Source organism: Azolla caroliniana, unplaced genomic scaffold (genome assembly GCF_043228905.1).
Source record: "Azolla caroliniana isolate FFs.n. ecotype wild unplaced genomic scaffold, voAzoCaro1.0.p SCAF_9, whole genome shotgun sequence".
Lineage (NCBI taxonomy): Eukaryota > Viridiplantae > Streptophyta > Polypodiopsida > Salviniales > Salviniaceae > Azolla > Azolla caroliniana.
Window position 1 is genome coordinate 1069422 of NW_028230444.1, and position 72089 is coordinate 1141510.

The 72089-nt window shown below is 38.5% G+C and overlaps 5 protein-coding genes across 7 annotated transcripts in view; 1 reads left to right on the top strand and 4 right to left on the bottom strand.

Moving 5' to 3' along the window:
• Nucleotides 1-5766: 5766 nt before the first annotated feature.
• LOC147859737 (uncharacterized) lies at nt 5767-8280 on the bottom strand. 2 transcript variants are annotated; one of them, XM_087324865.1, is made up of 2 exons: nt 7220-8275; nt 5767-7099 (listed from the first exon to the last, which is right to left on the bottom strand). In XM_087324865.1, exons 1-2 carry the CDS (start codon nt 8258-8260, stop codon nt 6068-6070), a joined length of 2073 nt encoding a protein of 690 aa, XP_087180991.1. In that variant the 5' UTR covers nt 8261-8275; the 3' UTR covers nt 5767-6067. The 2 variants fall into 2 exon arrangements, with proteins under 2 accessions (XP_087180991.1, XP_087180990.1); XM_087324864.1 differs by having other exon boundaries at nt 5767-8280.
• A 4975-nt stretch (nt 8281-13255) lies between these two features.
• LOC147859738 (uncharacterized) lies at nt 13256-15920 on the bottom strand. The gene is made up of 4 exons (XM_087325178.1): nt 15250-15920; nt 14501-15159; nt 14198-14365; nt 13256-13779 (listed from the first exon to the last, which is right to left on the bottom strand). Exons 1-4 carry the CDS (start codon nt 15892-15894, stop codon nt 13641-13643), a joined length of 1611 nt encoding a protein of 536 aa, XP_087181304.1. The 5' UTR covers nt 15895-15920; the 3' UTR covers nt 13256-13640.
• A 7045-nt stretch (nt 15921-22965) lies between these two features.
• On the bottom strand, nt 22966-27134 carry LOC147859739 (putative WRKY transcription factor 26). Of its 2 annotated transcripts, none has more exons than XM_087324663.1 (6): nt 27003-27134; nt 25252-25766; nt 24961-25137; nt 24212-24870; nt 23910-24077; nt 22966-23489 (listed from the first exon to the last, which is right to left on the bottom strand). In XM_087324663.1, exons 2-6 carry the CDS (start codon nt 25735-25737, stop codon nt 23351-23353), a joined length of 1629 nt encoding a protein of 542 aa, XP_087180789.1. In that variant the 5' UTR covers nt 25738-25766; nt 27003-27134; the 3' UTR covers nt 22966-23350. The 2 variants fall into 2 exon arrangements, with proteins under 2 accessions (XP_087180789.1, XP_087180790.1); XM_087324664.1 differs by having other exon boundaries at nt 25252-25797; nt 27003-27109.
• A 28464-nt stretch (nt 27135-55598) lies between these two features.
• Nucleotides 55599-58637, top strand: LOC147859740 (uncharacterized). Its single transcript, XM_087324876.1, has 2 exons — nt 55599-56157; nt 57180-58637. The coding sequence occupies exons 1-2, from the start codon at nt 55657-55659 to the stop codon at nt 58137-58139; spliced, it is 1461 nt and encodes a 486-aa protein (XP_087181002.1). The 5' UTR covers nt 55599-55656; the 3' UTR covers nt 58140-58637.
• A 12724-nt stretch (nt 58638-71361) lies between these two features.
• LOC147859741 (uncharacterized) overlaps nt 71362-72089 on the bottom strand; it is a 3409-nt gene continuing 2681 nt past the window's right edge. Inside the window, exons 2-3 of the mRNA XM_087324706.1 lie at nt 71870-72089; nt 71362-71766 (exon numbers count right to left, since the gene is read on the bottom strand). The exon at nt 71870-72089 is cut by the window's right edge and continues 1092 nt beyond it. Coding sequence (XP_087180832.1) covers nt 71564-71766; nt 71870-72089 — 423 coding nt within the window. The 3' untranslated portion in view covers nt 71362-71563. The remainder of the gene's footprint in view (nt 71767-71869) is intronic.

Below are 72089 nucleotides of genomic sequence, written 5' to 3' on the forward strand. Positions count from 1 at the left end.
TAAGGAGAAAAAACACGTTTTTTCTCCTCCCCCTTCCTTCTTTTATAGATGCTCTCATGCATGTGATGCATGTGAGGGTACAAGACATGCATAAATTGCATGTTTGCCATTTGGTGCTTATGTATTACATGTGGTGCATGATAACCATGTCACTCATTTTAGCTCTCATGTATGAGAATTTACATGTAAAAGTACAATGATAGAAATATAAATTCAACTAAATGGCATGGCTTAATGGTAAGCCAATTGACTCCTAACTAGCATGGCTTAATGGTAAGCCAATTGACTCCTAACTTGGAGGTGCAAGGTTCGAATCCTTACTTGCCCTCCTTGTATATGTATCTATATTTATATATTTATTTATCTAGTCGTTGGATGCCGTCGTCTCATTGGCGTCGGATACCGGTGCTGCCGTCGGTTGCCGTCGGATCACCGACGTCGGATACCAGTGCCGCCGGATCACCGACTCCATCGCTGGTCCGGTTTTGGTTGGCCAAAACCCTTTACGAGTAGCTAGCCCACCTCCACTCTTAGTTCAAGTTACCTTGAACTCTCTATGCTCCACACATAGACACAAATATAATATCTTTTGCTCTACCTTATATACGATGAGAGCCGTATTTATCGTGCCTATGTGGGATATCTCACAATTTTCTCTTTTCCTTTCACAAACTTTATACCCTCATATCTTGACATTTAGTTGTCCGTTGTCGAGGTATTCCTCGCGGATGCGTGGAATGAGGCGGAACCTCGGGGGTCCTGTACCAAAGAGCAAGAGAGGAAGGGGACGAAACCCTCTACGTGCGAGCGTAGATCCATAGGGACACGGCCCTTCGACGCAAAGACGCAAGTGGGACAACGACACAGAAAGACACGAATGTATGTATGTATTAACAAAGACAAACAACAAGAACACGAAGACAACAAAACACGAAGACAACAAAACACGAAGTCGGTTACAACCGAACAGGCCGGCGAACAGATGCCGATACCTGCCCGTGAACGCACAGAGAGGAAGGAGTAGGTTGGAGGTGCTGCCGGAAGCACTCGGGCATTCCTCAGAGCAGCGCGAGCCTCCCGAAACCTGCACAGAAGGAAGCTATGGCGTTTGCAAACCAGAGAGAGAGAGAGAAGCCTTCGCCCACGAACCGACAACACTTCGTCCTCGACTCGCCGCGATCCCTTCCTCCTCCTCGTCTCCCTCCTTTTATAGGCAAGGAAGGAGCCGTTTCCCCTTTACTTCCCCACCTACCGAATCTGCCTACCTAGGATCTTCTATGGACAACATTCGAGATGAGCCGGTTCCTACGCTCCTGTGCACCGATTCCGCTTGTGGACGGTTTTCTTCACGACACCGTTTCTCGTGTAATAAAGTGCATTCGAAACCTCTATCATTTTGTACTTAGATATTAAATTTATTTAAATTGTTATCTTCACAATTATTGTATTATGTGATTCATACTCGATTTCGTACGTTTTATGGGATTTTCACACTATTGCCGAAAATCTTCACGACAACGTTACACAATTAGGAGAGCTGAGGTTCCCACGTTGTAAATTCATTGGCTTTTACAATTATATGTCAACTACATCTAATTTTACAATTTGTATACAAACCTTCTAATTGATTCTCGTATTGTATTTCAATAAACATCTCCAAAAGACAACATTCAAGTTACTTCATAGTTCCTTCCAATCTCTTAGAATATTCAACATTCTAAGAAAAATACTTGATCATTGATGCCTGTTATTCAACATTCCAAACAAAAAACCAAGATGTTACCATGTCCAAACTATATAATAATTTTAATGTGATACCAAAATATCTACAAATCACGTGACAATATCAAAACCGGATTGCGCTATTTTCGGTTTCTCATGCACCAATGAACCCAAACACACTTTCCCAACCCTTTTTAATTTTATATATTATTGACTAGAAATTAAGTTTTTCTAACTTTGTTTGCATATTTCTAGACCATTATGTGAGTTTATCAAGAATATGGTGACTCAAATATATAAACTAGATGGCACAACATACTTAAAGCCTTTGCATTGTAATAGCAAGCTTGTCCATTAGCGTCTTGAATGATGGGTTTGATGTCATGTTTACTATAAATTTCTTTACAATAAGAGTTTGTTTTTTACACACTCTAGTTGTTTACTCCATAAGTCTAAATTTGTAACATTGACAATGAAAACTAGTTTAACAACGTTAAAGTTCTCACTAGTCCATGATAATATGATATAATTGATAAAGAATGATATGATAGCATTGCCCTTTACATGAATGATGCATAATATAGAAAAGTGACATGTCCCCCAACCAACCTATCCTTATTGTTGTGGTTGAAGATTACTCTTTTATAGGGCGAAGACTCACTTGGATGATGCTCGACTCCCATAAAGTCAACTTCTTTCAAGTTCCATGAGTCCTTTGAGAGACACCACACCGGGATCGTGGGGAGAAAGTTGAGAGAAGAGGGATGCCTCTTACAAGAGTTTAGGAGAGACATCTTTTGTCACGACAAGAGAGAAATAAATCTTAAGACTATTAGCTTTTGTGTTCAAGTTCAAATGTGTTTTTCCCTTGGTAAAATTCTTTCCCACACAACCAACTCATCTCTTTCTTAAGAAGAACCCGAGGGTGCATGCCTTCTATGGTGGATGACATGTCCCGATCTTGATAGATGTAGACGTTTTGTAATTTTTAATGCTTTTGCCAAATATGATGTTGTCTTTTAACCTATTTCTATTGCACGGTTGTTTTACTTCAAATAATACCATCACTTTGTTTTAAACTACATATGTCAACTTGCATCAATCATTTTGTAAACATGCAATCAATCAACTCAATGGTACAATTCAAGATGGTTTACCAACAATAGATCTCATAGTATTCAAAACAATATTAGTGGCACAATTAGTTTTGCATATTTGGGCATTATTTCCATGTTGATTGACACCAATAGATTGTAACACTCGCAATGCATAATCATTATGATAAGTATTAACATACATGGAGTAGCAATCTTGTTAGGTTTGAAAAAATGTAGCTTTAAAATTACACATAGGAAATATTTTAACAAATTTGTATTCTTCTCAATTCATATAGAGCAAAAAACTTCGTCTACACAAATTTATCAAGCCTCTCAAATTTAACACAAACATATCCTAGGGTTATGTTTTTTTTCCCATAAAAAATATCCTCCATTGGTATTAAATTTAAAGTGGCTAGAGGCAATATACAAATAGTCCACTATTACAATGAATATTGTATAGCTGTGTCAAACAACTATAACCAATCTTTGTAGGTAAATATAAATAATCTTTCTAGTCAATCTTGTTCATGTTCAGCATATCCAAGAAAAATGTGTTCATCCTTCACCTCTTTCTAGGTCCTTCACTTGAGATCAAGCTTTGGTGAGGGCCACAAAAAGATGTATTGTACCATGTATTACTCAACATTCCTTTAGTTTTTGATGCAGTTTGATATCATCATATGGCATTCCACCTCTCACATAACCCATGCTAAGGGCATTGGATGATTGCTCATTTTGATTAGCCAGCTTCTCCAAAGTACATCAGGCCTCAGCCTTGCTTCCAAGGTTGACAAAAACAACTTACATCTCTCCAACACGGATATAAAATCAGCCAACTTTACATCTTAGGCTTATGTTAATTTAATCCTCTCTAATTAACTTATTAATCAATTGGCCAAAATTTCTCAAATTACATAATGGTTCGATTTGGGCTTGAACTGGTTTGGCATTGTCCAAGCCAAGCCGGTTAAGTTTAAATCGAGCCGAGCAAGTCTGGCAAGGCTCAAGCTGACCTAAATCGAGCCGAGCCAAACCGCCAAATAGCTTAATAACGGTTTAATGGCTCAGTTCAAGCTTCAACCAAATTGTTGCCAACTCCTATAGTTCGATGTATGTTTCATCCCCTGTAGTCAGTAAGTATTTTAGTGTGATATGTCAGAAACACATTAGGGAGGGTAAATTTAATTACATAAAGAACAATATGATGTGGTCCTACAAATAAATGCATTATGATCATAATGCCCCAAAAGAATATGACTTTATGGATTCCCATAACATAGAGGTATTTATGGTTTTTCTTAAAGTCAAATGGTATTTTGGGAATTATGACATAATTGTCAAGTGGCAATTTCCTAATGTCCTATAATTTAATGAGATGATCGAGGGTTTCAAGGCAAGTTAGAGATCTTTGTACATGCAACGTTCGAATATTATATAACTTCAATTGTCAAGTATCTCGAACACATGGTGTGACTATGAGAAATATTTATAAACAACACCAATTTTAGTCACTACATGCAAACAAATATTGACTATTAAAAGACCATTTTCCATAGCAATTGTGCCCCATTGCAATCACAATGAATACTAAAACACAATGTGAAAAGCATCGCCTTTACAGAGATGTTAAATTGGCCACACCCAAATGTATTTCACAAGTTATTGCTCGTAGTAAACCTTATGTATGCAAGTTTAAGTTTGGGTACGAGAGCAATAGCTCATATAATAATTTTTCTTATATAATTAGGTTGACATTAGTTTGCTACAAAAATATGCTTATACAAATCCCTTTACACAATCCAAGATTTGAAAACTATACTTTTGCCTTAAGGCAATGCTAAAAATGTTGAAACCCTAATGTTGTGGTCGTTGATATATCATATGATGTAAATTTTTAGATATGTGTGTGCTAGGATGGGATTGCCGAGGTTTTGAGATGGGAGAAGATAGAGAAGTAAAAAAGGATGGCCATAGATAGTAGATGGAAATTAAGTGATTAATTAGACAACCTGAAGTATATAATTATTCGAGGATGACGGAGATTAATTAGCAAAGATGCTAAATATAGAACTCTTGATTTAAAATGTAGAAAGATCGATTGCAAGAATACAGGTGGCTTAACACCTTGAGATGCTTTGTTTAACTTTTAACGTGGATAATTCTAAAATTCACATAGACATGGGCATGAATGCATGTATGAGATAGAGATATGGGGTTGAGTCCTCACAATCGATTAGGGTCACCACATTAAACAACTTTGAGATTCCTCATTATTAATGTCTTACCCATGCATGAAAATGGAAAAACTTCACTTCAAACATGATAGTCTTTCATCAAAGGATATAGGTCCCTCGAGAAGTGTTATGTTGACATCCTTTTGAAAGCATAAATCAACACTCCAAAAAAGCAAAGAGCCTTACTCCCTGTGACCATGTGAAAGCAAGTGCCTTACTCCCCTCCAACTCTAAATACAAGCTTCAACCAACTTCCAACACTAGTTTGGGCTTCTTCATAGTGTCTTACATATGCATGAAAATGGTGAACTTGTACTTAAATCATGATAGTCTCAATTGAAGGATACAAGACCGTCAAGTTTTGTTTTATTGGTGTCCTTTTGCAACCATAGATCAACACTCCAAAAAAGCAAGAGATTTACTCCCTTTGATCATGTGAAAAACACCTCACTCTCTCAAACTTTAAATCCATGGCTTTTCGCTACACATTTCTGCTTGATTTTTTGGGCATCAACAACAATGATTGCTTAAAAATAAGAGGATGATTTCGAAAAACTTGCCAAATGTTTGTGTTCAATGCTACCAGTCACTTATGCCATTGGCTATTGCCCATAACCTACTCTTTTGCTTCGTGTTCTAGCCTCTCTTGAAAGCCTAGCAAAAATTTATTTTAACCACTTGGAACATATTTTTCTCCATTGCAGTAGTGATTCTATCCAAAAATTCACACAAGTTTCCTTAATCACACCGAGTACAACATGAGAGAGAGGGGAGGGAGAGAGTTGATTAACACAATTGTGCATTGAGCTCAAGAATCTCTTTGAGTCACATAATTAGTTATTGCAATTCGGTTAAAAATACTGGCGGTTTATCAAACTTCAATCCGCGCGCAATGAGAAATATAAATATGAAGAAGACCTCAATCACAAAATGTGATGGACACAATTGATTGGCTTTCCCTTTTCTTGATAACACCTAGTACAATTTCTTCCATTGATGCACCAATTCTTATTAGCTATTCTTGTTTCCGATGCCACCATTTGCTGAAGAAACAATGTATGGCTTCTTGACAAATCGGAGCCTTGCGAAAAGGCATAGGGTTAGGAACACGAAACTATAAGCTGCATATGCTTTTGAGCTCGTATGTGGTGGCTTCGATGCAATAGCCGGATGGAACACGGTCACATAGTAATGAAGACCAACAGACATTGCAAGAGTCCATTGAACAATAGCAATGGACCTCACAGTCAATTGCCCCAATGCAAAAGAGTAGATCATATTCACCATTACAAAGGTAAGGTAGATCCCATACGCCAATGATTGAAGCAGCTGAAGGGAGATGTAGCTACTTGCCAATGTATTTTTATAGAAGAAATACATAGGCTCGATGCCGATGATGAAAGACGAGATCCACAAAGTTGCGAAATATGAAGCTAAGTATGCATTCGCAAAGAATAGGAGCTTCTCCAGGGAGACAAGTGCCTTTATATGCTCGAACAAGTAAACTACAACAATCAAGGGAAGAAGCAGAATGCCAAATGATATCGTCGTTGCGAGAAATGGAGCCATTTGCTTTCCTATGAGCGGGGAGAAGCTCTCGGTTATTTGTTGGTTCGCGATGTCGAAATACTCCTTGGATGTGCCAGTCCATTTCAGCACATCGGGACGGAGATGGTCGGCCACTCGTCCGGCCGTCTCGTGTAGTTTGTTCGGCAAGTCGGCTAGCTCTTGCATTATGTCATAGTCATCATTGGATGGGTCCCTTTGGTCTTGCATTGGATTATTATTGTCAGTTTGTTCAAACCCACCTCGGTTCATCTCTTCCAGCTGGGATTCGATTTCATTCGTCGCATTTTGGAACTCATCCACAGGTGCTTTTGTTTCTGATACCGATATCAGTTTTTCAGTCTCGGTGTCAGTTTCAGTCATCTCTGATATCACTAGTGGTTTTTCAGCTTCAGCTTCATCGGACTCTGGGGTCTCTTCCTTTGCTTCTAATATGACTACTGGTTTCTCATTTTCAGATTCATTGGACTCTGGCACCTCTTCTTCCTTCACTTCCTCTTGTGGTTTCTCAGTCTCGGATTCACTGGAATTCGGCACCTCTTCTTCCTTCACTTCCTCTTGTGGTTTCTCAGTCTCGGATTCACTGGAATTCGGCACCTCTTCTTCCTTCACTTCCTCTTGTGGTTTCTCAGTCTCGGATTCACTGGAATTCGGCACCTCTTCCTTTGCTTCCGATTCGGCTGGAGGTTTTCCGGTTCTGGATTCAGGAGCTGGAATCTCTTCCGATACCGCCTGATTCTTTTCGGTTTCCATTTCACTGAGCTCCATCTCATCCTTTCCTTCCAACACCTCTACTGGTTTTCCAGTGTTGCCAGTCTCCACCTCTTCTTCCCTGGCATCTAATACTGCTACTGGTTCTCTGGTTTCACTGCCCTCCACCTCGATGGTCACATCTGATACTAGTTGCGGTTTTTCGGCTTCGGATTCATCTTCCTTGAAATTTGACCCGGCATTTTCCTCTACTTTCTCCTTGTTCTCATCACTCGACACATTCTTTTCGTCGGTTCTTTGCTCCACATCGGGGGTCTCCTTGGAGCCACCATCGACTACCACAATGTGGTTATCTTCATTTTTCGGGCTCGAATCTTCTTCCTTAATCCATGCTTTTTCTTCGTGTTGCAAGCTCAAATCTTGAGTCCCTGGCTTGAATCCCTCTGCTTGCTTCTTGCCATCTCCTACATTTACATCAAGTGAGGTGGAATCCCCATTCTTATCATCAGTGCTTTCTTTTCTGAAATCTTTCGAATCAACCTCACGTTCATCCTCTACAGTTGGAATATCGTCTGTAAGAGCTTCCGTGTCAGGCTTGGAGCCAGTGGAGCTTTCTTGATTCTCTTCGCTTTCTTCAAGCCTTTTTCTAGCCGCAAGATTTCCCCCTTCCTCATCCTTTGGAGCAAAACCCTCATTCTCCGGAATGCTCTGTTTCTCCAGATCTCTCAGATGACCACCACCGACTTCTTCACCACTCTGATTCTTCCGTGCCTCTGCGCTGATGGCTATGATTTCAGCATAATTTCCTCTCTCACCCAGGAGCTTCCGATGATCAGAGGCATGGGTACTGACACAGTCACATTCCAGGGACAAGAACAGGGCTATGGCCAACAGGATGATGAGCCAGGAGGAGGGAGAAGAGCCCATTGATCAAAAGGAAGATTCAATGTGTGGATGGGAGGAGAAGAAGAGGAGAAAATCCAATTGTCTGTGTGAGTGAGAGAGAGTGGTGGAGATTTTACCTTTGGGAGTTTCTGAAACCTCTGCTGTGTTGGAGCTTTAATGGTTTCTTCTTCTCCAAAATATGTACATCTATCTATATGTATATGGTAAAATTTACATACACACACACACACACACTTTACAACTCAATATGTATAATGTATGTATATGAATAGAGAGAGAGAGAGAGAGACAGAGAGAGAGAGAGAGACAGAGAGAGGTATAAAGAGAGGATTCCAACACAAGATATGTGTGTGTCTTGTCTTTTTCTCTCCTCGAAAGAAAAGGGGGGAAGAAGTGGGGAGGAGGCGAGGTATCGATCGATCCATCGATTGCCCCCCAACCCAAACACACACAACATTGGTCGGCCGAACATGTGCTACTTTCACACCACCACCACCACCACGTCCTAAGAGACTAGGCCGTCCAAAATACGGCATGGCCCTTGCTTCCCCCTACATTATTGCCCCAGAAGACCAAATGTCTGCTCCGACATACATCGCTTATCGGTCGAAAACGGGCTACTTTCACACCACCGCATCCTTAAGAGACTACGCTGTCCGAAAACGGCTTGCCGGCTTCCCTGTTATTTGTCCTCGACCATGCCTGCTCCGACATGGACCGTTCTCGCATCACTCTTCCACACCCCTTGCTTAGGTCTGAGAACAGATGATTTCTGTATCGTCTTCCCAACCTACGCCCCCCCCCCCCCCCCCCCCCCCACTTGAAAACGGATGGCTCCCACATCGCCTGCCATTGTTGATCCAACAACATATCCCGAGTTTTTCTTCCAAACCATACTAGTGCACACCCTTCATTTGTACTATCTATGTTTATTATGTTCACATTGATGCTAGGTCGGCCCCAATGGCATATCTTCATCAGTTATAACCTTTTTTCACTTTGACAATGCTCACATGAACCACATTTCATCAAAAGGTAAAACAACAAAATACCCCAAAGTTTTCAAAAATCAAATGAGAGTATCGATTTGTAGCAGTATGTTGATTTTCTTATCACTATTGGGCCATCAACATATGTACATATACCCTTTTGTACGTAACGTTGCTTTCATATGCTACCAAGATCCATATAATCAAAGGGTAAAACATCAAAATACAATATAGGTTTCTAATGCATTTTGAAATACCCCTACCTAGCCTACAGTTTTTGTACTATACCATGGTACTCTAGTTTAAGTTAGGGGCATTTTGCATAATACATAATGTTGTTTTTCTGAATAACCATCTAATAACTTAATCACGTCCTAGTGACTTGATAATCTTGTCATTAAACTAATGTTTGATAATATTTTCATCATGTTAATTGTATATTTACTCTAATCACTTTACAAATTGTATCATCAAATGAGCATGAGTGCACAATAATAATTAACATGCTGTTTTTTATTGTTAGGGTGTTCCATGTGTGAATGGGGATAATAATGATGTGTTGCTAATTAAAGCAATTATTGAGTATTGAGGGCAATTGAGTCATTAATCAACTTGTGAATAATAAGGTATCTTCAAAGTGAAAATAGCTAAGGAGAATGTCTCAATGGAAATTACTAGCAAACAAGAGATGAACCGTTTCCCTTAGCAAAAGATGGTGGACCCAGACGAGATACAAGGCAAAGCTTGTTATCAACAAGGAAAATAAACGTGAGTTGCTAGACATGCCCATGTTAGAAATCATGCACTTGCAACAATATCGTGTGATTTTGGCCTTATTCAGTATTTTTATACCTTATATCTAGGTTAATGCAATAACTTAAAGCTCTTTCAAATTTATGACTACAAAATCCTCATTGGGAAATGATGTGAAAGCATAGACTAGCCATATCACACCACATCCAAGTAATGTGATAATTTTAACAACATTATTATGTTCGACAATGACCATAAGAAAATAAGAAATCAAACGTCATTGAGCATGAAATAGAAACCTAGGCTACGAATGTACCAATGTGAAGCTCAATTAACATAATAAATATGTTCAAACTTATTATAAACATTTGCATTATAATCTATAGTTGCAATTAACTGTACAATTAAAAACTAAGATTTTCGTAGATTTTAAAAAAGAATAGTTCTAGCAATTATTAACTTCATGATTTTCACATGATTCATGTTTGTCTTATTTTAGTTTATCAAAGGTAAGTTTCAAATTTCAATTGTTGTATGATGCACATGTTTACATACCTAATGATCTTAAGAAGCCTTGGAATGTAATGTAGCCATTCATTTTTGATATAGATAGATAGATTTTATTCTATCTTCTTCAAACGTAAAATATGACCTATGAGACCAAAAATATTACATTTCATATAATACATGTGAAAGTGAGTAGCAACTCTTGATGTCCAAGAACTTTGGCAGAAAGAGAGAGAGAGAGAGAGAGAGAGAGAGAGAGAGAGAGAGAGAGAGATTTTAAAGAATTGAAAGGTAGATTACTTGGTCAGATTTTGTTGTTGGGAAACCTCCAAGATGTCATCACTTGAAGAGTTCCAAATATGTGACTTGGTAAGGTCTCATATATTGCCTTTTGTGTTAGCATTTCCATCACATGGCTTCTAAATGTGTATAGGATTTCAATTGAGATCTCAATTCTCAACATCATTTGTCTTTCTGTTGTTTGTAGCCGTATTTTTTTCTTTTTGTACTCAATACCATATGGCTAGAAACATGATTTCTTGGCATAGGATGATTCTTTTTTATAATGACGTTGATGTTTTCAAGAGTCTCATTGGCATGTGGAGAATGCGTAGTGACACGTGGCTAACATACTCTTTTTAAGGTCATTGTTATACTCAATTAGGGAGCATATTTTTGTCCCTAAGAAGCAAAACATGGTCTGTCCTTCTTGGTATAATTGCCCAAGGTTGGTGCATGCAACAATTGAAGGTGGGAAGCACCACAAACAACTCAATCTTGGGGCCTTTAAGAATTTGAATATTATGAAATGATTCTTTCTCAAACAATAAGAAATGGGTTACCATTCGGGTTTGGTTTGGAGAAAATATCATAACTTCCATTTAGCCGAAGTGTTATCCACCCACAATGCTTTATTTGTAATTGCAAGATAATGAGTAGAAAGAGTGGTCGACCCACTTTGAATGCCATGCCAATGAGAATTTATGGTTGGGGAGTGTTGTCATTTCCTTGTAGTTTTCTCAACATTTAGCATTGATGTGTGTGCAAAAATTGTGGTTGAACACATGTTCACATTTCCTTGTAGGTTTTCCAACATGTGCGATAGAGAGAACATTAAAAGATGGATTGATATATTGCATTATATTATCATTCTTGGAGGTTCAATATGACTTATGGCAACAAATTCGAAGCATTCTCACATAGTATTTCTGGAGTTGAGTAGCGATCCTTGATATTCTAGAGTTTTACCGATGAACAATGTGATTGAGGGAGCACATATTGTGTGTCAAAGAAAACTATGTAGGGATTGAATTGGATTGGCAACACGTGGAAACTAAACTCAAAAGTGGTTGTAGATGGGGGGTTGTGTCAAAATATGAAACTTAGACTCACAAACTTATTCAAGGCAATATATGCATAGTTGACGAAAACTAAAATATGTGGGGATTGGATTGGATTGACATAATGTGGAAACCAAACTCAAATGTGATCAAAGGAGAAAGATTGTATGAAAGTGTAAAACGAGACTCACAAACTTGTTGAAGGCAAAATATGCGTAACTTACAAGTTTCCTTGCTTGTTCACGAATGCTTATCTCCCATCAAAGAGAATGTGAGCTATGCCATATTGAACGAATGGTGCAGAAAGCGATGGGCTCTAGCATGGTGTTACTATTTGGAGAAGAGAATGTTTTCATTGTTTGGTGTAGCATACATAATATAATCCGAGAAAGGTCAATCTCCACAACATGCCAATGTTGTGATACATTAGTGGTGCAAAGAAAGTTCATTAATCTATGAATGTATTGACACATGCATTCCTAATCTCTAGTTCTAGTCATCTACATAATCGTTTGTAAATTTAGCTTGTCGGGAACTAACATACCACTCTTACACTCCCATGATTACAATACAATTAACAAGGGGTTTTGTATTGTGGCGTTCTTTTATGAAGGAGAGAGACTTGTAGGGGGGGAGTTTGAAATATGAGAAAAATGATTGGAATGCGGTGTATTAATGTTGTCTCAAAATTTGACAACAGCATAGTTGCATGTCGCCTTTTACCTCATATGTAGAGAAAATGGCTAAAAATGGAGTTTACTTCATCTACAGAAAAAGATGTAGCCCAATCTCGTAGAGAGATACACACAAATATGTGTGTATAGTTCATGTTGATTATATTCGAGACCAAGCACTAGATAGTAAATGCATATCTCTCATTTACAACCGGTAGTAAATGTGTTTTCACGTCCTCTACTTTACACCACACATAGCATAGTAGTTCTTACAAATTACTATATGTTGATGTGTCAACGAGTTGTTTAACCTTCAAGACTCTATTTTCCTATCCCATATCAATGTCTCTTGATGAAATAATTGTACAATGTGATAAATGTAAAAGACAATAGATGACTCAAGGCACAATCTTTTATCGATGCGCTCCTTCTCATATAGTCTACAACCCCATGCCACATTTCAAGCGGTGAATTTCTCAAAAGGCTTCAAAAACAACAAATAAATTACCATGGTCTCATATAAGGTTCAGGTTTAATTTTAATGACTTATAAAATGACTTTGCTTCCATGCATGCCCTCTGTAAATTTCTCCAAGGCATGCTGGCCCCTTTTGTTGTGCATAATTGATGATGACGGTGTATGTAACATATTGTGGATGTATTTACTTATGTTGGTAGCAATTTTTCATTAGCAAGGAAAGGAAAAGTTAATGCAAGCAAAGGTTGGGCCTTTTCTTTGGGCAACACAAAAAAGTGATAAATAAAGCAAGACTTTGCCAACAATAATTTACATTCACTTTTTCTTGATTGCATTGATCTGAAAAGTACTATGATGTACCATTACTCTTGTGGTCCACTATGAAATTGCAGAATGAAGTGCTACCCATTTAGTTGTCTTGTCCCCTTAAAATGAATGAGTTATTGATAAGAGAGAAAATTGTTTAAGGACCTCAAATCTATTTGCTTCATGAGGTCTCATATATACATGTTTACAAAAGTTTTCCTAGAGATTCTACCATCCAAGGATATGTATTCGGATTCCTCTTGTTACCAAGAAACCAAAAACAAAGTTTAGCCTTGGGTAAGTGCAATAGAACAGGATTGCGATTTTAGTAGTTAATATTGGTATTACATTAATCTCAAGCACTGCCCCTTCTCAAAGGCACATTGTGATTATGCTTTCCTTCATAAGTTGTCCAAACTGTCCTTGGATCAGCAGAGGATCGCTCAACATGTTTCCTCATGCCACATCCTAGATTTGTACATCTGTAGTAGCTTCTGCAAGTCACAATATTTCAAAGGGTTAAAGAGTTCAATGATCATCTGAATCTTTCTCTCTCTCACACACACATATGCACACAATAGGGAAAATTTTCTTAAGTCGTGCACGAAATACATCACACACATTAATTATAAAAGCTATGACTTGAATGTGGAAACCATGTTGCAAATCAATCCACGCAAGCAATTCAATCTTTTAATTAAACTCTAGACTTGCATTCAACGCCCAAGGTTTAGTTCAGAGTTTTTTCAAAGCTTGCAGAAAGCTATCTATGGTAAGGAATTAATTATGCATATATGATTAGATACATCAAATATGCAGAATTGAAGATTTATAAATTTGAAATTTATATTTGTATATGGTTTCATTGCTAAAACAAAATCATACAAAAATTTGTCAAAAGAGAGTTCACACCTGGGAAAATTATGGCCTTTGACTACCTTCTGGCCATATTTGCGCCATCTATACCCATCATCGAGAATATCAACTTCGCTTATTGTTTGTACAACTATACGGGACTCCCGAACAGTTGTGATTGGTACTGGATATGAATGTGGCATTTCCCCACCGCTGTCCATTCTCCTGATACATTAAACAATATAGGTGAATACATACTTGTCAGGAAGCATACTGGAGGGTTCTAAAACACAAAGCAAAAGAAAGAAGTAAACAAAAAAAGATACAATTCAAGGAACCCAAATGAGATGGCAATAATACCTTCGGCGCTTCGAGTCTTGTTCTTCTTCACAATCACTTTTGGTTTCACCTTCTTCATCGCTAGGGGAACAGAACGATTGTTCAGGAGTTCCGGTCAATCCGGTATGAGAAATAACCACTGATGAAGAGGAGAAATCAGCTGAATTCTTATCTGAATCCACCTTTTCTTCATGTGCTTGCAATTGGATCCCTCTCTCTTGAATCATCATGTGGGCAGGATTTCGTGATGATCTCCGTGTTGTTTGTGGCTTTGGGTGGTTATGTTCCCCTTTGTATGTAATTTCAGTTATTTCTCCTTCATGAGAACATTCCACATGCTTCTTCACAAGACAATGAGGATGAGTACATTTATAATAGCTGCGACGACGCCCGGTACCTTTTAATTGCTTTTGCCCATACTTCTTCCAGTTATACCCATCTGAAGAGGGCCTTCCATTCATAGATAACCCATGATGAGCTAGAATCATTTCAGTTTCAGTGGACTTTTTATGAGGCTCAGATGTTTGTGCTCTCATATTATTTAATGTTTCATGGCACCCTTGAGTGTTCATGTATGGATCTGGCGAATCAGAATTCAACATTGACGTATCGTTAGTTGGTTGATCAGTGGGTTTATTTTCAAATTCGAAAGCCTCTTCGTTTGAAATTCCAAATGATCCCTACAGAAAAACATTCATTGCTTTGATACTAACCTTATTGATTATAATACCAAAAACTACTGATTCTAAATAAGATATAGCAAGACTCACCGTGCCATTTATGTGAGACAACCCAGTTCTTGTTACTACAGGGTGTGGCCAAAAGACAAAGTCATTGGCTTGTTGGGCACTGTTCTCATTTTCAGATTCATTGGATTCTGGCACCTCTTCTTCCTTCACTTCCTCTTGTGGTTTCTCAGTCTCGGATTCACTGGAATTCGGCACCTCTTCCTTTGCTTCCGATTCGGCTGGAGGTTTTCTGGTTCTGTATTCATCAGTGCTTTCTTTTCTGAAATCTTTCGAATCAACCTCACGTTCATCCTCTACAGTTGGAACATCGTCTGTAAGAGCTTCCGTGTCAGGCTTGGAGCCAGTGGAGCTTTCTTGATTCTCTTCGCTTTCTTCAAGCCTTTTTCTAGCCGCAAGATTTCCCCCTTCCTCATCCTTTGGAGCAAAATCCTCATTCTCCGGAATGCTCTGTTTCTTCAGATCTCTCAGAAGACCACCACCGACTTCTTCACCACTCTGATTCTTCCGTGCCTCTGCACTGATGGCTATGGTTTCAGTATAATTTCCTCTCTCACCCAGGAGCTTCGTATGATCAGAGGCATGGGTTATGACACAGTCACATTCTAGGGACAAGAACAGGGCTATGGCCAACAGGATGATGAGCCAGGAGGAGGGAGAAGAGCCCATTGATCAAAAGGAAGATTCAATGTGTGGATGGGAGGAAAGGAAGAGGAGAAAAGCCAATTGTCTGTGTGAGTGAGAGAGAGTGGTGGAGATTTTACCTTTGGGAGTTTCTGAAACCTCTGCTGTGTTGGAGCTTTAATGGTTTCTTCTTTTCCAAAATATGTACATCTATCTATATGTATATGGTTAACCTTTACACACACACACTTTATAACTCAATATGTATAATGTATGTATATGAATAGAGAGAGAGAGAGAGAGAGAGAACCGATTTCTATTCGGAGGTCAGTTAGTCAAGGATGCCCAGTGCTTTACTATTCACTATTGTGACACATCATCCTATTCTTGTTAAGTTACACGATATGGCTATGGAGGAAGAATTGCTCGGACTAAGGTTGCCATCAGGGAAGCCATGTATTGTTTAAGCTCTCGCAGATGACCATATTATGTTTTTGGCACCTAATCGGGAAAATATTAGTAAGACAAGAGATGTGTGGGAATTGTTTTCAAATGCTTCGGGGTTGAGAATTAATATACATAAATCTGTCCTCATTTCATGTACAGAACAAGATGTGTTAGGGTTGGGGTGGTCAGGAAAGATAGTACATGGTGGTATGATTTGTCGTCATCTTGGATATCCAATTGGGGTGGAAGTTTCTCATGTGAAACTTATTGAGTGGGTATCCAAAAGGTTGGAGGATAAGTTTATGTATTGGAGGTCTCAATTTTGGTCTTTTCATGTATGACTTAAGGTGGTCCAATCGATTATGGTCTCTATGGTATCTTATTATCTTTCTTTGCTCCCATGGTCAAAGAAAGCTCTTGAAATGTTGTCACGCTCGATGCGAATGTTATTATGGAAAAGAAAAGGGAAAAGTGCCTTGTCATGGTTGACATGGGATCATGTTTGTACTCTGAAGCGTCTTGGTGGGGCATCAATATTGAATCTATATGAGCATATGGTGGCTCGTCGATTTACTTTCATTTGATTCATGTTTGAAGGTGTACAACCTTGGACAGAAATGGTGGCATACTTTATAGAGAAGAATGGAATAAAGCTTGGAAACATGAAGGTTGAAGCGAATTGGTGGAATGTAATTAATTCTGATAGGGATGTCAAATGTACAGGGTCTATGATAGTTAATCATTTGTTGACATCTTGGCAAAGTATGTTGGATTTTGTGGAATGACATTCCCCACAAGAAAGGGGATGTGCCAATTCATTACAAATGGAGGTTTTGGCAACATCAAGGTTGTTGAGGTGGGAAGGTAAACAAATTCTTAACCTTTAATTTAATCGGATGGCTAGATTGGGTTTGGTAACAGTTAAGGATGCTATGTTGGTTTCACAAAGAAGATTAATGGCTTTTTGAACAATAAGATCAACATTTCGTATTCCAAAAGGTTATAACTTTATTTGGGATAAGTTGCAACAAATACTATCTTCGCATGAGCCAATTCCTGATTTAGATGGGCGATCTCAAGAGCTTGATTGGAGGTTTGTTGGAAATAAGAGATTGACTATGATCTCAACGAATGTTGCTTATCACAAGTTGATTGAAAAACATAAGTGGTTGGAAGAAAGGGTTATAAAGATATGGGGTTTTCATAAGCCCATTACTTGGTGGTTTCATGTGATCAAGGCAGGTTGGTGTTCTCGACTGATGCTACGAGCCAAGGTATTTATTTGAAGAGTTATGGTTGGAGCTTTACCATTAGGGGATGCATTAAAAAGAAGAAACATTACTAAAGGATTGCGTTTCTTTTGTTCGGTGGAATTGGAACATAGTAGGCATCGATTTATTTCATGCCCGATGGCAAGGATGGTTTGGAGGTGTATTAGTTTAGTGTGGATGTCTCTAACACGAGTAAGTCTATCTTCCTTCAGTTGGGTTTTTGCATATATGGAGAACAATGAACCGATGCCTCATTTTCAAATTATTTTTGAGTTCTTGAGGTATTGGGGGCTATGGTTCAATTGGAATATGCGGAATGCCTTCATTTTTTATTCGCAAGTTGGGGTGAGAAAATATGTTCTAAAGTTGAAAGGAATTCTTTTGTGGCAATTGACAGTGCTAGAGAAGTCACAAAATCTCAACCAGAAAGAGAGAGAACTCTACAAGGACACATATCATCATACTCGCCATTTGAATTGGTGTAGGGTAGCATTGAGTTTGGTGTCGTAGTATTCTTTAGATCCCTTGATAGAAGGGTTCTATACTTTGTAGTAAGTTACTCATGGTGGTATTTTTCCTTTCGTAATGAAAGCCATTATTTACGAAAAAAAGAGAGAGAGGTATAAAGAGAAGATTCCAACACAAGATATGTGTGTGTCTTGTCTTTTTCTCTCCTCAAAAGAAAAGGGGGGAAGAATTGGGGAGGAGGCGAGGAATCGATCGATTGATCCATTGCCCCCCAACCCAAACACACACAACATTGGTCGGCCGAACATGTGCTACTTTCACACCACCACCACCACCACGTCCTAAGAGACTAGGCCGTCCGAAATACGGCATGGCCGTTGCTTCCCCCTACGTTATTGCCCCAAAAGACCAAATGTCTACTCCGACATACATCGCTTGTCGGTCGAAAACGGGCTACTTTCACACCATCGCATCCTTAAGAGACTAGGTTGTCTGAAAACGGCTTGCCTGCTTCCCTATTATTTGTCCTCGACCATACATGCTCCGACATGGACCGTTCTCGCATCACTCTTCCACACCCTTGCTTAGGTCCGAGAACGGATGATTTCTGTATTGTCTTCCCAACCTACCCCCCCCGCTTGAAAATGGATGGCTCCCACATTGCCCGCCATTGTTGATCCCACAACATATCCCGAGTTTTTCTTCCAAACCATACTAGTGCACACCCTTCATTTGTATTATCTATGTTTATTATGTTCACATTGATGCTAGGTCGGCCCCAATGGCATATCTTCATCAGTTATAACCTTTTTTCACTTTGACAATGCTCACATGAACCACATTTCATCAAAAGGTAAAACAACAAAATACCCCAAAGTTTTCAAAAATCAAATGAGAGTATCAATTTGTAGCAGTATGTTGATTTTCTTATCACTATTGGGCCAAAAACATATGTACATATACCCTTTTGTACGTAACGTTGCTTTCATATGCTACCAAGATGCATATAATCAAAGGGGGAAACATCAAAATACAATATAGGTTTCTAATGCATTCTGAAATACCCCTACCTAATCTAGAGTTTTTGTACTATACCATGGTACTCTAGTTTAAGTTGGGGGCATTTTGCACAATACATAATGTTGTTTTTCCGAATTACCATTTAATAACTTAATCACGTCCTAGTGACTTGATAATCTTGTCATTAAGCTAATGTTTGATAATATTGCCATCATGTTAATTGTATATTTACTCTAATCACTTTACAAATTGTATAATCAAATGAGCATGAGTGCACAATAATAATTAACATGTTGTTTTTTTATTGTTAGGGTGTTCCATGTGTGACTAGGGATAATAATGATGTGTTTCTAATTAAAGCAATTATTAAGTATTGAAGGCAATTGAGTCATTAATCAACTTGTGAATAATAAGGTATCTTTAAAGTGAAAATAGCTAAGGAGAATGTCTCAATGGAAATTACCCACAAACAAGAGATGAGCCGTTTCCCTTGGCAAAAGATGGTGGACGCAGACGAGATACAAGGCAAAGCTCGTTATCAACAAGGAAAATAAACGTGAGTTGCTAGACATGCCCATGTTAGAAATCATGCACTTGCAACAATATCGTGTGATTTTGGCCTTATTCAGTATTTTTATACCTTATATCTAGGTTAATGCAATAACTTAAAGCTCTTTCAAATTTATGACTACAAAATCCTCATTGGGAAATGATGTGAAAGCATAGACTAGCCATATCACACCACATCCAAGTAATGTGATAATTTTAACAACATTATTATGTTCGACCATGACCATAAGAAAATAAGAAATCAAACATCATTGAGCATGAAATAGAAACCTAGGCTACGAACGTACCAATGTGAAGCTCAATTAACATAATAAATATGTTCAAACTTATTATAAACACTTGCATTATAATCTATAGTTGCAATTAACTGTACAATTAAAAACTAAGATTTTCGTAGATTTTAAAAAAGAATAGTTCTAGCAATTATTAACTTCATGATTTTCACATGATTGATGCTTGTCTCATTTTAGTTTATCGAAGGTAAGTTTCAAATTTCAATTGTTGTATGATGGAGATGTTTACATCCTAATAATCTTAAGAAGCCTTGGAATGTAATGTAGCCATTCATTTTTGATATAGATAGATAGATCTTATTTTATCTTCTTCAAAGTTAAAATATGACCTATGAGACCAAAAATATTACATTTCATGTAATACATGTGAAAGTGAGTAGCGACTCTTGATGTCCAAAAACCTTGGCACAGAGAGAGAGAGAGAGAGAGATTTTAAAGAATTGAAAGGTAGATTACTTGGTCAGATTTTGTTGTTGGGAAACCTCCAAGATGTTATCACTTGAAGAGTTCCAAATATGTGACTTGGTAAGGTCTCATATATTGCCTTTTGTGTTAGCATTTCCATCACATGGCTTCTCAATTTGTATAGGGTCTCAATTGAGATCTCAACATCATTTGTCTTTTTGTTGTTTGTAGCCGTATTTTTTTTCTTTTTGTACTCAATATCATATGGCTAGAAACATGATTTCTGGGCATAGGATGATTCTTCTTTATAATGACGTTAATGTTCTCAAGAGTCTCGTTGGCATGTGGAGAATGCATAGTGACATGTGGCTTACATACTCTTTTTAAGGTCACTGTTATACTGAATTAGGTAGCATACTTTTGTCCTTAAGAAGCAAAACTTGGTGTGTCCTTCTTGGTATAATTGCCCGAGGTTGGTGCATGCAACAATTGAAGGTGGGAAGCACCATAAACAACTCACTCTTGGGGCTTTTAACAATTTGAATATTATGAAATGATTCTTTCTCAAACAATAAGAAATGGGTTACCGTCGGGGTTTGGTTTGGAGAAAATATCATAACTTCCATTTAGCCGAAGGGTTATCCACCCACAATACTTTATTTGTAATTGCAAGATCATGAGTAGAAAGAGTGGTCGACCCACTTTGAATGCCATGCCAATGAGAATTTATGGTTGGGGAGTGTTGTCATTTCCTTGTAGTTTTCTCAACATTTAGCATTGATGTGTGTGCAAAAATTGTGGTTGAACACATGTTCACATTTCCGTGTAAGTTTTCCAACATGTGAGATAGAGAGAACATTAAAAAATAGATTGATATATTGCATTATATTATCATTCTTTGAGGTTCAATGTGACTTATGGCACCAAATTCGAAGCATTCTCACATAGTATTTTTGGAGTTGATTAGCAATCGTTAATATTCTAGAGCTTTACCGATGAAAAATGTGATTGAGGGAGCACATATTGTGTGTCAAGGAAAAATATGTAGGGATTGAATTGGATTGGTAACACGTGGAAACTAAACTCAAAAGTGGTTGTAGATGGGGGATTGTGTCAAAATATGAAACTTAGACTCACAGACTTGTTCAAGGCAAAATATGCATAGTTGACGAAAACTAAAATACGTGGGGATTTGATTGGATTGACATAATGTGGAAACCAAACTCAAATGTGATCAAAGGCGAAAGATTGTATGAAAGTGTAAAATGAGACTCACAAACTTGTTGAAGGCAAAATATGCGTAACTTACAAGTTTCCTTGCTTGTGCACAAATGCTTATCTCCCATCAAAGAGAATGTGAGCTACGCCATATTGAACCAATGGTGTAGAAAGCGATGGGCTCTAGCATGGTGTTACTATTTGGAGAAGAGAATGTTTTCATTGTTTGGTGTAGCATACATAATATAATCCGAGAAAGGTCAATCTTCACAACATGCCAATGTTGTGATACATTAGTGGTGCAAAGAAAGTTCATTAATCTATGTTTTCATTGTTTGGTGTAGCATACATAATATAATCCGAGAAAGGTCAATCTCCACAACATGCCAATGTTGTGATACATTAGTGGTGCAAAGAAAGTTCATTAATCTATGAATGTATTGACACATGCATTCCTAATCTCTAGTTCTAGTCATCTACATAATCGTTTGTACATTTAGCTTGTCGGGAACTAACATACCACTCTTACACTCCCATGATTACAATACAATTAACAAGGGGTTTTGTATTGTGGCGTTCTTTTATGAAGGAGAGAGACTTGGGGGAGGGGAGAGGTTGGAATATGAGAAAAATGATTGGAAATGCAGTTTATTAATGTGGTCTCAAAATTTGACAACAACATAGTTGCATGTCGCCTTTTACCTCATCTGGAGAAAAATGACTAGAAATGGAGTTTACTTGATCTACAGAAAAAGATGTAGCCCAATCTCGTAGAGAGATACACACAAATAGGTGTGTATAGTTCATGTTGACTATATTCAAGACCAAGCACTAGATAGTAAATGCATATCTCTCATTTACAACAGGTAGTAAATGTGTTTTCATGTCCTCTACTTTATACCACACATAGCATAGTAGTTCTTACAAATTACTATACGTTGAGTTGTCAACGAGTTGTCAACCTTGAAGACTCTATTTTCCTATCCCATATCAATTTCTCTTGATGAAATAATTGTACAACGTGATAAATGTAAAAGACAATAGATGACTCAAGGCACAATCTTTTATCAATGTGCTCCATCTCATCTAGTATACAACCCCATGCCACATTTCAAGGTAAAAAACAGTCATGGGTTGAATTTCTCAAAAGGCTTCAAAAACAACAAATAATTTACCAAGGTCTCATATAAGGTCCAGGTTTAATTTCAATGACTTATAAAATGGTTTTGCTTCCATGGATGCCCTCTGTAAATCTCTCCAAGGCATGCTACTGGCCCCTTTTGTTGTGCATAATTGATGACGTTGGTGTATGTAACATATTGTGGATGCATTTACTTATGTTGGTAGCAATTTTTCATTAGCAAGGAAAGGAAAAGTTAATGCAAGCAAAGGTCGGGTCTTTTCTTTGGGCAACACAAAAAAAGTGATAAATAAAGCAAGACTTTGCCAACAATAATTTACATTCACTTTTTCTTGATTGCATTGATCTGAAAAGTACTATGATGTACCATTACTCTTGTGGTCCACTATGAAATTGCAGAATGAAGTGCTACCCAATTAGTTGTCTTCCCCCCTTAAAATGAATGACTTATCGATAAGAGAGAAAATTGTTGAAGGACCTCAAATCTATTTGCTTCATGAGGTCTCATAAATACATGTTTACAAAAGTTTTCCTAGAGATTCTACCATCCAAGGATATGTATTCGGATTCCTCTTGTTACCAAGAAACCAAAAACAAAATTTAGCCTTGGGTAAGTGTAATAGAACAGGATTGCGATTTTAGTAGTTAATATTGGTATTACATTAATCTCAAGCACTACCCCTTGTCAAAGGCACATTGTGATTATGCTTTCCTTCATAAGTTGTCCGAACTGACCTTGGATCAGCAGAGGATCGCTCAACATGTTTCCTCACGCCACATCCTTGATTTGTACATTTGTAGTAGCTTCTGCAAGTCACAATATTTCAAAGGGTTAAAGAGTTTAATGATCATCTCAATCTTTCTCTCTCACACACACATATGCATACAATAGGGAAATTTTTCTTAAGTCGTGCACGAAATACATCACACGCATTAATTATAAAAGCTATGACTTGAATGTGGAAACCATGTTGCAAATCAATCCACGCAAGCACTTCAATCTTTTAATTAAACTCTAGACTTGCATTCAATGCCCAAGGTTTAGTTCAGAGTTTTTTCAAAGCTTGCAGAAAGCTATCTATGGTAAGGAATTAATTATGCATATATGATTAGATGCATCATATATGTTGAATTGAAGATCTATATTAAAATTTGAAATTTATATTTGTATATGGTTTCATTGCTAAAACAAAATCATACAAAAATTTGTCAAAAGAGAGTTCACACCTGGGAAAATTATGGCCTTTGACTACCTTCTGGCCATATTTGCGCCATCTATACCCATCATCGAGAATATCAACTTCGCTTATTGTTTGTACAACTACACGGGGCTCGCGAACAGTTGTGATTGGTACTGGATAGGAATGTGGCATTTCCCCACCGCTGTCCATTCTCCTGATACATTAAACAATATAGGTGATACATACTCTTCAGGAAGCATACTGGAGGGTTCTAAAACACAAAGCAAAAGAAAGAAGTAAACAAAAAAAGATACAATTCAAGGAACCCAAATGAGATGGCAATAATACCTTCGGCGCTTCGAGTCTTGTTCTTCTTCACATTCACTTTTGGTTTCACCTTCTTCATCGCTAGGGGAACAGAACGATTGTTCAGGAGTTCCGGTCAATCCGGTATGAGAAATAACCACTGATGAAGAGGAGAAATCAGCTGAATTCTTATCTGAATCCACCTTTTCTTCATGTGCTTGCAATTGGATCCCTCTCTCTTGAATCATCATGTGGGCAGGATTTCGTGATGATCTCCGTGTTGTTTGTGGCTTTGGGTGGTTATGTTCCCCTTTGTATGTAATTTCAGTTATTTCTCCTTCATGAGAACATTCCACATGCTTCTTCACAAGACAATGAGGATGAGTACATTTATAATAGCTGCGAGGACGCTCGGTACCTTTTAATTGCTTTTGCCCATACTTCTTCCAGTTATACCCATCTGAAGAGGGCCTTCCATTCATAGATAACCCATGATGAGCTAGAATCATTTCAGTTTCAGTGGACTTTTTATGAGGCTCAGATGTTTGTGCTCTCATATTATTTAATGTTTCATGGCACCCTTGAGTGTTCATGTATGGATCTGGCGAATCAGAATTCAACATTGACGCATCGCTAGTTGGTTGATCAGTGGGTTTATTTTCAAATTCGAAAGCCTCTTCGTTTGAAATTCCAAATGATCCCTACAGAAAAACATTCATTGCTTTGATACTAACCTTATTGATTATAATACCAAAAATTACTGATTCTAAATAAGATATAGCAAGACTCACTGTGCCATTTATGTGAGAAAACCCAGTTCTCGCTACTATAGGGTGTGGCCGAAAGACAAAGTCATTGGATTGTTGGGCACTGTTCTCATTAGTTTTATCACCATCATCAGTTTCTATTCTCTTTTCAAGAGTGTTCAAAGATGCCAAAAATGAGCCAGTGGTGGGAGAAGGATCAGCCTACATTTTAGAAATACATGTAAAGAATTTTATCAGAAGAATCTTCAATTGACACCAAATGTATAAATGAATTAAGATCAAGTATAGAAAAGAAGTAAACAAAATAAGACATACCAATCCTGCAGTAAAGAGAACAGGAGACTCTAATAGCATTGTTGGGCTGAGTCCGGGCGGGAGAGTAAAATACATAGAAGGAATTGGTAGCCTCGATGGCATCATTGACTTGTATCGTGCAGTGTTATTGCCAGACAGAGAAAGATTCCCTGCAGATTCATCTCTGTCATCCAATACATTTTTGTCGGATTTTTCATCAGGATTTATATCCGAGCTAGTTGTACCATCTTTATTATCATTCACATTATGATTGAATCCTTGTTCGCTGCCTAGCCAAGGAAAAGTAGGCGATTCCATGTTTGAAAAGGGTCTTACATCTGTATAATATGGCTCATGCTCAGAAAATATGCTAGAACTGTAGGTCATTGGGTTTGGTGTAGTGTCATCACATCCACCTCGAAGAAAAGCGTGATTTGTATTACTGTTGTGTGGTGAAACGACTAATGCTGGACACGAATTAGCTGTTGCAATGCCACCTTCTCCCATAATGTTTTGAGAGGAGGTTTTTTGTTGGGCTGCAGAATGTTTTGTATAAATTCACCATTACTAAACAAAAAATATTAATTTTTTAGGAGATCTTATAATTAAAACCAGAGCTTGGTCTAGTAAATTTTAATGATGAAATTGTTAGAATCATAGACCCAACATTACAAACTCTGAAGAGATCATATATGCATACATATATACATACATACATACTCACAGATATGCATCCTACATAAATATGTATGTACACAGATACATACACATTCACAGTTACATACCTATATACCTACACACAAATACATACGTAAATACATACATACAGCCAGCCAGCCATACAATCATACATACACATACCCATATATACACCTAAATGCTCATGAAAATATGTGCTCCAAGTATGACTTTCACATCATTTTCTAATTATATTCTACTCTTTTGGGGATAAGTCCCATTTTTATTCATTAAATTTGAAGTATTTTTGCACAAGATTACAAGAGAAATAGCACAACTTTTTGCATCATTCTATACTTAAATTCTACTTCTTTGCAGACAAATCTTAGATTTTATGGTTTTATAAGAGGAGATTTTCATAACTTTACACTAAAAGATAAGAATCTAAAATTAAAAACCTCAAACTTGATGCTTTTGAAAGACATGATTATGATAAATGTAACACACATGACATCATTGTATACTCAGAATCATCTTCTTCGTTAAAAACTTTAAATTTGTAATTTTGAGTACACAACTCGAGTGAACTAACATACTCACATAATGTTACACTGAAATTCTACTTCTTTGTTAAAAAACTTCAACTTTGTAATTTTGAGACACAATTACAAGTGAACTAACACACTCACATAAATTACCACTTAAATTCTACTTCATTGAGGCTAAGTTCCACTTCTTCATTACCAGAAACTTCCAATTTGTAGTTCTACATACAGGATTAACAAGAAAGCTAACGCACATTCATCATTCTATACTTAGACTGCAACAATTGGATGGGGGGGGGGAAGCTTCCGATTCCTTGTTTCAGAGAAAGGAAATCTTCAACACATTCAGGTCTAAAAGGCTAAAAATTACAAGAGGGAGATAACATTAGATCCAGAACACGTCTAAAAAACTTTTGTGACAGAATTACAAAAGAAGAAGAAGAGGGATTCTACACGATATAAGAATGCCAGAAAAAACATTGAAGCCAAAATTTGCCATGATTTGAATTAAAAAGGGGAGAAAGAAAGGAAAAGGAGGTAATGTGCTACCTGAGGAGAAGTAAACCGAGGGGAGAAGGACAGAGTTTCCTTTGATGATGATGCTTCTGCTTCGGCTTCTGCTTCTGATTCTGCTGTTGAAAGGGAAGAAAGACTGAGTCCACTACTCTGCGCAGAGAAAGGGAAGGCTTTTGGATTTGAAGGAGAAAGGAGGAGGAACAGGGGAGCCCATATTTATAATTTCTCCATATCACAATCATTTCTTTGCTTTTATTTTAATTACAAAATTGACTACTTTACTTATTATTATTTTTCTCTCCACCAATAAAAGTCCTTCTCTTTTATTTTATTTTTTTAAAAAAGACGACGAAGAAGAAGAGAACAAATATTTATTTAAATTATTATTTAAATCTATCTATTTTAATCTTAGTGCATTCAGTGTATGCTCCCTATTTGGTTTTTGAACATTCTCGGTCGATTCGCTCTATTCAAAATGATGGTCATCGGACACGAGAGATGAGAGTTTGGGAGAGTGGGAAGAGACTGACCATTCGGCCGGCACCAAGTCTTTGTGTGAATACTGCCCACTAGCCTCCTGATCTTTTGTGGTCTATAAATCCATCCAATGTTGTCTGTACCCCAGCATTATTTACCTACCCTCTCGAGATCGGGATGCTACAGATACCCACTAGGAAAAGGTGTATTGTATAACGGCTGTGCTAATGAACAGGTTTCTACTTTTCAAGTTCACCTTACATTCCACACGGTGCCCCTACTAGAAAGAAGCTTGCTCGAGGTTTCATATTTGGAATCATGATGAATAGAATTGTTGAAAAGATGCCATGGAGAATTAATTGAACTCAGTTGAAATGTTGTTTGCCCACCCCCGGAATTCAAATAGCAAGAAAAGTTTGGATTATTTATTTTCTACATTGAACATTTTGTTTCTTACCATATATATTGTGCATTACTTCGTCACATTATGTGGGCTACTTTCCCGAGGGCTACTTCCTTGTCATCAAATTTCTAGTGCCTTTACTATCTATCTCCTTTGAATTAGTCAACAAAACAGTTTCTAGAACTTTGGACTTTAGAATTACAATGTTTTCCACATTCCTAAAACCTCTCACATATGGTGGCAAAAAAGTTTTTAGATTCCTTATCCTTTTGACTTTCGATCATTTGAGGTTCTATCTAGCCTTTGAGTCACCCAACATGGTAAATCTTTATTGCTAGCTTGCTTGTTTTGAAAGGCATCTTCATCATTATTATGAGAAGAAGTCTTATTATTTATACATGCTTGTAAGCAAACTTACATTAAGGATAATTGCTTTGTATGGTGCAAGAAAAATTTAAAGGAAATGTTGTAGCTTCCAACTACTGGCCTATATATATCCATGCAACTCTTTGTCCTATTAACATCTTGCAATATTTTCAATAAGAGTGTGAACATGTGGATGATACACATGTATGTGCGTGTCCTTACATGTGTTTGTACACAAATCAATGTGTATACCATCACACATGGATGAATAAGTAAATATGCATGTATGTATGAGATTAGTGTTATAGATATTCATTCTATGGTTACATCTATAACCGACTTAATTATATTTCCTATCTGAGGAACTCACCATCATACATTGCTTAATGCGAGAAATCACAAAAATGAGAGCTTTGCAATCAAGAAATAGGAGTGTAACATTTGTTTCATGAGAGGAAAAGATTGAGTCATTGTGCTTGGTAGATATGGCAATTTGCAAACATCTAGATGAAGTTAATGAATCTTAAGAAACTAAACATATCAAATTCCAAAGTTTGCTTTTGGAAGATGCAAGGGGTATTAGAGGAAGACTATTATGGAATGCCATCACATGACCTCATACAATACCCTAAGACAACAATCATTGTTGCAACGAGAAAAGATGAGGAAGAAAGTTGATATGAACAAGTGCCAACAAAGCCTTTGACATTACTCAATGAAGACAATGGTTAGGAAAGGTATGCACTAGTTGTAGTCATATTAGCTTAACAACCTCTTGCATTAAAATAAGCCTTAGTAGACAACAACAATGTTGTTAGTCAACCACTAAAAGTCATCACATTGTATACGTATCGGCTCCCTTAAGAGCACATGAGCTTACCTCCCTATCATCTCATACTTCTATAATGCGCTCTAGTGGTATGACTAAAATACAACCTTGTGAATATTTCTATTTTTGGTTTGTTCATATAGATCCAATTCCGATAACATGTGACATGCAACAACAGAGTTTGGAGGAGGAGATTTAAGCAAAAATGTTGACAATTAAGAAAAGGATTGTGGGTGCTCGATCAAGAGGAACATATGGCATCAATAAGTGGAAGTGTAAGCACTGACTTGTGGAAGTCACAACTATTAATGTAAGCAAAAATATAGTGCAACAATGAATTACACTTATCAAAAGTCACTTCCATTTGGATCACTTTGAGGTTCTATATACTTTTCTTAAAATTGATGTGGAGCAAGTGTGAACTCTAGATCCAAAGAATATAATGGATGTGCAAGCATAGGTAAGATCTAATGCGAAAGCAATGTATGAAATAATCACGAGCATAATTGATTCAATGCTTTCGTTATTTAGTAGTGTTGAACACTTCAATTATTTCGTAAAGTCAAGATGAGATATTGGGTGAGATTAGGATCCAATACTTGAAAAATCTATATGCCCCCTAGGGGATGGTGGAAGATTAGAAGATGAAAATGTTTATAGTAAAGATAAAACATCATCCAACAGAGATATCTAAGGTTGGGTTGGTGAAGTTTGAAGAAAATCTACATGGAGGTGCCCACATGCTTCCTTTAGTTTGATTGCATTGTTAAAACTTGGCCATGAAAATGTGGAATCTCCTAGTTTCCTTCGAGGTGTTCTCTTTGTTACGTTAGGAGGAAGAGTTGTGAACAAGGATTTCTCTTTAGTAGGATCCAATTTCTTCATTGTCTACCATATGTGATCGAGAGAATGGTAGAAAAGGGAACTAATCTTTTACCAAAAAATTTTAATTGGTTCTTAGGGGTTGACCAACCTTGGAACTCTTTCTTGGGTGTACACAGGTTATTTCCTAGGGAAACTACTTACTAGGAATTTGAAAGAGCTTGTAATTTGAAGGATACTATTCTTGAAGTTGGACCATCAAATCTAGTTCAAGTTTGTATGGATAATGCTGCAAATTGTGTGGTTGCGAGACATATTATAGAAAAGGAGTGGCCATCTATAATTTACACTAGATGCACTTGCCATTGTGTTGATTTGTTGTTGGAGGATATTGCCAAATGTGGTTGGATTGATGCCATTTTGCGGTCAACTATGAAGATTAGTGGTTTCATAACTAGAAAACAATATGCTTTGGCCATGTTTCGCAAGTTTAGTGGGAAAGACTTGCTTAAACCTTCTACGACTAGGTTTTCTTACAGTTTTATTGTGTTATCGAATTTGTTGGATGATAAAGTATATGGTGGTTTGAGAAGAATGGTGGTTAGCGAACAATGGTGTTATTGGAATGGTGCTAAAACACAGAAAGCAAAGGAGATTATGTCAATTGTATTGGATGTTAACTTTTGGGTAGATGTAAAGATGATTGTCAAGGTATGCAAACCAATTTTAAAGCTTCTTCATTTGACTGATAGGGAAGGTGCTACAATGGGATTGATTTATCAATTTAAACAACAAATGTTGATGGATATAAACAATATGGCAGAAATTGATCCTATCAAGCTTGATGAGATAAAAGGGTGTTGCATACATAGACTAACAATGTTGGAATCTCCATTGCAGGCAACGGGATATGTCTTGCATCCTTTATGGACAACAAATGGTCAAGAAATAGATCATCATCTACAAATGGGTTGGATGAAAACAATCATGCTTTATGCTAGTGGTAATATAGTTTTACAAAATGCTTTGTTAGATGAGTTTTATGCATATAGAAAACAAGCATAAGATTTGTTTCAAGTTCCATTAACAAATGATGCTAATAGATTAAGCACACCAATCAAATGGTGGGAAACTTTTGCAATTAGAGTGTTATCTCAAGGTACAAGTGCATCGTCGTGTGAAAGGAATTGGAGTACATTTTCATTAATGCATACTAAAAGGAGAAATAGATTGAGTCCAAATCATGTGAGAAATTGGTTTTCTTGCACACAAACCTTTGTATTCTTGAGAACATTAAAGAAAGAGGTTTCAATCCTATTGAGGTTACTATTGACATGATTGAGAAAGAAAATAATGACGAACGGTTATTGGTGTTGCAAAGTGAACAAGAAACACAAGAAGTTGATGAAAATGAGAGTTTCACCAATGTGATGGCTTATCTTGAGGATAATGCACAAGATGAGGATGATGATTTTGAAGATGATGATATCAACTTGAATGAAGATTAGGAATGTTCGTTTTACTGTAACAACTCATTCAAATTTATTTTTGAAGACTAGGCATTTTGGATATTTGTTACTAGAATTTACGAAAAAAAGCATATTGTTATTAAGATAATAAGAAGGTAATGTGGTTTTTCCAATTTTCTTAACATTTTTACCTTGAAAAAATATTTACCTTATAGTAAATAATCAATCCAAAAGTATGGTATTTACCATTCTTCGAGGATGTTTACCATACTCGAATGATTGAAACATTCTCGAATGTGAATGCACGTATGGTACATATAGTTCATACTATGATTTGGAAAGTCGGAGATCTTGGTGGTCGGACACCTATGTGGGTCATACGGTAGGAAACCATCTTTAGCAAAGGTCGAAGCTATTTCGGCGATGAAGGAAGGATGCAAGTCGACCACAGAGGTTCGACGATTTTTGGGGGCCCATGCCTTCTACCACATTTGGATCCCGCACTACGTGCATATTGCCAAGCCACTCTTAGACAACTTACTGAAAAAAAGTTGGAAGTTCAAATGGGGCGAAGAGTACACGGAGGTTGTGAGGAGACTAAAGGGCATGCTGATGGCAGCACCAACTCTCCGGAAGCGGTCTATGGGAAAGAATCCCCAATTTATGTGACGGTCGACACCAGTCTGACTGAAATTGGATGGGTAAGAAATTAGGAGTAGGAAGGCGGTACATTGTTCGTCATCCAATTCAAAGCTAAAATTTTGATTGAGTGACAACGAGGATATGCCTAGGTCAAGGGGGAGCTATGAGGGGGAGCTATGGGGTATCATTTTAGTGGTAAAGGCCGACAAGGACTATCTAATCGGGACGGAGGTGATTATCGAGATGGACTGTCTCCTGATCCTCGGGATGATATCTGGATGCGCGACTCTAGATTTGGCTATGCTCAAATGGATCGCGTACATTAAGTCCCCGAATCTGGAAATTCGACATATTTCCGGAAAGGACAATACTATGGCCGATATTCTATTGAGAACATAGTTAGAAGGAGAGGACGGCATGGTATCAGAGGATGAGGAATGAACAGAGCACTTTGACCCTGCACGCGTTCAACAAAGACGACTACGAAGCGGAGTGGTTGTTGGTCGGGAAGTTCTTGAGCAGAATGGTACCAGATGCGTCGTGGATGAAGGAAGAGGTGGACCATATTTGGAAGAAGGATTATAGGTACTTTTGGCGACACCCGAAGAAAGGGACCAGAACACTACTTCGAGTTGTGACACGTAAAGAGGACTAGTCAGTGCTGCTGACGAAATTTCATGAGAGTCCTTGGTCTGGACATCGTGGGACTTGGGCATGTACAACGATGTGCATCACGTCGTGACGACGTGTGAAAGCTGCCAAGTACATTCCGGAATCCGTCACTGTGACGAGTTGCGTCCAACCTACCCACCAACCATTCACTTCAATTGGATGGTCGACTTAGTGATGATGCTGATGCGGGTAGGCCAAATGAGGTACCTAATACTAGTGAGGGAGGATCTGAGGAACTAGGTGGAAGGACGAGCCTTGAAGAACAAGACGACCACAACCGTATGCCAGTTCCTGATCAAAGATGTGACCTGATGATACAAATGCGTGGGAATAATTGTGGCCGACCAAGGAGAGTTAGACGCGCACGAAGCTACAAAACTGTCTGAACGGCTAGGGGTCAAGCTCTCCCTCACAACGACATATAATCTGGAGGCCAATGGTAAGGGCGAACGGGGGCACAGGCTGATTGTGAAGGCCATCGTACATGCATGTGATGGTCGTGTCGGGAATTGGCCATGATTCCTGCCATAAACATTGTGGGCCGATCGAACTATGCATAGTTTAGTAACATGGTACATGCCGGCCGAGCTCATGTTCGGACAAAAGCCGATCATGCCAGTAGAGAGGACGATCATTTAATGGATGGTGATCGACTGGTCGGACGAAATGAGTCGGGAAGAGTTGTTGGCCACGCGAACTCGACAACTCGAGAGGCATCCAGAAGACGTGGAGCGAGCACGGGAGAGGGTGAAGGAGGCGTGAATGAAGAACAAGGAACAGTTCGACGAGATCCACCGAATGCAACCAAGGAAGATCGAAGAAGTTGACTGAGTGTTGGTCTACGACTGTAGCCTCGACAACTAGCACCGGTAACGACGCGAAAATTCGCAAGGTGATTCAGGCCATACGTGGTGACGAGCACCATTGACAATGCCATGTACCACCTCTCGGAGCTCGACGAGTCGAGGATGATCGTGGTGGTTGCGGGAAAGAAGGTCAAGCTCTTCAAGAAGCGGTAGGAGGCAAAACTGGATATGGAGATAGAGGACGAAGATGTTGATGAGGACGAGGAGCTAGATAAGGATTGGATAAGCGATGGTTCGAAGGAGGACGATTAAAAGGGTTGTAAATAATTAGGTAATTAACAAAAGGTTAATTAATAGGGAAAAGTACTAGGATACCCCTGGAAGTTCTTCTATTTTACCTTAATGCCCCTGGAAGTTCCAAATTTACCAAACTACCCCTATGTCCAAAAAATTACACTTTATAAAATTACACTTTCTCCCAGTCTGCACGATACGCGTGCAATTCCACCGCTTGGGCTGCTCATGCCATCCATCCTTTGTCCAATGTCGTTTTCAATTGCGTTGTAAACCGCTTGGTTTGTAGAAGGATACACACGTTGTCTGTGATGGCCTGACAACGTTTGTGTGCTTCTTCCACTGACTTCTTGAGGTTTGCGATTTCTTGCTGACTAACTGCCGTCGCTTCTTCATAAGTGCTCTTCATACCTGCCCACAGTTGGGATTCCTTCGCATGTAGTTCTTCAAATTTCCCCATTTCATTGTTTAGGCGGATTTCGAGCTGATGCCTTCTTTCCTGTTCGCCCACCAGCTGCTCGTCGAACCATGCCTTCTTTTTCTCCAATAAGGCCCAGAGTCCCGCGATTGCCGCTTCCGATTTCTTCGCTTCCTACCGTAATTGGGCGTTTTCTTCTTTTGTTTGGGTGTGTTGTGCTGTCTCCGCAGTGAGTCTCTTTAGGGGTTTTTACTACCTTTTGGTCGTTGGCCCGGATGTCCTTTTCCCAGTCTAAGGACTGGCGAAGTTCAGCGCGGAGGCGGTCAATTTCTGATTCCACTAGTTGTACGACCCTTTTTGCTTTTGAGGCAATGGCAGTCTGAGCCTCAATCTCTTCCTTCAAGGCTTCGATGGTGTGGTTTGGTGGTGGAGTTTCCTATTGTGCCGTAGTCGCGTTAGTTTCCAACTCCGCGATGCATTTGTTGGCCTTTTGCAGCTCGGCTTGGGTTAGTTTCACCTTCTTCCAGACATTCTTATTTTTAATGCTCATCTCCTTAGCGCCCGTGCTGACCTTTGCCAGTTCCCTATGGACTTCAACTAGGGCCGTGTTTAATGGGGGTAGTTCAACCCCCATTCGGCGTATCCCGGCGTTCCTCCGTCTACCAACTCTGGCTAACTAGTCCTCATCGTCGCTCTCCGCCGTTTGTGTTAGGGCGCGCTCGATCATTTGGCGCTCCGCGTGCTCCGCGGTCATTCGGTGTGAGGCCTTTATCTGTTGCGTTGCAAAGAATTCCATGAGCTCAAAAGAGGTTCCGTACTACAAGAGTGCACTGAACTCATGGGCCGTGTCTGGGATATCCGGATATGCCAAAACCTTGCTTTCCGTCGTCAATACGGCTTTCCCTCGTTGGGACTGGGCCGTAATGATCGGCCGTGGCTCCCAGATTATTTCGAAGGTGGTGTTGGGCTCTGTGGCTGCGGAACTGTCGCCTTCAATCGTTGTCTCCGCTGCCATGGGTACGTCTTTAACTAATCCCCGCCCATCTTTCCTATCCAATCTTTGCCGTTTCGGCCTGGGGCTATCCTGCCATGGTTCGGCGTCTAGCTCTGGTGCCGCTTCCGCGGAGCGCGCCGCCTACTCTTCTGGCGTTGTCCGTGTGTTCGGCTGGGCGGGTTGGGGTTCATCCTCCCACTCTGTGGCAGCTAACTCCGCTAACCTGCGCTTTGAGGTTCGGGGTGGCGGCGTGGGTCTACTGGAATGCGGTGCCGGCAAGTCTCGGGGTGGGAATAGTACCGTCAGGTATTGTTGTATGATAGGCCTGAGCTTCTTGCCTCCTTGATACGCGTGCAGGCCTTCCCTTAACGTCGGCCCCGTGATGACTCCCCAGTCGACCACACGCCCTTCAAACGTATCAATAATGATACCTGCCTTCTGCTTGGGCATCCCATATGCATTTACGTGTACGCATTCGACCTCTAATAGGAACTTGGCGACTTCACGGAAAAAGGGATCCGGGATCTCCTTCGTTCTATAGGCCTTGGCGGAAGAGGAATATGGGCCGAAATACCTCTGCAGCGACGCCGCAGGGGGGATATCGAAATGCCTCTCACCTAGTGATGACAGGTCCAACTTTTTCCGGATGGAGGAGTTGGTGACCATGTCGATATTGAGCTTTTTGGTGATATCCAATGCATCCGGGTGTGGAGGTGCCTCTGCGACCCTGATGTACCCATCCAGGTGTTTCTCCACGAGCCATCGACGTAAGGCGGTAGAGATAAATATCGACATAGTTAGAGTAGGCTCGTGGGGAGGAGATTGGTGGTGGCGGTAGGCTTGAGCTCTGTGATTGGATGGAGGAGAAGGTGAGGGAGGGGAGTGATGAGAGCGCTGAGGGTTAGGAGGTGGATTTCTGTTTTGTGCAGAAGACCTTCTATTTCCTTCTTTTTGTGGCCTAGGGTTCATTGGGCGGTGAGCCATCGTGGTGCCGCGTGTTCTTGGTCTAGAAGTCTGTGCATGCATTCAATCCTTTTTTAATAGCGTCGCTATCTTCTCTCTCTTTTTTCTTTTTTTCTTTTTCGTAACGGTTACATACAACCTATTTTTACATTATGATACAAGTGGGGTCGTCCACTTACGCCGCGGGTTCTCCGGCTTTGTCCTGTCCGGTGGTGAATGGGTTAGGTGGCGTAGGGCCCAAGTAAGGTTTAAGGCGGAACTCATTCACCTTTTGTCGTAAGACTTCCCCGACCAGCGTGCCTAGTTGGAACATGCCTTGTTCCGCTTCTATTATCTAGTACGGGCCTGTCCAGCGGAATCGTAACTTCCCTAGCATATGGCCCATGCGGGTTTGGAAAACCAGTACCGCTTGACCGACCGCAAAATCCTTTTCCCGTGTGTTCTGATGTCGATCCACAAACGCTTTACGCCGTCGTTGTTCCTACTCCAACACCGCCATGTTGTGTATGCGTTTTTCGTCGAGTTCGAGTAGCTGGTGGAGCCGTACCTCCTCTGACTTGGCTTTCGATAGTCGGTCCCGTACCTGAATCCGTAAACTGGGTATATGAAACTCTACCGGCATCACGGCCTCCAGCCCAAACGCTAGTCAAAACGGTGTTGACTGTATGCTTGTTTTGTAGCTGGTTCTGTACGCCCATAACGCACTCTGTAATTTGGTATCCTAGTCCGTTCTATTTTCATTGACGATTTTCTTTAAGATGGTCTACAACGTCTTGGGTCTTGGTGGTGGATTCTGGTAACCCATTCGCCTGTGGATAATATGGCATACTTTTCTTGTGGACTACGGCGTAATGATGCGTTAGTTCTTGAACGATCGTATTGAGAAAGTGGTTCCCCTGGTCACTGATAAGCTCAATTGGACAGCCCAACCGACACCAAATGTGTTCATACAGGAATCTCGCTGTGACGGCCGCTGTATTCTCTCGTAGTGCCTTTGCTTCTACCCACTTGGTGCAGTAATCCATGGCTACCAATATGTATTTATTGCCCGTACGGGCCGCCGCCGCCAGTGTGAAGGGGCCCACAAAATCCAATCCCCACTTTTGGAAGGGATCTAACGGTAATACGGGCCAATGAGGCATCCTTGCGCCCTCCGTGGGCTGGCCCATCCGTTGACACAAATCACACTTCCTGCAATACTCATATGCATCCTTCTGTGTAGTCAGCCACCATAGGCCTGCTTGCCATATTTTCCGGGCCGTAACATCGCCCGCGTAATGGCCACCTGCCGTGCAACAGTGAGCCTCTCGTAAGACTGTTTCTTTCTCATCCTGACGTACACCGCGTTGCCAAATGCCATCACTACCTTTGTGATATAAAATTCCTTCTACCAGGCAAAAGTTACGGCTCTGGACGGCTAATCGTTTCTTCTCGTCTGTGCGTAATTGTGGTGGAGGCAGTCCCGTAGTCAAAAAGTATGTCATTTCCATAAGCCACCGGTCCGGAAAGGTCGTTTCCATTCTTTCTGCTAGTGCTGCTACCCGTAGAATGTCTGCGTCCAAAAAGTCGTCGTCGTCCTTTTGTACTGTTTCTCCATTATTGAGTCTGCTCAAAAAATTTGCCACTATGTGTTGCGTACCCGACCGATGCTGAATTACAAAATCGAATTCTTGAAGCATCAGCATCCATTGTGCCAATTTCCCCGTTAGTGCTTGTTTCTCCACCAAATATAGTAGTGCCGAATGATCCACGTGGAACGTGAATTTCCTCCCCAACAGATAATGCCGGAATTTATTGATACTATAGATCATCCCTAACGCCTCACGTTCCATTGTGGAATAGTTACGCTCCGTTGTTGACAATTTGCGACTAGCATAGTAGACTAGCCGGTACCAATTCGGTTCGGTGAGCTACATTAGCGCACTTCCTATTGCTATGTCTGAGGCGTCTACGAACACGTGGAATGGCTTCGCCCAAATTGGTGGTTGTACGACGGGTGCATGTGTGAGCATTATCTTGAGCGCCTCATAGGCCTTGTCCTTCATTGCAGTCCATTGGAAAGGAGTCTGATGCACGGCGGCATGTAACAGCGTGGCGAAGTCCGCCAAATATCGTATCATCCGACTATGCCATCGTATTTGGTCTAAAAACCGACTGAGTGATTTCGCGTTTGTCGGCGTTTTGGCTTGAGTAATCGCGAAGATCTTGTTCGGATCGACCGCTATTCCCTCCTTGCTAACTATATGGCCTGGGAGAGTCCCGTTGGTCATGCCGAAGGCACATTTTGCGGGATTTAGGCTTAAGCGTGCGGTGCGGCAACATTCCAAGCACAGTTGCAGATGCGTAAAATGGTTGGTTTTTTTTCAATATACCGCAAAATCGTCTAAAAAAACTCGCATGAACGCTAGAATTTATTCCCCAAAGATCTCCGTGATTGTCTGTTGAAATGTTGTTGGTGCCGTTTTTAGCCCGAATATCATGACAACTGCCACATAGACTCCCTAGTCTATGACAAATGTCGTCTTCTCTTGGTCATCGGGATGCATGCGTACCTAGTTATAGCCACTGAAACCATCTAAAAAACTGTACATGTCATGTCCTGGGACGGCATCTAGTACGCTACCGGTGAATGGTAACGGGGAATGCGTCCTTAATGGTTACGACGTTTAATTTTCGATAATCCACGCATACCTGTATTTTGCCGTTTTTCTTTGGAACGACTACTATCGGACTTAACCATGTGGCTTGTTTAACTGGCTGTATAAATCCCACCTTTAGGAGTTTGTCAATTTCTTCTTTTATGCGGGTCGCCTAGTTCGGGTTCATGCGGTAGCGGCACTGCTGTACCGGTTTTGCGTCGGTCGCTAAATTGATCTTATATTGATAGAACTTCGGATCTAACCCCTTCATGTCCTCATGAGCCCAGGCGAACACATCTTTATATTTCTTGAGTAGTTTGATCATCGCGTCTCTCTGGTCCAGCCTTAATTCTTTTGCGATGGAGAGAAAACGGGGTTTTGACGTCGTACCCACGTTTACTTCTTCCAGGGCGGAGGCGGTTACTCGTCGTGAAATTTCCATTTCCCTTTCGCATGTTGCGCGTGCTCTGCTTAGTTCCAAGATTGACTCCGGGTTTAGTTCGTAAGTCTCGTCGTGGAGAGTAGTGGTCGTGGCATATTCTGCCACGGTTGTGATGACGTCAATTTCGAACAGCGGAATAATCCGAGGGTGCTCGTCTAGGTATGCCTCTAATTCTGCATCATCCACCCCGGCCAACATATTTATATCTTCCGTGTATAATGGTGTTATACCCTTGGATTGTGTCGCCCTTTCCTCTGTAGGTACGCGAACCTTGGTGCATCCGTGTCGGAAACTGATATACTTGTGTTGCCAGCTCTGCTTGATATTCGTTGCATGAAGCCACGGTCTGCCCAACAGCATAGGGTATGCCCTTGGGACGTCCAGGGCGAGGACTACCGCCGAGATGTCGAAGCGATCTCCTCCCACGATAATGTCGACCTTGCGTATCAACCCCAATGGTCGTACTAAGTAGGTATCTACCATACAGAGCCAGAACGAGCAAGCCTCCCATTCTGAAATACCTAACTGCTCGCATGTTTTCGCGCTAATTACATTAACACCCAAGCCGCCATTGATTACACATCCTGGGATTTCCTGACCATGTAATATCAATGTAATAGCCGGGTTGTGGTGATCCACTACCAACGGTCCGTCGCTAATGTCCGTGAGATTCGTAGCGACACTCACCCCAGGTATGCCCGTCACCCGTTCTGCCATGGTCTTGTAGAAGTGTGGGACTAGTTGCAACAGCTTCTTCATGGTTAACGTTATCTCACAGCCCGCCAATGCTTGCCAAATGGGGTCGGGGGCCGATCCTTCGTCCTCCCCTAGCCCCATTGTTTTTGTGGACTACTTCTGCATGCGTTCCGTATTTTTCGCGTTTGCTTTTTCAACCCATGCCTGGGCTTGTCGTCGTATCTCATCTTGCGCAGCCCAATCAGCCATTTTCATTTGCTGGCGTGTCCTGACTTGCTGCACTTCTGCCGTAATCATATTGACGGCAGGGCCCTTGCCCTTGCGTACTCGGCATTGCGTGGCAAAATGTCCGGGCTGTTGACAAACAAAACAATAGATGCTCGATTCGCCCTTCTCGGCGCCTAGTGGTGCGTGCCGATCCCCCGATGCGACTTGCTCCTCACCGTCCGGCCTCGTTTGTCGGAGCGTACACGGTGGTTGATGTTGGCCCCGACGTGGTTCTTGGTGCCGCTCTTCATTCGTGCTTTTGTCATATTGCTAGTGGTCTTGATATTGTCGCTGCTTGCCACGAGATCCATTGAAGCCGCCACGTTTGTTTGTCGGCCGGTGATTCTCATAGCGCCGGCCCCCTTTAGCATATTGAAGGGGACCACGATAGTTCTCATCCTTTGGTTCGTCTTCCTCGGAATTGTTGTGATTCCGGTGATTCCGGTAGTGCCGGTCATCACGTGGGTTGTGATCCATATACCGTGGTCGGTCTTCTTGCCTCCTTTGTTCAGGACAGCGTGGGGGATGTTGTGTGTCCATGCTACGTACTGTGGGAGCAGCTCTGTTCAACATATTGTATTTGCAGTGTTCGACTGTGTGAGCCTTCGAGTGACAGATTGGGCAGTGGATTCGCATGTTGCACTCCACTGCAGAATGCCCCGAGTTCAAGCAAATCGTGCACTGGATTGCTTGATGAAATTGTCATTCCTCGTCCTGAGGTAACGCTTGTCGTAATGAGGACATAGAAAACCTTTCTTCTTCGTAGTCCAGCTCGAGCTGTAACGCTTGTTCGATGACCATATCCGTCGTCTCCCCTTTCACACTATTGTTGTTGAGCGTTGTCCGTATGGGTCGGCGTAATGCTGCCAGAATTGTCTCCCGAGCCTCGTCCTCCACGGGGCCCCGTTCTAATTTCCGCTGTAAATTTTGGAAACGTAAGCTGAAATCTGCGATCGTCTCGGTCGACAGCTGCTTAATTGTGTAGAACTGTCCGAGGATTACGCGTTGTGGAACCCTCCGATGGAAGAACCGCAAAAAGGCGGACTGCAACTGGTCGAAGGTCGTGATTGCTGGCAGATCCATCTGTGAATGCCAAAACGCCACTCGCCCATCCAATGTTAACCCGAACTCCGTCATTTTGGATTGGTGCGCTACCGCCTCAGAAAGGCTCTACGCCATGTGGTTTGCATTCCAGAGATTGAAGAACAAGCGAATGTGAGTTGCGGTGTCAGTTTCACCATTAAAGTCGGGATAGGCAAAGGCCATGCTGAGGGCTACGGCGGGCCGAGGAAGACCACAATGTTGTTGTGGTGAGCATGCTCCCCGCGTATCGTCGAGGTATTTGGAGAGTGGGAAATCACCTTTGTGATCACGACAGGTAGTGTTGAGGTCGCTGAGGTGAGGCTTCTGTCGTGCGCGTTCCTCTGCCTAGCATGTGATGGACCTTGTGATTGGCCGGTTTGGTCGTATTGGTTCTCTAGGGCGCCTACGGCTAAACATCTATTTGTCGTTGTTCGTCTGTGAGAAGACACAGATCACCAAGCGTGCCAAAAGTGTTACCAACTAGGAACACGGTCTACGGCCAGTCCTTCGACCTAGACCTCCAAGTGACTGTGTGACAACAAATGGTAGCATTTGTGCGTAATACTTAGTGGGATATTCCCCGTAACCTAGCAGCATATAAGGGAGATATCTCCTTTGACAGTGGGCTAACACACACACCGTTACTTACTCCTACGCTCTCAGGTGCTATAGACACACAATAGATTAGTCGTAGCTACACACAGATATCAGAGAAGATAGAATTCTATTACGATATGCCTCTTACATTCAAAATTACACGCTCCCTCTATAAGAGGTTTTCTTCCCTTTATATACGCAGGGTCTTTTAGCCGTTCACGCTTCCCGCGTGAACCGTTACATGCGTTACAATATTATACTATTCCGTATTCCTGCGCTCTTGTCCATCGGTTACTATTCCGGCAGACAACAGAGCCTACATCCGTCTTGTGGCTACCATTGCAAATTAGATGAGTATTGTTTGGCATACAACATGGTCTGATTGTGACCGACTACACCTTTTTGGATGAGGAAGACATGGTTAAAACTTATATTATTAAGCGGAGCAAGAACCCTACATCTAATCCCATCACCATCCAAACAAAAGCACTTCAAATCATATACTTCAGTAATCAACCTTGATAGCACAGGAAGCGTGAAAGCATCGCACCTCACTAATTTCTTAGAGAACCTACTAAACATTTTATCTATGTGATCATGTGTATGACCAACTAGCAAGAAGTTGACCTTAATCTTTTTGAAAATACCCTTGTCTACTAACATGCTTAGGTAACCAAACATAGTCGAGTTCTTGTTTTCTCTCTTCATGTTGTCAAGTTGCACGTATAGTACTGGTGGGAGTAAACCTTGCCAATTCTGCAGAACTCTTTGCATGACTATAACTGTAAGATTATGGTCGTTGTGGATATTTGGATAAGTTAAGAACACTTGAGGTCTTATTGTTTGACAATACAAAAGACATCCTACTAAGTGCATTTGCACTAGGCATTCATCTCCAATATCCTTGGGCAATCTTCGAAAATGTGGCAAATAAGTTTTCTTTTTATCCATCCCATCTATAATCAAGCACATGTATCTTTCTGGTGATTGAAGCGCTTTTTGACGATGGTGCATAACGTTAGATCTTTCCAACGCTTGGCTTTCTCAATGCTCTCTCAATAAAGTCTTATATTTTGTTATTTCTTCATCTGTTATCCCACTTTTTGCCAAGCTTTTTAAACTCGCGCAGATTGAACAAACGCCCATCTAGACCTTGCGGGGTATGACCACATTGTTAAACTTCGATCTCCATAAACGATTGAAATACCTATATTGTATATAATCTACACTTTCCAATAACATGTCATCCTTATAGGCTTGGTATACCTCACGACAAGTGAAGTTATCTGACAAATGTAACCTTCCAGTGGTGGGCATAACATCACATTGCTTCAAGAAATAAATCACCATCCATGTAACAACATGTCACCCAATCAGGCCCTTACATGAAGATTCTCTATTGTTGAAAGGCACCCACCACCCCTTCAGTAATCGATGTTGAATTCTCTGTAGCCTCATGTTCCCGATGCTATAAGCAATTTTAAAAGCAACTTGACAACTCTTCGTAGTAAGTGAAAGGTAGTATTCCACCTATTGAGAACACAACATTGTCAGATGGTCCTTGACAAGTGGCATATTGGCAATCAAGAATGTATCTTGTTCGTCACCATTGAGAGACAAATACTTTTGTCGCAACCCCCGCAAGTTTGCCTTTCCAAATTTTGATAGACAAAGGTTCCCACAACATACCTTGCATATGTCAATTGAAATTTGTCGATCCGAACACAAAAAATTATATCGTTTAACACTCTCTTGTCGGGGAACTCTTTAAAAATTTAGAGGCTTATTGACACAGTCTTTGGTAGCATTCTATAAACTTGACAACATTCAGAACACAACATTGCCAGATGGTCCTTGACAACTTGCATATTGGCAATCAAGAATGTATCTTGTTCGTTGCCATTAAGAGACAAATACTTTTGTCGCAACCCCCACAAGTTTGCCTTTCCAAATTTTGATAGACAAAGGTTCCCACAACATACCTTGCATATATGTCAATTGAAATTTGTCAATCCGAACACAAAAAATTATATTGTTTAACACTCACTTGTCGAGGAACTCTTTGAAAAATTAGAGGCTTATTGACACAGTCTTTGGTAGCATTCGATAAACTGGACTCGACATGAGTTGTATCTACTTTAATATATCTTGCTTTACCTATGTTTAATGGCTCTATCGAAAAAATTGACGTCGAGCTTTGCTCTTGATTGTCGTTGGCCTTAACATGGCACCGTTTATTATTAACATGGCTATATTCCACGATTGAGAATAAGGAGTTATCAGATAATATAACAGGCTCAATAGAAAACAAAGAATTTTCACTCGACTTTGAGGACATTTTGCTCAAGGCTAAGTAACACAAACAATGTCCAAAATAGGCACAAGCTTGGTTTTATAATAGGCACCATGTCCAAAGACATATTTTTTTATTATTTTAAAAACAATAATTTGAAAATACAAAAAAAATAAATATATAATGGGAAATCATCTTCTATTTCTCATTATCATGGTCAAGCAGAAGAAGAGCACAGGAGCACAAGAGCACTTAGCAACCAATATCGTCGAGGTTTCGCCTCCCCGGTCAAGTTAACATCTCCGACATCAACATGAACAAGGGAAAGAAAATTGCCAAGTATATTTTCCAACCCAACATTTTAGATTCTAAAAAGATTCCTTAAAGAATTTATTTATTTTTGTTTATTTTTTTCTTCCATAATTGATGTGTGTCCCTTTCAACGGGAACTCGATGCACTGCATCGAGTTCTCCTTGAAAAATGGGATCTTTATGATCAATTGATTAGATTTGGTCAAATTTTTTGCTGTTTTTTGGTCTACTTCTTCAAGTTTTTTATGTAACATTCTATACTAAAACGTATGATTTTTGCTAATTTTTCCCTTATTTAAGAGGTCTATATTGTTTATTATTAACATTATTGTCATATCCCTGTGTCATGACTTATTGTTTTCAATGAGCCACGACAAAAGGTGTTGTCCTTCAAACTTAAAATTCCATCACCAACAAAAAGACCTTCTGACACCATGATTAAAGCTCATTCTCGCAAAGCATTTATCGAGTCAAGAGGTGACGACACCTCAAAGTCTTTTGCCGGTATCAGACCAAATACTTCAGGCGAAAAGAGTGGGGAGGCTCGATTGAAGAGCTACCCCCATGTGGAGTGGACACTAATCTACACCGAGGAAGAAGGAGACCTCCTTCTTATTCTTGCAAAGTCTAAAGGTGAAGGCAAGTTGCAGGTGGGAAAGACATTCATCTACGGCTACGTATGGAGCATCGAATATGAAGACAACGACTCATCGAACCTCTTCATCGATGTTGATAGCTCAGTGGGATTTCGTGGAGTCAAGATCGATGAACGTAATTTCATAATTGACTCCTGCCACCCTAAAGCCCTAAAAAAGGATGTTCAGACAAAAACAACTTGATTGTTGCTTTGCGCCCAAACATTACGGGAGAGCTGATGGTCACACAAGCAACAACCCCACCAAAGTCTGCCAAGAAGTCCAAACCGGAACATAAGAAGTACAAGAAAAGGAAGCAACCCGATGAGGACAACCCAGAGGTCCTCGAGTTCGTAGAAGATGAGGAGGAAGAAGCTGAGCTCGAAGTTATTCCTCCAGGGGGCCACATTTCATCAGGGACACTCACCTCAGAGTAGAACCGGATCAGAGAAAATATTGTGAAGACGAAGCTTGTCCGTAAAGGACAATTATTTCACTTACCAATCTGCTCTATTCAACGGCCACCCATCGATCCGGAGACAGGAAGACATGCTCTAGAAATTAGAGAACCACATTCAGTGCATGTGCAGAACTTAAAAAGAAAAACAAAGATTAATCCACAAGTGACTGTAGTGGCATTCATAGTAATGGTCGACCCAGATCAATGCCCTACTGTTGTTGACTTCAAGTACATTTCAACAGATGACTATCCATACTATGTGATTGGAGGATCCCACTCTGCTAAAGCCCGACGTCAAATGGTTAAGGAGTATCCTCTTACCCCTTTCTTCAAGTATGCAGAATGTAAAGTGTATGCAGGCCAGGCCTTACACATGAAGAAGCCAAGTTGTTAGCTTGGGATCACAACAACGATAATGACTATAATAGACAAAAGATGTCATGTCTTGAGCGCATCAAGTTCTTCCATCACGAGTACCTTGGTGCGCTGCAAAAATTTGGTCGTCGGTTGCGTCCTAGATTGCAACGACAATGTCTGCTTGAAGTGGGGATCGTAGTTGACGAAAGCACCAAGTCTGAAGGCCTAAGGAAATATGACTCATGGTTTCAACTTGCCTTTAGAACAAGGAGGTGCAAGACCTCCAAGATCGCATTTTAGTATGTGGGACTGTAACGAAATAAAGGGTCAAAAATTAAAGAAGGCTAAGCTCGACCCATAGGTGGAGATGAAATCTAAGTCACGTAAAAGTGACTTAGTAATTGAAGAGTTAGCCGAAGATATGAAGCTACTTCCTTGGCGGTCACTACAAGAAATTAAGGATGACATATTATTGATATTTGTATTATCAAGAGTGGTCACCAAGGAGTTTAGCCTTGACAAAATGGCCGCGGAGGCACAAAAGTGAGTCATCTATGTGCATGTATCATTTTGATTTGATTGCTTTGTTGATTTGTCTTTTTTTCTAATTTTAGTTTCATTTGTTTTTTAGTCATAAGGTGTTTATATGAAGATTCAAGAGTTGATGATGAAAAATTTGTCCCTGCCTACGTGGGAAGAAGTGGAGCAATCTTGCCCAAAAACATCATCTTATAAGGCTCTTGAAGAATTCTTTATCGTGTTTAGAGAATGGGTATGTATGTTCTGCAAATATTAATTGATTTTTGGATAATGGGTTTCTTCTTACAAAATTTATAATTACAGAAACCACCTCGTTGTCGTAGTGTATTTCATACACTACGTGAAAATAATATAAAATAACCGATTGAATAAATATGAAGAAATATATATATATATAAGCATGACATGCATAAGGCAAGATTTGAACCTTGCACCTCCACATTAATAATGTAATGTCTTACCATTACACTAGCATTTCATTCATGTTAAAAAGTAGATGTCCCACATAAAAAATGTAAGTTCACGTGGGATAAACTTTAGTTTTTTAAAAAAAACGCATGCTAAAAGAAAAAGCTACGCATGCACATCTAACATGCATGAACGCTATTGTTGATAAAAAACGCACAAGTTAGAAAAAGCATAATCACTTTAGATAAAGCATATAGTCTATCTATAGGAAAAGCATGGAGTCTATAATTAGAGAAAACGCATGGGTTAGAAAAGACTCTCTCATCTCTATATAAGGATGAGGAGCACAATGTAATGGGTGTGTGAAAAATATTTGGGAAATTGGATATATTTCCTAAAACACCAATTAATATAATCGTGGGATTCACGAAGTTTTATATAATCTATCTCTTTCAATCTAAATTCATATTCTTACATAATTATTGATTAATGTAATACTTGTGGGATTCACAAGGTTTGATCTCTTTTCTATTTCTACTCTAAACTATTTCAATTTATTACTATGATTAGTACAAACTAAAACAACTCTACTTGTGGGATTCACAAGCTTCTAATAATCTATACATAATTAAAATCGCCTCAAATTCTTCCTCTTCCTAGTCCATAACCCTAGTGGTTCCCACCTGACTCACGCAAACGATCTGGCGCCGAAAGGCACGACATCGTTCAAAGAAGAATAGTGACAACAATGAAGGCATACCTAGCGCCTTCATCACCCATTTGGAATGAGCTAAATACGAGAAACGTATGACAAAAGGAAAGGAGTTCGAGGTGCCTGAGGACTTAGATACCGTCAAAAGCTTTTTGCACAAGAGTGATCCTTTCCAACAATTGTATTACAGTGTATATAATGGTTATGTGGGTAATATGCTTGACATATTACCCAAGAGACATTATACATTGCTCGTCACGGATATATTGTATGGTTTCAGAATATCAGGCTCGACATACGACGATGTGCCATACAAATATCCGCAAATAGAGAAGATGGTTAAGGACTTCACGGAGTTGACCTTAGCACCATTATGGCGTATTGTTATATTTCATAGTATGGGTCAGGTGTTATCGGTCACGACTGCATTGAAGTCGAGAAGCCATGCCACCGAACATATGCATTGGTAAACATTTTGTTACTATATATTTAATCTGTGGAATCTATGTTGCTTACAACATATTTATTAACTTGTTTTGAAATAATTGTGAAATAGGGTTAAAACGAACATAACTCGGACCCCAGGTGATCGAATGGTGAGCCCTGTGGAGCACATGTGCGTGGGCTACTACGACGCAATTTCTAAGAAGAAGGCTCGGGCACATGTTAATGAATGCAACATTGTCAATTATATCATGTGCCCAACTGTAGCAAAGAAATTGCGACACATGCATGGCGATAAGAGTTTAGTAAACCCTTATCAAAAGCCACAACGATTAATAAATCAATTGGTCGAGTTGTTCTCGAACCCTGATGATTGGGTTCTCGACTTGTTTTCTAGAACAGGTAATCACAATAGTTTCATCTAGTTTTTTAAAAATGAAATGCCATTTCTTGTCTTTTTTTTCTTACTTTTGCATGTGTGATTGTTTGTTTAGGAACGACGACTGCATGTGCTCTCAAATTGTTTAGAAACTGCGTCGCATTGGAGAAGGACCCCGACCAAGTCAACTTTATTAAGATGAGGATCCAGGGCATCTGGGATTGTCCCAACCAGGACCAAGAGGTTGGGGCAAAGCACATCAACGAAACAGAGATGTTTCAAATGGCCTCCAGAGAGCCAATGGAACCTATCAATGAGGAAGGAGGCGACCTGGTCGATCTTGAAGATGCATCGGGTTCCGAACACATACAAGATTCAACTGAGGATATAGAACATGTTGATGTAGCACCACTCTCGGCTGATCTTGGAGAGCAACTTGTTCCAGACCTCCTAATGGACTGATTGTATATTGGTTTGTATTTTTTACTATATAAAATTGTAACACTAGACTTCTTTTGAAATATAAGATTATTTTGTTTGCGTACCATTTCTTTGCACGATCTCATTGGTTTGCAAGCTTTGAATGTCTATCATACATTTGTATTGGTGTACTCACAAAGTATGTGGTTGTTAAGTATAATGTTTGTTGAATAGATGATGGTGAACTTATCGATAGTATGACAAATGTTTGTTATAATTGTTTCTTTATTAATATAATTGAATTTAGCTTTATTCTAGGTTATTTAGATTCGAGTGTATAGAGAAATATTAACTCAATATTGTTGCTCGCTTGATCTTACATGTAGGTTGTTCATATCATAGTGAGATATAATGTTTGTAGAAGTTTTTGAGCATGAGAGGTATATAATGTGATATTCACATGTGGATATGTTTCTAATTATACCGAAAAATGTAATTCGCTCATTTATCATAACAAATTTTATAGGAGTTATAGAGAAATATAGCATTAAAATTGTGTTTCTAAAATTGTTGAATTGGATTCAAATTTGACATTATGTAAAGTGAAGCATATTTTAATGATAGTTGAAAGCATTCTCGTAATCAAAGCAAATGTCTGGATAAATATGTGTATGATTTTATAAAATATAGGTTAACTTTGAAATCTTAATAATATTACTTGTGTTTTTATTTATGTTTTTAAAAGCCATGTGCGCATACGTGATACATTCTTGAAAGTTTGTTAAAAAATTGTAATTCTTGACATCTCATGTATTTTTCAATAAAGGAATGCGACATATTACCTGTTCTAAATGACCCAGTGTTTAAGCTTGGCCATAGTATTTTACAACGCAAGAACATGGAGCAAAGGGCCTTTGTAGCAAGTGGACCAAGGAAGAATTGGATGATGATTTCCTGAAACTATACTGGAAACAATTATGGGCCACAAAGGTAGAAAAAATAAAAGTGTTGTTATGGTTATGTAGCCAAAAAATCTCCTCCAGTAGGTGCTTGGCTACATAAAAGGGGAATTGATGGGAACTATAGGTTGTGCTCTTCAAGAATAGTCTTGAGAACATTGCTTTTGGGATGCTCACATGATCAAGAAGTTTGGTCTAACGTGATGAGAATACTAACAAGAGCAAGTTGAAAGGCTCCATATCTTTGGGATTTGCCCTATAGTGGATATTGGAGAAGAAAGCTTAGATATCGGGAGACCTAGGTAGACTAAATGCCTTATGTGTGTAGAGAAATAAATGCATTGTACAACTAGCAAGGGAAATGGGTATTTGGTACTCTAATAGGCCGTGTGACATTTGGCCCATTATTGCTCTATCACGTTATGGAACATCTGGAAATCTAGATGCAAAACATGTCTCTCGGGAGAAGAAAGTCGACCAAGGGAGACAATCATAGCTCTGTGGTATGATTTGGTCATGAATATTCGAGCTCAATATGAAGAGCTACAAGGCCCTTCAGACAGCACAACGTGTTGAAGTAAGTGATGTTACACCACACCTAAATGGCTATATCCGCCTTGGCAACCCAACCAAGAAGGTACATGGTATTTTTCTGAATTTTTTACAAGTGACAAGATGATAAACACAAACTAGTGGTTCTAGAAGATATGAAGATTGCAATATCTTTTTGTGGTTTGTGATCAGCATCGATTTTAGAGGAGTTCAATCATAAATAGAGAATTGTTGAAATGGTTGTAGTTCAATCAGTAAGGTTGTTTCCAAGAATCCAGAAGGTCACGGTTTCAACATCTACCATCCACAATGGTATGTAATATATTTTAGAATAAAAAATATGTATGGTGTAATAAAGAGGCATGGGACATGCTTGTTGAAATTATCTTTCTAGCATGGGGTAAGCAATATGCATGTTCCTCTTGTAATACTCTAAGTTCTTGTATCTCTTTGTGTGTTAGAATAGCATTGTGACACCCTTAATTCGATGTTGCAAAGAGCCTCTCGAGGTCCCAACACAGTCCTCCACGATGTGCATCATCCTTCATCAATGGTTATATCATGGTCTATGGAGAGGGCACTTTGTATGCTTGCCAAGCTTTTGAAATGTGTGTATATCTTCTCTCTAGCATGGTCTTTGAAAGGATAGTTCTATGTTGATCTCAATTATGTGAATCGAAGTCTTTGACGACCAACTCAAGTTAGCATGATCTACAACTAGCATTAAAGAGATCTTCTATAACGAACATAATATCAAACCCATTGTTTGAGATGTGAGCATCGAAACTTAAGCTCCAAAGCACAAGCATTAAGCACTTCTTAAATAAAGAGAAAACTTCACGAATATGTAAGATTAAAAATATACTTTCACATTGTAGCACAAAGCACTTGGTGCGTATGCATATTCCTATTGTGGTAGACCTTAAAATCATGAAATGTTTAGATGGTCTTGACACTTTGAAACACAATCCACTAGAAGTTTCATGTCGTTGACATCTTGAATTATTGGAAGTGTATGTAATACTCTTACGCTTCTAGGCAAGCACACAGTTTGTTTCAGTAATAGTATAATACCTCATATTACATGACAGAAACAGCAAAGTAGGTGAAGTTCACACATACTACGTATTGGAAAACTCAAAGTGGGGTAAAAATAAGAAAGAATATGGACTTTTCAATGACATTAAAAACAATCAAATGAGAGAGCCTAGATGTGCCATTTAATGTGTTTGTAAGAGACATTGCTAGTAAAATCATTTGTCATAAGAAGATTTTAAAAACCAAATAAGGACAATATATAGCCCGACCAAATGTCAGTTGATCGTGAATATGGCTAAATCATCCAAAGAGCTAAAAAAATGTACTTATGTAAAAATGATTGCAAATTGCTATGCAAGATCCCTTTGTAAGATGCCAAAAAGCTAACCAACTTCAAATTTTGGAAAATTAGAAATTGCATTTCTTGAGAATGGATGATGATGTATCACAAGGTTATTGTTGTTGGCCATGCCTTCTACACGTGGGAAGTGTAATTGTTTTTTGTTGTAGTAAGATATACAAGCACACGCACACAAGCAACCTTCAATGTGAAGAACATTCTAATGGTTCATCCTAAAATCGTTATTTAACTCTCTTAAAATGTTTTCACACAGTTACCACTGTGCTACGCGCATCACATTATCATTGTTCGATGAGAAAACAAGAACTAACCAACAATCAATTACATCTGACGGTTGGATACAACATAGGCATGTAGGAAGCGTAAAAAAATAGAAAGGAAGGATAAATATTTTAGATTACGTCCAATTATTATTGGTAAAAGTCGGTGGTCTTTGTGTATGTTACAGATTTCGGTATATGGTATGGAAGTAGGGCTCTCTCTCTCTCTCTCTCTTTCGTAAATAATGGCTTTCATTACGAAAGAAAAAAACACCACCATCACTAACTTACTACAAAGTATAGAACCCTTCTAGGGATCTAAATACTACTACCACTACAAAAAAATAGAAAGGAAGGATAGATATTTTAGGTTACTTCCAATTATGTAGTGGTGAAAGTCAGTGGTCTTTGTGTTATGTTTCGGATTTCGGTATATGGTATGTAAGTAGGGCGCTCTCTCTCATATGTCATGTAAATACACCTTCCCTTCATTTAAGGATTGTATGCATCTCTCTCTCTCTCTCTCTCTCTCTCTCTCTCTCTCTCTCTCTCTCTCTCTCTCTTCTCTCATAAATAATGACTTTCATTACAAGAGAAAAAAACACCACCATGACTAACTTACTACAAAGTATAGAACCCTTCTAAGGAGCTAAATACTACTATAGTCTACGACTACAAACTCTCTCTCTCTCTCTCTCTCTCTCTCTCTCTCTTATAAATACATTGATTCATTTAAAGATTGATATATGTATCCACATATGTACATTTCATATCCATTAAATACAGTCCCCACCCTCAACAAAATAAAAATAAAAAGATGGCCTAAATAATCACAAACCTGTTTTCAAGGGGTTTGTAAAAAAACCCTTCAAGTTTCTTGTGAAGGCCCCGGGTGGAAAAGGTACTTCCCCCTTTCGAAGGGCTTATGAACCTTTGGACCGACAAAGGACAAAAAATGTGCTCGGATAAAAAGTGCAAACCACATGGAGGAAAAGCAAAGGAGAGGATGGGGGGAGGGGGGAGGATAGCTTAAATCAACCCATCAAAAGAAGGTAAGCAAAGCTTTTCGGATACTAATTTTACAACTGTTTCCACATCATCTTTTCAGGAAAGTGTTGATAGCTTTTTCCAACATAAATCTTTCGGAAACTTCTCTTTTCTTTTTTCGGATATGTGTGTGTGTTTGTGTTCAAAGTGGTAAAAACTGGAATCCTTGCTTGGTCGACCAAGGGGTGAGAATACAAGTCGAGACGAAGAACACGGTTTTCTCACATTCTTGATCAAGGAAGGGAACACATATGACAAAACGATGACAGATGCAAATGGTATTTGAGTCACCATACATGTTTCTGTGTGTTTGTGTGGTTGTCGGGAATTGTTTTTTCTTTTTTGGATCGGTTGGGTTTGCCTAGCATGATATGCTTTCGAAATTCGAGACATTTGAATATTTCGACCGATCGAAGACATTGGAACGGACGAGGACAAGCACCGTTTTTGTCGTGAACGCAAGAAACAAAGAAGCCAGTATTTACGGGAAAGGAGGGGGAAAGTAGGGAGATTTGAAAAGGGCTCACCATCCTTCATCCTTCATTGGGAGCTGTCGGTGTTAGAAAAGGCAAAGATATAAATAATTGTTTTTAAAAAAATAAATCAATAAATTAATAAATAACAATTAAAAATAAACAAAAATTTTAAAAACAAATAAATTTTAAATTTTTTTAAAAAACACCAAACAAAATTTTAAAAAATCAATAAAAAAAACAAAAACAAAAACAAAATTAAAAAGTTCAAAATTTAAAAATCAAAAAGCTCAAAATTAAAAAACTAAAAAAATTAAAAATAAAAATAAAAATTTTAAAAAGGTTTAAAGAAAGATATGAGTAAAAGAAAAGAGGGATGTGAGGTTAGAATTTCTTAAGGTTCTCGGAATACAATTAAATATATAATTAATTAATTAACTAAGAAAACAAGTAAATACATAAATACATGGAGATAAGAGGAATAAAAAAGTACTGGGTTTATTTATTTATCCTTCTTCACAATTTAATTTCCAATTTTTCCAGTCTTTTTTTCCAATTTCTTAAATTTGGGTTTTTCAATTCTTAGTTTTTTTTAAAAAAAATATATTCTTTTACTTTTAATTTTATTATTTTAATAAATCTTTTCTGAGGGAGTGACGTCAGCCTAACCTGAGCAATGCTGTGACAATCCCTAACCCTAACCCTAACCCTAATCGATCGGACAAACAGATCACGGAAAAAAAAAAATGCCGAGCCTGATTTAGTCGAGGAACAGGGGATGGAGGTTCAAACGCTAACTCCAAAGTTTAAGAGAGAAACAGGGTAGAGCAAATACTCTAAACCTAAAATTGGTAGAAACACAGCGGAGGGCACAAATTCTAACCCTAAATTTGGTAGAGAAAAAGGCTAGCACGAAAGCCCTAATCCTGTGAAAAAACCAGAGGAGGCCGGAAAACCCTAATGAAGTCGGAATGCACCGAAAAAAGTTCGAAAGTTTTGGAATCCCAGTTTAATGAAATGTGAGGAAGTGCAAAAAGAGAAAAACAAGGAAAGGCAAGGTTTTAGAGAAAAGCAAGGCCGGAAACCCTAATTTGAAGGCAAGGTTTTAGAGAAAAGCAAGAAAACGAGAGGAAAAAACAGGCAAATTTCTGTAAATATCAAATCTCTCTGTCTGTCTGTCTGTCTGTCTGTCTGTCTCAAGTTTATCTAATAATTAGGTTAGGTTAGTGAAGCTACAAGTCTTTTGCTTTTTCTTCCTTTTTTTTCCTTTTTGCTGTTTTGCTTTTTCTCAGCTTTCTCTATGATTCTATCCTTTCCTTGAATGTAGAAGAAAGGTCACCATGATGGTGGTGGTGGTGGTGGTGATGATGATGTCTTATGCATGTGTACATGTATGTGTATGTGTATGTGTATGTGTATGTGTATGTGTATGTGTATGTGTGTGTATGTGTATGTGTATGTGTATGTGTATGTGTGTGTGTATGTGTATGTGTACATGAATGTGTATGTATGTGTATGTATGTGTACATGTATGTGTATGTGTGTGTATGTGTACATGTATGTGTATGTATATGTATATGTGTATATGTATGTGTGTATGTGTATGTATATGTGAGGATAATTGCTTCCCTGTACAGCAACAACATTATGTCCAATGACTTCTTACTTTTTCTTCTTCATCTTCTTCTTCTTCTTTCTTCTCATTAAGTTGTAGGTTGTCTGTCACCACTCAACCAGAACAGCTAAGCCCCCTTCTCTCTTCCCCTGTTTCTTCATCTTCTTCATCTTTACTCATGAAAACAAAAGGCTCTTTTTTCCAATAGAAAAAAGAAAAGAAAAAATTAGACATACAGAGAGAGAGAGAGAGAGAGAAGAGATACTATAGTAGTTACATAGACATATATAGAGTCTTCTTAGTGGGGTTTTGATTCATATAAATGCCCATTAAATTTTGTTAGCTAAAACCAATATATTGCTTCTTATATCAGTCATCAAAGTCAGTCAGTCAGTCAGTTCTCTATCTCTCTCTCTCTCTCTCAGTCTCTCTGTTTCCCTCTCTCTCTCTCTCTCTCTCTCTCTCTCTCTCTCAACACCATATACTTACTCCCCTGCTTCCCTCCCCATTCCCCTCAAATCTCTCCTTAAAACTTATTTTGCTATGGAAATTGTTCACTCCTTCACCCTCCATTCCCCTCTAAACACCTCTCCCAGGGTCTACTCTACTTCTAACTCCAACTCTAACTATAATTCTAACTCTAACTCCAACTCTAACTCTAACTCTTACTCTAATTCTAACTATAACTCCAACTCCAACCCTATCTCTACCCCTAACTCTTCTTCTTCTTCTTCTTCTTCTTCCTCTTCTTCCTCTACCAATGTCCTGGACCTCAACCATGGCGACTTCCTCGCTATCGAGGATCTTCTCGATTTCTCCAACGAAGACATCATCAGTGGCCCTATTGGCTCCTCTTGCCTCACCAATGCTTCCTTGTCTTTGTCCTCCTCCTCCTCATCATCAAACCTTTCTCCTCCTCCTCCTCCTCCCCCCCTTGATCAAATGTTGAACCAATCCCCTTCTGTCTCCTCTCTCCTTGACATCAAACCACTGCATGATCACCCCATCCCTGATGTTTTTACCTCTCATGAGCTTTGTGTGCCGGTAAGTACTCAAATTCACTTGATTTCTGCATTTCCTTCTTGTTGTTTCCAAGATTTCCATCATTTCATGGTTGGACATGTAATCACATTTCCAAAACATTACTGGTTCCTTGGTCACATGTAATTATGTCCATTTCATGCCTAGTCATGTCCATTTCATTCCTAGTCATGTCCATTTGTTTACTCAAATTATGGTGTCAGGCCCTGTCCATTTGCACATTCAGTAGGGTGCCATGTTTGTGTCCATTTGCATATCCAATTGCATGCCAAGTCATGTCCATTTGTGTACTCAAATGTCATGTGAAGCCAATGCCATTTGCACATTCAATAGGTTGCCATGTTATGTCCATTTTGCATATACAATTGCATGCAAAGTCATATCCATTTCTGTACTCAAATATGATGTCAGGCCATGTCCATTTTTGCACATTCAATAGGGTGACATGTCAAGTCCATTTGCCTATCCAATTTCATGCCCATTTGCGCATTCAATATGGATATAAGACCATGCACATTCTTTTGGATGGGCAATCATGCATTCTTGATATGGATGACATGGTGTCTCCGTTTGCACATTCAATAGAGTGCCATGTCATGTCAAGTCATGTGCACATGCAACTGTCATGCCAAGTTATGTCCATCTTTGTACATTTGATATGGTTGTCATGTCATGGGCCATGTGAACATTTGCAAACCCTAAACCTATTGGCAAGACTTGAGAATGCATGCTAAGTCATGTTGAATTCGCACATTCATCAAGAAACAATCAACATGGTGCTTTACACCATATCACATGTCCATGTGAATGAATTCAACATGTACACCAAATTCTTCATCATGTATCTTGTGCACCATTCAAACTACAATGCTATGTCTGAAGAATAATGTGATTGCCTAGTCATGCTCACCACAATTTTGGATGGGTTTGGATAAATAAGAGGACATCATGCCATGTCCAATTTTTTGTGCAAACAATGTATTGTAGGGTTTTCTCACATTGTTGTTTTTTGACTATTTTTCCAGTGTGATGATTTGGAGGAGCTTGAATGGCTATCCAACTTTGTGGAGGAATCATTTTCTTCTGGAGATATTGCACCAACAAACTTCAACAATGACCTAGGACTATTTGGCATGAAAGAAGACATTCTTCATTCCCAAAGGGGGTCAGTTAGCATGAATGAATCCTTTCATAGCACTAGCCCAATATCTGTCCTAGAAAGCAATAACTACCAAAGGGGAAAGACCATTGCTCCTCCATTGACAAGCTTGTACCAGGAACCATTGCCAGTGCCGGGCCGTGCTCGGAGCAAACGATGCCGCACTGCCGCGTGCTTCTGGAACACCCGGATTCTGTCTCCGGAAGCTTCCGAGAGCATCTTGCTAGAGAGCTCTTCCACCACATATAACCATGACCATGATGATGGTGACATTTTCTCCTCGTACTATGATCATGACCACGATGTCGATCATGATGATGTTGTTCGTCGTGTTCGGCACCGGGATGATGTTCATGATGGTGACGGCTATTATGATGATGATGATGATGATGATGATGATGATGGTGATGGCTATTTTGATGATGATTTTGGTAAGCAATGTTATAACAAGATTCAACCTCAAATGATGGAGCCAAAGAGATCCTACACTTCATCCTCATTGGCATTTAACGGGAAGAAATTGAGCGCGAGGTCTCACGAAAATGTGTGCGAGAAAAAGCCAAAGAAAGCGAAGTTGCTAGAGTCCATGGGCTCGGTGAGGAAGTGTCTACATTGTGCCTCTCAAAAGACGCCTCAATGGAGGGCGGGCCCAATGGGCCCCAAGACTCTTTGCAACGCATGTGGCGTCCGGTACAAGTCGGGAAGGTTATGTGCCGAATATAGGCCGGCGTCAAGTCCCACATTTGTGGAGACAGTGCACTCTAATTCGCACCGGAAAGTGCTCGAAATGAGGAAGCAAAAAGGGGAGGTCTTGGCCATGAATTAGGCAATAGTGGGTCATCTTCAAAAGGAGGTGGAAGGAACGATACCAAATTTAGAGTTGAATTTAGGGAATGAAGGTGTAGAGTAGTCAATGTCGTGATGACATCAAAAGCACGCAACAAAATATCACAAGTGTGTGTGTGTGTGTGTGTTAATGGAGAATGCAAAGGACTTTGTATCATGAGCATTAGTATTATCATCCTCAATCATCATCATCATCATCATGTGTATCATCATCAACCATCAGACATTAAGGTTGTAGCTTTTAGTTGGATAGGTAAAGAGTGTTAGCAACTTGATAAAGGTCTTTTAAAGAGAAGTGTTCTAGTGTAGTAAACACACAAAAGAGTGAGTGGGTGAGAGTGAGAGAGAGAGGGAGGGAGAGAGAGACATAGAGAGAAGGGCAAAGAGAATATGCTGTTTATTTAGTTCCTCACTAAAATTCTATTCCATATTTGTTATTCCATTACCAAAATAAAATAAAAGCTCTATATTTTCTTTCTCTTTGTCTATTGTATATTGTTATGTTGTAAATGGAAAATTATGACATGACCACCCACATTCATGCTCTTCTTTTAAGTTTCAAACTTCACAACTTGCCACCTACATCCAAAGACTTTTTTGTGTGATGTGACCATTACCTTGGAACAACTTTTAGCTTTCTAAAGTAGATTCGCCGATTTCCTCTCCCCCCTTGTTACGGTGATATGTTTGCCCTATTCTATGCCTACACAAACAAGCATGTTAGCCTTCGAAGATACGTAAAAAGAAGTTAAGAAAACATGAGAGTTGTGCCCTTTACTTGTGCCCTTACGGGTAAAGAACTAGGTCAAGGTGCATAATGTAGCTCGATAGACTTTGTTTGTGCTTTTAACAACCATTTTCGAAGTTGTACGCTAGGACCTCAAGAAGTCAAAAGCGCGCAATGACTTCATGTATATATTATTAAGTTGCATTGTCTCGTGTCTTTCTCGGGTTTTGCACACTTCACATGGCATTTCGTGTAATATTTTAAATGTCCATTGACAAACGATTGCTTAATAGTTACATAATTTAATGAGGCTCATACATCATTTGTCAACATCACCGTTGTCACATGATGTGCAAAGTTTTCTTTATGGGTTATTGCTCTCACAAGTCATCATCCTCTTGTTTTATTGTTCGTAAGTCTCATCAATAACAATTGCACATGATGAACTTTCGATGTTAGATTGATTATGCACACATGCATACAAATCCGAACGTAGTCTTATTTCGGTCTCACAAATCATGGCCCCAAATTCCCCCTTGTTCAGAAAAAATTGATTTTCATTTGTGCATGCACACAACTCTAAGTAATGTCATAGCTTATTTATTGGAAGATTCAAATATCAAATAAATGTTACTAGTACAATTACATGTGATTGGCTCAAACTTGTCGTACTTAGTAGGCAAACACTCTTCTAGCTTCAATCAATTTGTTATAATTATTAATAAATGTTATAGATTCAAAAGACGGTTTGCTTAGCTTGTATTTAGGTTGATAATGTCGCACATACCTATATCAAATTTCTAAACTTTTGAAATGGAAATTTATTGTAAAGCTAATCCTATTTAATGTTTTTTCTTTTCTTTTCCAAAATGTTTAATGTTATTGTTTTAGTAAAAGTAATGTTGAAATCTAAAACAAAGACAAAATACGATATTTATCGTATTCCAACGTTGTGTGACCCTCTTTCCATTCTAGTGCTTTGTTTACCTAAACAACATAGAAATCCATTTTGAAGCTCAATTGCTACTAATTTTCTCTTGGCCAATTACAATGTTGTTGGGGAAATTAACCATATGTGTTTGCGATTATGCCAAATTCTAATCACTATATGCACTTTTTAGTTACTGGATACATTAAATTTCAAGTGCACATTGATTCTATAAATGGTAGTGTCATACTCAATTTCTTTGTAAACATTATAAAGAATATAGTTTTTTTTAAAAATCCTCCAAATGGGTTGCTCACTTCCTAGTTGATAACAAAGAATATAAAGATTATACATACATACACCACACACACACACACATCTAAGCTAATATAGTATGGCGGTGAAATGGTTGTTGGGATGCTAAGCATGATATTATATGTTTATCAAATATTTGAAGATTTACTCATCTAGTCATTTTACTAGGTTGCCAATTCATATCGACAACATAGATGCATACTTTGACATGAGTGGTATTTTCCAATCACGGACCCATCTTAATAACTTAGTAACTTATGTGATACAAATACCTCAAACTACCTCTTGACTTTTCAATGCATTGATAGTTGATTATGATTTTGAATATTCGTATATTCATATCTTGGTATGAGTTGAGTTATGTCAACATGTGTGCCAATATTTTCTAACTTCATTCCATATATGCTTAGATTTATGTGGATCACAGACGAGTAGTGATTACATTGGAGATCTCATTGGCAATTTGGCATGTGTAAGTATCCTTTTCACATGGACGAATAAGCTTCGGAATTTTTCTGAACATCATACTTTCGTTTTGTACGTTTCCAACATCATATATTCAAACCTTGTGAACAAGGACTCATTAGACTACCCTAACCATTATGCTAATATAGATGGGAAATGTGGGAAATTTTATTTCTCAAATGTATTGCATTGACTTACATATGCATACAACACAACAATTGAAGCTCAAGTGGTAATATGTAAATCCCTCCAAAGCATGGTGCTGTAGTCTACTTTTGATTTGCATAAGAGTTGGTATATTAGTGTAGGTCCTTGATAGTTAGTTAAAACTTAAAGTATAAAAGTACGAAGATTTCATGGTTCAATTTTCTATTTATATTGCATTGCTTTGGCAAAAAGATTGCCTTTGTAAGCCATTTCAATTTTCTCAGTTGAGGAAATTTGTAAAGCCATTGTTTATGGGAAAAAGTTTGAACTTAGTATAAGTGTAGTTTGGTGAACTCAAGGTCAACAAATGGAATGGGTCCAAAATGAATTTGTCAATCCATTCTTTTAGGAGTTAGTGTTAGTTAACCATTAGTGTTAATGGTCTCATGATTGTGTACGTAATATTAGATCCATTGATTAGATTTGAACCCATGATGTGAAGATTGGAAAGTATAAGCTTACTGGATTAAAATAAATTTATTGTGGTTTAGCACATAATGTATGTACATAGCGGACCAAGATTGGATTTACAATACATTTTTGCTGTAAAAAATAAGGAAAGCTATACTTCCAAAATCTTTGCCTAAAGTAGTATACGAAAGATGAGTGCCCCTATTATTTTGTAAAGGAGTCATCCAATTTATCACATAGCGGACCAAGACCAGATCTACAATACATTTTTGCTTTAAAAAATAAGGAAACCTATAATTCCAAAATCTTTGCCTAAAGTTGTATATGAAATATTTGAGCCCCTATTATTTTGCAAAGGAGTTGTCCATTAGGGAGCAATGTATAGTATTGAGTATGTATGTGTGTGAGTGTGTAGTATGTCTGTTGGAGTTGACCATTAATCTTCAATTCATGCACAACCAATCATAGGAATCCTATGCAACAAAACAAAAAAGAGAAAAAACAATGACAGAACCAAAACCCTTAAAGAAAGAGAGAGACAATTGAGAAACAATCAAGTGTAGAGTTGGTCGTTTGACTATTAACAATAATCATCACTCACACACTTTTCAAAATTACAAGTATCCTCAAAGCCCTAAGTTTCTTCTTTAACATATACTTAAGAGAGATCACATGGCTTCGCTCCTAGCCTTTCTCACAAGTGTCCTATATACAACAATCTCTCACCAAAATCAAACACACATATGATAGTTTGCAATGTCCATTTACATCTTCCATTTTTAGTTGAATATTCTTAAATTCTTGTCAAAATGTGCAACTAGATCAACTCCTTTTTAGGGGAATTTAATGTTTTTTTGGCACAATTTCAAGCCTTACAAAAAGAAAATGGGATTCTGGTTGAAAGAGTGTGTCTTGGAATAGGATCATAATGGGATCTCATTTGGCCATTACACTTAATTTAGTGCAATATTGGCCAAATTTTGTGGAAAATGGCCTACGGTTGCCATGATGCAAAGGGACACACACCTCTTCAACAAGCCATGCAACAAATTTCAATGCTTAGGGAAACCAAGAGCCATGCCACACCATATTGATCTTCTACTCAGCCATATGAACACGTTGTTAACCAAATTGGTAACAACTATATTATAATGATCACTAATTACTATACCAAGTGGGTGGCCACATTAAAGGTGATTCACACAAGTACCACCATGGAAACAATTTGCTTCTTATAGAAATTGCATGGTGTTGTTATGGGTACCCCCATTAAGATTGTGAGCTTCTGACCTAGGTACCTCATCAAGCACATGACCACACACTATTTGGTGGTACATAAGAAAAGCACATCCTATTTTTTTGTAAGTGGGTGACTTGGTGGAGTCAACCAATTTGAAGAAGCCCCTCAACTAGATTTAGATAAATTGAGGTCAAAATTTCCCATTTGCACTCTATAGATATCACATTAGCTTTGAGACAAGAATATTCATCACCCCATCAAATTAATCAAGGTTTAAGTGTCAAGACTTTACCAGACGAGGAAACATTTCTATGATAACACAATATCACTTTGCTTTAGCACAATGAGGAACATCTCGAAAGCTTGTTGTGGTTAAAACACACGCTATAGTAAAGGAAGGCATTTGTTGACCATCATGAATATTAGGTGTGTAAGTTTGTCATTGGTACATTACTAAGATAGTTCAAAGATTTTAGAACACACTACGGAACACATTATTTGTGACAATAGAGACTGTGAACAAGAGAAGAAGCTTCTTCACTTATGGAAAAAGTTGCCCCTGTTTACAGAGTCAACTCAAGGGCCTCAATGGCACTATCGACTGCCATGGACCATTTCTTGAATATCAATAAATCATGGCAGTGTGCATCAGCAAATTCCAACACTTTCTACAAAGTCCTATCTTTGGTCTTAGGATTACTGTACATCATTGTACATAAAAAGTTGTAAGCTTTTGGGCAGACAAGCTCAAGTTGTAGCCTTTGGGTGTTTTTTCTCAATACTATTGAAGAAAATCTTTGAAGAAAAAAAAAGCACTTCAAATGTCATAGAATCTAGCAAATCATACAAATCAAACTTTAGTCATTACAATGCTAATATGATCATTTGAACTCTTTTCCTTATAAATAAAATATTGGATAGGCACATTCACATTCCACGGCATTCATGTAACAACGTTGGAACTTGATTTTCAACAAACTTGATCTCTTTTTCTAATTTTATCTTCCGTAACCATCGAATAAAGGTGACAACAAACCATTAACTTGCAAGTAAAGTAGATGACATATCCTCGACGAGTTCGTGTACCCATCCAACACAAAATAACAATGTGCTTCTAAAATCGCCAACAAAGAGGCTAGCTAGTGAGATTGTAGCTAATAACCAGCCTAGTTGCTACAAAGAGCTTGACATATAAGTTTTGTTTCTCCAACTATATGTGTTTGCGTCTCACTTTCAAGTCTGTCAAGTATTAATGATCGTCAATCATATAGAATCTAACAATTTTCATACAATGAACCAACTGATGCATGCTCATGGACAGGATTTAAGGAAATTTATGTCCATCATATGCACAATTGTTTTCTTATTAGCACATTATTATATATTTTCTTAATGCAAGATCACAAATGTAACTACCCCTAAATTGTTACCAATGTACCTTTATAGAATACAAAATTTACAACTACATTGGGGTATGCTTGTAGCTTGTTAGTAGACACCCAAACATTAGGGCTAAATTTGGTATATTTCTCATTACTCCATCTCTCCACCGCCTTTGAAAGCTGGTGTTTGGAGATATGGTAGCCTTCTTCATTGAATGTTATAATGAGAAGGTTGAGCTCCTTAAAAGCATTTGGAAGCTAAGCTCAAGATCAGAAGAACTTGTAGTTAATGAAAGAGATTGAAATGGAAATGCTTTTTTTTTTAGTCCGTATATCGTATTTATTAATGACTTAGATTTTTTCATCATTTGTCATATTCCTATATGCCATGATGATTCTACTTGAACAATAAGCTTTCCATCTCCTCATGTTGAGTTGTCATGACTCATGTCCTTGTCTCATGTGTGGACACTTCTAGCTTATAAAGCTCGTTCTTCTACCCATTCCTTGTTTTTGTTTGTCTTTGTTTCAAAACTCATATTGACACATTAACTTATACATGCTTTTGTTTTTAGGAATAAAGTTGTAGTAGCAAACTAGAGCTTAAAGAATAATTATACAAGTGTCAAATTAGAAACATGCAAACACACACACACACACACACACACACACACACACACACACACACACACACACACACATAGATACTTATAGCCCTTCACTAAGGAATAATCAAACAAGATATTGTACATTTGTTTAATTGCTATTGTACATTTGCACAAACATACACACATACTTCTTTTGTCAGATTGTGTGCATGTATGTGTGTGTGCCTCTGTCTCTCACACACATGCACATACTTCTTGTGTGTGTGTGTGTTGTGTGTGTGTGTATTAGAGAGAGACTGAGTAAGAAAACTTCACTAACTGCACCATCACTTCCAAGAGCAAATATGTGTGTATCAATTTTGTAGGTTCCTTAATGTCATCTCATGACCAAGCTTTTCCCATCTGCAAAAAGTGTCATATAATTTCTGTCAAGACATGTGGTGAAATGGGATTATTATTTAATACACATATTTTTTATTCCCATGATAAAGTGCTCACTAAAAAACCAACTATTCTTACATTTGTAAATGAAATTATTGTGAGGATACAAGCATGATAAAAGCAAGGTCTCAAATACAAAAATGCAGCCAACAATGATAATGATAGAAATTTGGTAAAACAATCCCACCGACGTCTACATATTGAAACATTTCATGCCGAGCTTTATGATTGCTTATGTAGCTTATTTGCTAGTTCGGCATCTTATGCGAGCCTTAAATTGGACCCTACTTAAGGTCCAAGGAGTTGGGCACACTTACACACTACGATGCAACATTGATGGAGTTTGTACAAGCCCCCAACGAACACATATTTCTTTAGTCACATATATGGGATATCTATTTGCATGTGTTTTAAGAAAGTTAAGCATTCTTTCCCTATCCAAAGGGCACAACAATGTCACATTCCACCAACTTTTTGTTTTCTCTTAATGAAAGATATAGCATGCATCAAAATAACGATTTGCAAAAGGAAAATAGTCTCATGTTAGCTGAAATTAAGCTGGACAATCGACTTCCCATGTTTCCCCTTATTTGGGTTGAGGCATCCTGTTTTAGCATCCCCGTTGGGCAACAAATCTAAGAACTTTCATAAGTAAGCTCATGGACTTGTAAGCAAGGATTGATTTGGTTATTGAGGATGTTTACAGTCTAGTGTACAATACGTAAAAGGCAATGTTTTCATATTGTGATTCAACATGCAAAGTTACTTTCATATCGTTTGTTTTAGTTTCGTGCATGATGATGAAACTTACCCCAACCACATACAAGGTTCATAAAAATGGATGGGTGGTAACAATCGGCAACCGAACCGAACCGCAAAACCGCAGCTAAACGGTTTAAATGGTTCAGTTTGGTTTTGATGGTTTTTATTTATTTTTTAAACAACATTTTTATTTTTAAGCTTAATTCTCAAATTTAGGAAAAATCTTGAAAATTTTGAAATAATGAAAATTTTGAATTTTGAATTTTGACCTAAGTTGAAAACTGAAACCGAACCACGAAATCACGGTTTTCGCGGTGTAATGGTTTCATGGTTTCATGGTTCGGTTCAGGTTTCAATATTTTTAAACGGTTCAATTTCAAATTGGCTCGGTTTGGACACTCTCAAACCGAACCGTTGCCGACTGTTAATAGGTGGGGCAATTTATATTTTGGTAGAAACCTAGCTTATGCTTAAATCTTAGTCCGTAAGTATTTGCTTACCCCTTGAACCCCATTACCCATGGGCATTCATACTAAAGCAAATACTCATGGCAAATGCATTTCACACATTAATTTGCCTTGGGGTCTTCCAACCGAATTGATGCCTCAACATTTGACTTTGTAACATAAGATAGAAGGACTTCCGTTAGGCTCTCCATGTGCACAATGCATTCATTGTGGCTATCATAAACATTGTTGATATACTAATATAATATATCATATATAATATATAATATATTCTTTAATAAGTGAGAGAAAATATGTGTTTGTTGCTTATGTAGTTGATTTCAAGAAGACAATTTTCTATTTGGCATCAACTTGAAGAAAATGCAATCATTTGAGCTTTTACATACATTTATCAACAATTGTAGACTTGGAATTGAACTTGTGCATCATACATATTCCCAACAAGTTCTACTTTAAAACATAAACTTAAATTGGGTCAAGACTTTTCATATCTATGATTTCTTATATGGAACAATATGAAGGACACTATATCCTCACAATCACGTTGTTTTCTTCCGAACTATGCAAATATTCAAGTGTTGATTTTTGTTTAATTGTATCTTGCGTCCATTGCCATAACAAGTCTTTACGATATTTAAGCTCCACTTTAGTTGTCATTGCTATTATGTATTGCAATTACAGCAAATATATGCAATACCTTAATTTTTGTAACACTTGCAAAGAAAAACTCAAAAAGACAACCTTTTAGAATCAATATATCTTACGGCTAATTTATCTATATATGTATTCCATATCTATATATGTATTATGTATTCTCATTAAAAAAATTACAAGCTATAAACTTATCTAAGTTGTGCATTCATATCCAACGTTTTTTGAGAACATGATCACTACATTTTGAAAGTGAATGGAAATCATGAAGAGAGTTCAACGTTTGAATTGTTACATGCCAACAAACATTTATAATTTAATACTTCCAAATTATTACGATTAATATTAACAATATGCAATGTATTAGAAGGTTGGAGAAAGAATGGCTTTAAGATGCTTAGCCACCTAAACCAACCCAAGCAAAGGATAAGAGAAACAACAAAACCCATCAATATCCCAAAAGTTCCCTATATATAATTGAACTCTATATATAGGCACCAAGACCACCACATTTTCCCTTCTATTCTAGGATCTTAATGGTTGTCCTAAAGTTTAGGATAATGGTTTCTCACTCATGTTACCCTTAAATCCATTAAAATTGGCCTTTAGCATTGGTCCTTTAAATAATACCCATGATAAAGAAGCATGAAAAGTTCTTAGAGTGTGTCGGTGTAAACATCTATTGCCACCAATTTTACTAGCATATGCATATACATACACTTCAAAACCTTATTGTCTCTAAAAAATTTTGAATCGGGGGAACACATACATACCAAAAATAAGGAAAATTACATCAAAACATTAGAATAACATATAGAGAAATATAACGGATTATCATTCGTTGAGACCGAATATGATTGATGAACCAAAATACAGTACTTTCATATAGTATGGAGTATGTTAGTGACAATGTTCAATAATTTTACTAATAAATTACAATTGAGAGAGTAAATTGCAACTATGAGAGCGATATGTATAATCGAAGAGTCTCGTTGCATGTGTCACAATGCTTTGTCTCACATTGAAGAGAATGTGAACTAAGTAGTGTGGAAACAATGGTTTTAGATGGAAAATAAAGAAATGGGCCCTAGCATGTATACAAGATGGGGTTAATGTAACTCACCTAATAGAGAAGACAATGATGTTAGCTTTGTAAAAAAGCTTTATTCACAAAGGAATCTACTGACACATCATGAATGAAGTGTAATGCATAAATCATTTCTTCAAATCTTTCGTCTCCTTTAAACTCAAAATCTAGCTTTTTTTTTTACTTGCTTTGAATGGAAATGGATTTAGTGATACTATATTTATATACTTCGGCACCATAGAAAACTATCAATGTAACATAACTGTCAAAGAGGTATCTCTTGAAAACCCAACATTTACTTTCTTTTTTATGACAAATGTTATCAAATGCATTCTTCCTCCTTTCCAATTGCCAAGTGACAAGTAGCATTTAATCAATCTATGATTAGAGGTAACCTCAAGGCCAAAGGACTAGACACTTTCTACCATACAATACAATGCATGGTTTATCCACTCAAGATGTCTAATCTTCATTTTCAAGTTATACATCTATACAAGTGAGAAATATAAGTTCATATGAGTTCATTTTGATGTTCATTACCATAATCTTCATTTTAAAGTTATAGACACATCTTACTATACAAGTGAGAACAATGAGCTCATATGAGCCGATTTTGATGTTCATTAGCCAAGTAAAGATCCCTCCAAAAATGGCATATACTCAATTACATGAATCCTATTGCGTTCCTAAATGTATAGCCATTTGCACCACTCTATGAAGATACAACACTTGTAATATCCATTTCTATTACACATTTTTAGGAGTAACATATAATATGGTTCTTATATGCTTTTTATGCATTGAAGGTCAAATCATACAATGCTCTAAGAAGAGAGAATTACATCTGTGTCTACCATCACATATGCAAATTAACATGGTTGCCTCAAACTAGTAAGTTAGGATAGAGAATAAGTTTCTATTAATACATGTATCGATTAAAGGTTATTTATATATAGATACCTTGTGAATGATTCTATACATATTGTACCTTCCAGTTACTCTACCAAATTGTACACTTTTTTGTTTACTATCATACTTAAACTTTAACACATTGGTGCAAAAAATACGTGCATACTTATCCAAAAACAAAATTCCGAATTAATAAATATTTTGAAAAAACTAAAATGTAACCTTAACATTCAAAGTTATTAAAATCTTCATCAATTAACATTTTCCCCTCTATTCAAAGTTATTAAAATCTTCATCAATTAACATTTCCCCCTCTATTCAAATTTATTAAAATCTTCATCAAGTAAATGGATAGTGGATTCTCAAAGCACTTTTTAAGTAACATGGGGGTCAAGCAAGGATGTCCACTATCACCCACACTCTTTGGCTTATGTATTGATAAATTAGAAGAAGTGGTGAATAAGGTTGCAAGAGAAGAAGCATTGAATGCCCCCAAATTGATGCAACATGTTATCTTATTGCTTCTATATACAAATGATGTGGTACTCTTCTCATATGATGTTGATAGTATGCAAAATTTACTTGGGGTATTAGAAGACTTTAGCCATAGTAGTGGACTAGCAGTGAATGTGGAGAAAACAAAAATGATGGTAGTGCAAACCATCCAACCTCATCATTACCCTATGCTCACATATAGAGGTGAACATATACAATTTGTTCAAAGCTTTAAATATCATGGTATTGATGTACCCGCCACAAATAAATGGAATGCATGCTTTGATTCTAGGCTCTAAGCCGGTTGGAAATCGTATTACCTTTTGGAGAACCAATGCAACCAAAGTGATACTTCTGAATGGGAAGTAAAACTAATGTTGTTCAATGCCATGGTAACTCAAGTATTGCTTTATGGAGTAGAAGTATGGGGTAGCACCATCTCTCTTAATGCATGGAATGAGATTGAGAAAATTCAAAAGATGTTTTTAAGGAGGCAAATAGGAATTAAATGCACTACCCTCTTACCAACTTATGCTCTTGGAAAGAGGTGTTCGACCCATAGAGCTATTGGCACTCCAAAGAGTATATAAATACATTACAAAAGTCAAGAATATGCCGAATCATTGATTACCACACCTTGCTTGGAATGTTGGATGTAAGCTACAAAAGAATGATAAAAGTAAGATTCTCTCATTCGGTTGGGTTGTTGACATAAGGACATGGTTTAAAAGATGGGGTTTGGATGATCTTTTAGAGCTTTCGGGCAATGCTATGCAGTATGTAATGATTGAGGAAAGGTTGGTGGAATCATTAAGGATGAAGTGGGACGATGCTAAGAGGACAAAGCTAGAATACTACATTACAAATGTCAACCCTGAATGTTGGTCTCATTATAAAGCAAGAATACCTATTGATCATATCCAACCTTATATCATTACCAATATGAGTGAGTAGTAATGCTCGTAGAGCCCTTACACTACTTCAAATTCGATCTCTCAAGTTAGGTATTGAAGTTGCATCATGGTATCAAAATGTAACTAATTTGAAGACATGCAAAGTATGCAATGAAGGCATGGTAAAGGATGAATGTCACTTGCTCTTCACATGCTCGACATATAGTGCAATTCGTTCAAGATATGCTAACATACTAAGAGGGAGTGATAACTTTAAGTGCCATACTTAAGACACCACACCGAGAAGGTTGAGCTCATATGTGTATGCTTTATTCACACATAGAGACTTTGTGCTTCAATGTATGAATACCCCTTCTTAGGAAGGAGACACATATCAAGAACACATGTATACTCTGGTCCCATAGGTCAAAATTGGCCTCTTCATGGACGATAAAAATTCTAATTCTAATTCTAAGTCTTTCATATACAAGCTATGCTTCTAGTTGCAAATTACAAGCTCTAAGAAGTTGCAGTTAAAGGCTAAAGTTAAAGCTAAATAATAAAGAATGAGTAACATTTTCATCCTTCTTAGTTAAAAACTTAGTTGCACCTTCAATATGTTAAATTCATACGGTATTTGTACTACTCCTGATGTCCCTAACAACCATTTGACTCCGAACCAATGACAAGTTTAGAAAATCATCATGCAAAGCCTAGATACATACCACATGGAATTATTATACAATGACAAATTATATCCAAATTATTAAGCACAAGTATTGCATCTCTACATTTGATCACTAAGGGTAGATGAATTCTTAGTTGGTTGTTTATTGTTAAGGTTGGGCAATTACATTACATGTTCAGAACAATATTTTATACATACATATTGATGAATCATTTCCCATTGAACCCATTCTATATGCAATTTCGTACAAATGTATTAAGGTTGGGCAATTACACTATATGTTCAGAACAATATTTTATACATACAGATTGATGAATAATTTCCTATTGACGCCATTCTATATGCAATTTCGTACATACGTATTAAGGTTGGGCAATTACACTATGTTCAGAACGATATTTTTTACATACAGATTCATGAATCATTTCCTATTGAAACCATTCTATATGCAATTTCATACATACTTTGATTACACAATTTTGACATCCATAGCAGTTAATCAATCAACACACATAAGATCCACATGGTAGAGAAATCAATTTCAATAAAAAGGGAAAAAAGGAATGGCTTTTCAACAATGTGGCATAAAGTCCAACTACAAGAGCTTCCTTGAATCTTCTTTACAATGTGGATGACAATGAAGGTATGTGAATGAATGATTAATAATCCATGTACATTTCACCTAATTCTATATACGTTTGTTCTTAGGACAGTCGTACTAACTTAGATTAACTTGGGATGACTCTATCTTTGGCAGATTTAACTGCTTTCTCAACGTGAGAGTTAAAGCATTTGCCACAACAGTTAGCTACGGGACTGTTACCTTGCTCAGCGTCGAGATGCCAACATGATAACCCATCAGATCCCAAGTGACATAAAGCAAGCAACGTATGCACCGCCGCCCTCGCAATCTGTTTGAATTGCTCTTTACCTGAAGAAGATGAACAGAATATATATGGATATTAACTATCTTTCATCTATCAATTATTCCAATATATATACTATTGCTAAGTCAAGAAACCATGAATACATACCAAGTTCCTCAGCCAAATACCAAGGCCATATCTGTTTCTTAACTATCTCCGTAAGATGCACTTTCAAGCCATCTTGAGAGGATGATCCAACATCACCCACACCATTTTTCCGAGCTCGCGATATATAAATATGCTTTTCAGCATCAACTGAAGCAGTTTTACTTGCATATGATTTGTCTTTAGCACTCGTTTCACTACATTTATAAAACTTGTGAAGTTC

Coding starts and splice junctions, on each gene's coding strand:
- LOC147859737 (XM_087324864.1), bottom strand. CDS start 8,260: ATGGGCTCTTCTCCCTCCTCCTGGCTCATCATCCTGTTGGCCATAGCC.
- LOC147859738 (XM_087325178.1), bottom strand. CDS start 15,894: ATGGGCTCTTCTCCCTCCTCCTGGCTCATCATCCTGTTGGCCATAGCC. Junction 15,160..15,249: donor TGTCTCACATAAATGGCACG/GTGAGTCTTGCT, acceptor GTTTTTCTGTAG/GGATCATTTGGAATTTCAAA. Junction 14,366..14,500: donor CAAGACTCGAAGCGCCGAAG/GTATTATTGCCA, acceptor TTAATGTATCAG/GAGAATGGACAGCGGTGGGG.
- LOC147859739 (XM_087324663.1), bottom strand. CDS start 25,737: ATGGGAGAAGGTGGCATTGCAACAGCTAATTCGTGTCCAGCATTAGTC. Junction 25,138..25,251: donor TTCTCTTTACTGCAGGATTG/GTATGTCTTATT, acceptor TCTAAAATGTAG/GCTGATCCTTCTCCCACCAC. Junction 23,490..23,909: donor AAAGGCCATAATTTTCCCAG/GTGTGAACTCTC, acceptor TGTGACTTGCAG/AAGCTACTACAAATGTACAA.
- LOC147859740 (XM_087324876.1), top strand. CDS start 55,657: ATGGAAATTGTTCACTCCTTCACCCTCCATTCCCCTCTAAACACCTCT. Junction 56,158..57,179: donor CTCATGAGCTTTGTGTGCCG/GTAAGTACTCAA, acceptor CTATTTTTCCAG/TGTGATGATTTGGAGGAGCT.